General features: G+C 47.5%; 1 protein-coding gene and 1 long non-coding RNA gene across 3 annotated transcripts; one reads left to right on the top strand and one right to left on the bottom strand.

Annotated features, from left to right (window-relative positions):
* Positions 1-3,037: 3,037 nt before the first annotated feature.
* Positions 3,038-27,172, bottom strand: GATA4 (GATA binding protein 4). Of its 2 annotated transcripts, none has more exons than XM_064709940.1 (6): positions 26,492-27,172; positions 8,003-8,169; positions 5,155-5,280; positions 4,549-4,636; positions 4,144-4,286; positions 3,038-3,546 (listed from the first exon to the last, which is right to left on the bottom strand). In XM_064709940.1, the coding sequence occupies exons 1-6, from the start codon at positions 27,018-27,020 to the stop codon at positions 3,364-3,366; spliced, it is 1,236 nt and encodes a 411-aa protein (XP_064566010.1). In that variant the 5' UTR covers positions 27,021-27,172; the 3' UTR covers positions 3,038-3,363. The 2 variants fall into 2 exon arrangements, with proteins under 2 accessions (XP_064566010.1, XP_064566009.1); XM_064709939.1 differs by having other exon boundaries at positions 8,003-8,172.
* A 424-nt stretch (positions 27,173-27,596) lies between these two features.
* On the top strand, positions 27,597-31,288 carry LOC135445105 (uncharacterized). Its single transcript, XR_010439467.1, has 3 exons — positions 27,597-27,652; positions 28,539-28,684; positions 31,006-31,288. It is a non-coding gene; the product is annotated as an uncharacterized LOC135445105 (long non-coding RNA).
* Positions 31,289-68,669: the final 37,381 nt, after the last annotated feature.

The following is a 68,669-nucleotide window of genomic DNA, read 5'->3' on the forward strand; positions in this document are numbered from 1 at the left end:
TGGTCTATCACCTCTGGAGTTTGTCATCCTGCATTGGCCATCCCTGCAAGATGTGGCTCTGAGTGATTCCTGGCCTTGGAAACCATGTTCAGCCTCCCACAATGACTCCTTACACGGGAATCCCCAAATGTAAGTAATTAATTTGCCAGTGATTCTTGGGAAAACATTTCCACCATGAGAGCAGTCAAACACTGGAACAGGAACTCAGAGAGGTGCTGGGATTTCCACCCTTGGAAATATTAAAAAGTTGCCTGAACAAGGCCCTGACAGACCTGATCTTGTCCCTTCTAAGTTAAATTATTCTGTAATTTGATCTTTAGAAGCCCTGAAGAAGGGGACCCATCAATTATGGTGTGTTTGTACCCCACCTGAAATGGTGATGCTCATCTGAGATCAGTCTCTCACCATCCTGATATCAGCACTGGCTTGAAAAAGACAAAATCTCCTGGGCCAACAGCAGCTCTACAACAGTTTTGGGTGATTGAAAAGAACCACAGAACCTGGTGTATCCAAACTTCTGCTTCTGGTGCAGAAAGGGGGACAAAAGAGCTAATTTCTACCCCTAAAGAGTTGTCCTCTACCCCTAAAGCTGTCCTCCAGAGCTTCACCTTTTGAAATCAGATCTCTTGTTCTGTTAACAGGCACTTGTAAATGCTCCTCGCTCTGTTTCAAAAATAGTTTTTCAGGCTTTGAGGAAGGCTAAAATCCAGTTCATAAATCTCTACCAAGGGGACATAAGGCAGATATGTTCTGCAGGGATTTTTTTTTTGCCTTCTGGCATTATAAGCAGAGTTCTTTCTGGCATCTCTGAGTGGGTTTTAAGGGCAGGAGAAAAATTCCACTGGGGAATTTGGCTTTGAGGGAAGGAGGAGGAGCACAGCAATAAGGAAGGGAAGGGAGAACCAGTGTGAGCCTCCAGATGGAAGGAGAAATGGGGCTGTGGTTGATCTGGACTTTTAATCCTTATCAGGAGGCTCCACTCCCTGTTGGGGCTTTCCAGGGTAGTTCTGGATCTCTCAAAAGTTGGCATGAGCCACGTGGCATTTTGTGGTGCAGGGTGCTGTGTTATGGCCAGGAATTCACAGCCAGCTCCCAAGAGAGCTCGACTGCCATTTGCAAAGGGATTTACTTAAGGAGGAGTTTGGCTAAAGATCTTCCTGCCAATGGAGAAACACCTTTGTGTTTGCATCTCAAATTCATTTTTTTTCAGGGCTATTTCTGGCCTCTTCTCTACAGCCTAGCAGGTCTGAACAAAATCACAGAATTTAATTTCTTTGTATTCATGTTTCATGAATGTCTTTCCCTCATCTGTAATTAGCACTAATGAGGCTAAACACTGCATTAGCTCCACAAAACAATGGGAAATGCAAACACCACCCAGCTGTTCCCATGGCACCATTGCCATGGTGCTTTTCCCTAGGGAGTGTGGAGGCTCTGTCACCCCTACAAAACCCTGCAAATCTGAGCTATGGAGAGAACGGGGAATGTGGAGACTCTCCAGTCATGACCAGTCCAGTTGAATCCTTCTCCTTAGAGAAGCCTTTACACCATAGGGAGGAAAAGGGGGAGTTCAAGCAAAGACAACACAATGCCATTCTTTTGCTTATTTGCTTCAAACCTGTCCGTGGCTCTCCTCTTCACCAAGTCACGTGCCTTAGTTTGTGTGGAAGAACTCTCCTTGTGGGAGTGTTAAACAGTGGGAGGCAGAGGGTGGCACGTTTGGGAGGGTTGCACAATCCCCCTTAGAGATTTTTCACTTGGTAGTTCTGTACTTGAGTTCTGGATGCGGGAAGGAAAAGAGAGGAGCTGGGAAGGCAAGAAGGGTAACAGAGCTTGGGAGCAGACAGAAACCAGAGTGAAGAATCTTGCAGATGAGGTCTCCCAGGAACTCTCTGCATGGACAGGCAAGGCTGTCCTTCCTTGGAAATGTTGATGCAAACGTCACGGGAAGCATCTGGTGAAGCACTTGGGCTGCCCAGGGGAGCTGTGGCGTCTGCCCTGCTGGAGTTTGAGTTTGTTAAACCAGAGGCAGAGCAGTCAGGGCTGGATTAGGCAGGATTGATCCCTTTGGGAAAAGGGAATGAGTCCTGCTCTTTGTATCACTTCCAACTCTATTTGCCAGGATTCCCTGGTAGCTGAGAGCCTTATGGGCAAGCAAACAGTCGAGTCTTGTTTAATGGAGTTGTGCTTCTCTTGCAGGCAAGCAAGTCTGTGCACATGCTTGATAAGGAAAACAGCCCCTGCCACCTCCTGTAGGGGCTGAAGCCACTGCTTGTTGCAAAAAGTGAAATCCTAAAGGATTAGATGTGGGAAATGGTCATGAGCCAGCTGTTAGGGGGAAAATGGGCACTCACAGTACAGCCAAAAATAAATGACAGTCAGATTTCATCAGTGGCATCCAAACCAACATAAAAATAGGCGAAATAATTAAATTATCTGTCTGAAAAGCAGTGGCCCAGCAGCGTTAGAAGAGCATCTTTCACTTGCTGTGCTCTTGAATCATCTCTAAACCTGGCTTGTCGCTATCCATCAGGGAAGAGCCCAGCCATTTCCTCCAGGATTTGATGACCAGCATGGGTCTCATCTACCTTCTTCTAGAAGGTTCCTTCTTCCAAAATCCTCCTTTGACTTTGGACAGACCTACTCCAGGCTCAGCCAACAACCTTTTGGAAACAGTCCCATGATTTAGTAGTGATAAATAGGAAAGGAGTTACTATTAAATACGGACATTCATGAGCTTTCCAGACCATCTAGAAAAATGAAGACAATGCTCTACAGGTGTGAGCTGAGGAGGAAGGGGGATGTCTCTTTTTTTCTCTGCCCTACATCATATCAAGTCCACTAAAGCCACTAAAGAATCTCTAGTGAAGTCTGTTCAGCAAACTATCCTGGAACTGGTTCCATTTGGTGGAAGATCACTGAATTTTGGGTCATGAGAAGACAATGGCATTTTCTTCTGTTGGGGAAAGAATGGGTGGTGGCAGAAGAAGTGTCTCTGTTCCACCACTGTCTGAGTCTTAAAATGCCAGATATTGTTAAATAAAACTCAAGAACTTTGTCCATCTCTGTGTTTCTGGCTGTTTCATAGTAAGTGGTGACAGTCAAATAGAGAGGCTCATTTAAAGTGGGGAAAAAAGGCTTCAAATCCTTGAGTTACTCTGAGATTTGAGTCTTCTCTCTTCATTTCATAAGAGCTCCCCTACACCTCAGATAAATTCTCTTTACCTCTTTGCTGGAACATCTCACAAGGGGAGAGAAGGCAGGAGAGCAGGGGAGGTGGAGACAACATTGGCTTGATGATTACATGGCATCTTCTTCATCTCTCAAGCAGATCAGCCTGGAGTTCATAGGGAAAGGGCCAGGTTATGCAGTTATGATGTCCCCGTGGTTCTCAGCCAGCACCAGGCTGTTCCAGGAGTCCTGTTTGGAGCTGGTTTGGGGAGACTGGCTCATGGCTGACTGGTAAGCTTGGGGGGAAAGCTTCAGAGCTGAGATTGCAGGGTGAATGGATGATCCATGTCCAGACATGGCAGAGACTGAGAATGCCTATGGAAAAAAGAGAATGCTGTGAAAAAAGCTTCAAACCTCAGAGGGCCATGTAAATCCCTTTAGTGTGGGCTGGTGGTGTTGTAAAAAATGCGTCTGGATTTGCTGCAGGGCTGGAGATTGCACCCTATGTGGGATACTTTGGGCAGGCTCTTTCCTCCTGTCTCCCTTTCTTTCTTGTTCTAGACACACAGAATGGTTAGGGTTTGAAGAGACCTTAATGATCATCTCCTTCCCACCCTTGCCATGGGCAGGGACACCTTCCACCATCCTAGGTTGCTCTTGTCCAGCCTGACCTTGGACACTTCCAGGGATGGGACACCCACAGCTTCTCTGGGTAACCTGTGCCAGGGCCTCACCACCTCACAAGGAAGAATTGCTTCCCAATATCCAATCTAAACCTCTCTCTTTCAGTTTGAAGCCATTCCCCTTTGTCCTATCACTCCATCCCTTGTAAATAGCCCCTCTCCATCTTTTCCTGCAGCCTCCCTTCAGGTGCTAACTACCTAAGTAAAGTTATGAGGATGTTCTCCCCATGTCTACCACCCTATTTCCCTTTTTATTTGTTTTTCCACTGCTAACATCTCCCCTCAGTACCTGAGAAACAGGGCTGGGGTGCCCATAGTGAGATGAGAGCCCAGGTTCTGTTTTGATGGGGCGCATTTCCTCGGTGGTTGTGGTGCTGCTGCTGCTGCTGGTGGAGCTGGTGGTTGGGGTAAGACTCTCGCTGCTGGATGGGCCTGGGGTAAAACCAGAGGGTAAAACAGGCTCTTTCCAAAGACCTTTCAGCACAGAGTTGTGCCCACTCACCCAGAAGTGAGTGTGGTAAAAATAAATTTTAAAATAGTTGGAAGGGTATTCAGGTATTTAGACATTCCCCATTTTTTAAAAAATTGGCCTGTTTTGTTATTGGATCTCTCTAATTTGAGGGCACTGTGGTTAGAAATACAAGTGCACACACAAATACACATAATAAAATAAATTCCTTCATTTAACACTTACCTGCTGGTGCCTTTGTTTTGTTAAGGTTCTTAGGCTTGCGTTTCCTCGTCTGAATTCCCTCTTTTCTCATGGCTAAAGGCCTTGGGACCTATGAGTCCAAATAAAAAAGCACACTGGTTTCTGACTGTCCTTAAGGTCATCTAAGAGAACATGATTCCAATTCTATCTTGTGGTTGAGCTGGTTTAATTGAAAGCAACAAGATGGAGCCCAAATTCCCTGGTCAAGGGAGATTCAAGATATGCATCCAAATGGGAATAAAAAGGCAGATCACACCATGGTATTGTGTGTTTTAGGGCCAGAAGGGAACTACAACTTATGTGTTTGTGCTTCTGACTTGCCTTTTTTACTAAAGTGCCTGAATTTATTAGGGAAGAATCTGGGCCTTTTTTCATTACATTTTAAGACTTATTTGCAAAAGGGACCTAATTAGTAAGTGAGAAATACCCAGCATGTATGCCCCCTTGCAGGTATAAACACAACATAACCTTGAGGGAGACTAAACCCAAAAGAACAGCAGAAAAGCAGTTCCAGGAGAGCACAGAGCTATGTAAAGAACCCAGCCCCCAGCCTGGTGCCACGAGCAGCCTCCCACAGCCAGGATTTACCCCGTGGAGCTTCATGTAGAGCCCGCAGGCGTTGCAGACGGGCTCCCCCTCGGCGTTCCTGCGCCACAGCGTGGTGGTCGTCGTGTGGCAGTTGGCACAGGAGAGCCCAACACGGCGGGATGCTGACTGTGGGGACAACAGAGCAAGGAAACAGTGAGCCCTGCAGTGCCCTCACCAGCTGCACCCCACATCCCAACCAGCTCGCTCCACCACGCCTCAGGGTTCCCTCTCCTCTTGCCTCTCATATTTTTCTGGCTTTTTATCTTTTTGCTGCTTTGCAGTTGTCCAGCTGCCTCATTTTGCCCCTCTTGCCTTTCCACTGACTCCAAGATGTCTCAGCTCTCCTGGGCCGTCTCAGGTGGCACCAGAGATATGAAATAGAATCACTGGAAAAGATCTCCAAGACCATCGAGTCCAACATGTGACTGATCACCACCCTGTCACCCTGCCCAGAGCACTGAGTGCCACATCCAGTTGTTCCTTGGACACCTCCAGGGATGGGGACTCCAGCACCTCCCTGGGCAGCCCCAGCCGATGCCTGACCACTGTTTCAGTGAGCAAATTCTTCTGGATGTCCACAGTAAACATCTCCTGGCACAGCCTGAGGTTCTGTCCCCTCATCCTGTCCCTGTTCCCAGCAGCAGAGCCCAGCTCCCACCTGGCTGCCCCCTCCTGTCAGGGAGTTGTGGAGGGCCAGAAGGTCCCCCCTGAGCCTCCTTTCTCCACAATCCCACATCACCTGAATGGGACCCCAGATCTCCAGCAGTTCTAGTGGCAGCTTAGAGACTCCCTGCACATGTACCCGCCTACCCTAAGGTGTGTACATCTCAGACCATTCTGCCTTTTCCGGCTCCCAAGCCCTTCCAGGCATCGTGGCTATCACAAGAAAATGTTTTCAATGCCATAAATGTTGCATATTCCTTGCTGGCTTTGTGCTATGCTGTTTATAGAGCCCAAGGGGAAGATAAAAAAAGAGAAGCTTCCAGCAGTGTTTTCCTCCTCTTGATAAAGAGGGATAATTAATAGGAAGTCTCACTAATGAATTAGTGCAGGGAGCAGACCCAAAGTTCCTTTTCTGGGTGAACTGGTTTAGTCAGCCTCAGAAGGCAACAGGAGAAAGCAACAGGCTTGAAGTCATATAAAATACAAGTTTTGAGCTGGGAAACAGCGGGAGGTGGAGGAAGGAAAAGCCACATCCTCCACACTTGCCTGAGTTTTGTTATCATCCTTCAAAGCTCAGGCCTTAGAGGCCAGTAAATGAGAGAGGGAAGGTCCTGAGTGCCGGGTGAGATCCCGCCTGGATCGTTGGGACTCCGGAAAGGCGTTTCACAAGAGGGCGCTCGGTGCCCGCGGCTGCTGGCAGCGCTCAGGCTGCCCGTGTCACTTTGTCACTCGCAGGGCACGCCTGGGTTTGGGCACAGACCGGGCTGAGCGATGCAAAGGGCAGGGCAGTGCGGGGATGGAGCCTCGAGGAAAACAAGGAGTGTGGAAATCTGGCTTTCTGGTGGCTGCTTTTGGCTTGGGTTCATGATCAGGGAATGTTATGGAATCATAGAATGTTGTAGGATAATAGAATTTTAAGGGGGTAGAAGGGATCTTAAAGCTCATCTAGCCCCACTCCCCTGCCATGGCAGGGACACCTTCACTATACCAGGTTGCTCAAGGCCTTATCCAGCCTGGCTTTGAGCACTCTCAGGGTTGGAGCATCCACAGCTTCCCTGGGTAACCTATTCCAGAGTCTCACCACCCTCACAGAGAAAAATTCTTCCTAATACCTAACCTAAAAGTTGTACCCATTGCTCCTTTCCTGTCACTCCAGTTCCTGATGATGAGTCACAGATTCCCTGTAGGACCCTTCAGATACTCGAGGGGGCTGTGAGGTCTCCACAAGACCTTCTCTTCTCCAGGCTGAACAGTCCCAACCTTCTCAGCCTGTCGTGATGGACTCGTCACTGGGGACACAGAGACTTTCCCAAAACCCCTCACCAAAACATGCAGGGAGCAGCAGAGTATCAACTGAGCTCACAGAATCATGGAGTGGTTTGGGTTGGGAGGGACCTTAAAGATCAAGTTCCACCCCCTGCCATGGGCTGGGACATCTTCCACTATCCTAGGTTGCTCCAAGCCCCATCCAAACTTGCCTTGGGCAATTCCAGGGATCCAGAGGCAGCCACAGCTTCTCTGGGCACCCTGTGCCAGGGTCTCAGCACCCTCACAGGGAGGATTTTCTTCCTAATATCCCATTTAAACCTGCTCTGTCAGTTTGAACCATTCCCTGTTGTCCTGTCATCCTTGTAAATAGTGTCTCTCCATCTTTCTTATAGGCTTCCTTCAGGAAAGCTGCAATAAGGTCAACCCAAAGATTTCTGTTTTTCAGGCTGAACAATCCTGTTCCTGTCCCCCAGGTTCCTTGTGTACACCCCACCCTGACCCCAGAGGCTTTGGGATGCCCTGACCTGCCCTACAATGGGGGCTTCACCTCATACAACAGATGTGGGAGCAGAGTATCCAAAATAGAAATCCAGAAAAGTCACCATGAAGTGAGGGGCTCACCCAGCAGTGATGAGGGACCCCTGTGGGTGCTGTGTTGGAACTGGAAAGAGTTGCCATTCCTCCAAATATCCCAAAATCACCCTGTGTCCTACAGCCCCTTCCACCGCCTGCCTGAGTGTCTGGAGAACTGCTCTGGGCAGTACCAGGGCTTGGAGTATCCCAAGCATGAGAAAATCTGGCTTGTTTTGAAAAGTCTGGACCTCAGCTGGGCAGATGGGAGTCGAAACACCCCTGGCATCTCCAGCTGGCTGATACTTCTTTGCCTCCTCCTCCCACAGGTGTGATCTGGACTTACCAGCCTCCTCTGGGGTTTGAACAGGGGCCGGTTGATGCCGTTCATCTTGTGGTAGAGCCCGCAGGCGTTGCAGAGGTAGTGCCCCGTGCCGTCCCTCCTCCACAGCGGCGTGGACATGGCCCCACAGTTGACACATTCTCTCCCCTCAGAATAATCATCAAAAAATTCTGCTGCCACGATGGGGGAGAAGAGAAAAGACTCTGTTAATTAGGTGGCTGTACCTGTAATTGATGCTCTGCTTCTCAGTTTAGCCCAGAACAGATATTTCAAGAAATCACAAATGTTCAGGTTTTATAGGTTGCAAGAAACAGATTTTATAGAAATCTTTTGCAAGAAACAGCTCTTCCTTTCCCAAGGAAGCACCCCCCTCCCCAGGATTACATAATTCCCAGGATTATTGGGAAGAGGGACTCCTTTCCTTGCCATGGCTGCAGAACTTCTGTGGCAGCAGGGATGTGCTGGGACACAGATACCAGGAGGCTCTGATATTATCAATTTTCCCTTCTGCTCTGATGTTATCCAGTTTTCGAGATTGGCCATAGCCAGGGCAAGCAGATCGGGGCAGGTGAGCAACCCTGGTTACAATCAAGGCAGATTCCTGACACTATGGATAAAAACAAACCCCACAGAGCGGAACTGCCCAGAGCTCAGGCAGCTGCATCTCAGAAAACCATTCCATGTGCCCTGCTCCCCATGGGAATGCTCCTCACCTCCAGCCCCTCTGCTGGGGGGAATGGCTGCAGAGAGCCAAGGGGAGGTTCGTGTGCCTTCACCCCATTCTCTGCACAGAAAACGTCTCCTGAGGTGCAGGAATCCACAACTTGAAGGAGCGGATGTAGATGTGAACCTTCATGTACAACTTGAAGGTTCCCTGCCCATGGAAGGGGGTTGGAAATGGATGATCTTTAAGATCCCTTCCAACCCAAACTATTCCATGGTTCTGGGATTCAAACCCTCAGTTAACAGGGATTGTTGGGAATTTTTGTGTGTTAGAGGCTCAGCTTTTGATAGAAATCTGTATTGTGTTTGATGCCACACTCCAGGGCTTGCTGCATTCACCCACTGCATTCCTGGTACATCCTGCACTGGTGCTTGGCTGCAGCTGGGATGTGAGGGACAACTGGGAATGGAGTGATAGGAGAAGGGGGAATGCATTTAAACTGACAGAAGGCAAGGTTAGGTCAGATGTCAGGAAGAAATTCTTCCCTGTGAGGGTGGGGAGTCCCTAGTGCAGATTTCACAGAGAAGCTGTGGCTGTTCCATCCCTGGAAGTGTGCAACACCAGGCTGGATGGGGCTTGGAGCAACCTGGGATGGTGGAAGGTGTCGCTGCCCATGGCAGGGGGTGTGGAATGAGATGAACTCTAAGGTCCCTTCCAACCCAAACCACTCTGTCATTCTGCCCTGGGCTGGGCCAGTCCAGTCCCTCTGGCTGTGACAGGACCAGGAGGCTCAAAGGTCAGCACAACACAGCTCAACTGCATCATCATTCTTTGGAAAGACACAGCTCCCTCCCCGTTCCATACAAACCCTTCCAGAAGCCAAGAACTTCACTGTATTTTTTGTCCACCTGCTTTTTACACAAAAATTTCAGCTTCCTGCTGGAAGACAATTGCTCCCCAAGGAGCAAACCAACAAAATTTGGCTTCTGGCTGAGTTGTGCCTCAGTCCCATGTGGATTCTCTGATGTCTAGCAAGGGTTATGTTCAGACGTGGCCTTATTTTCTCTTTTCCCCAGACTATTTTTGGAAAATCTGCAGGAAACTGCATAACTGTGAAGCAGCCAAAGGACAAAAAAAATTAATGAAGTGGCGCCAGTTAGCAGAGACAAATATTCACGTGAGCTTAATTCTCCTTAGGAAATCTGGCTAAAAATGGCAGGAGATTACACCATGTGCCCATGGGGAAATGGTAGAGAGCAGTAATTTATTGTACCTAAGCAGCTCTGGATCCAGAAAAGCAGGAATCCAGTATCTTCCCAGCAGTTTAGGAAAATCTCTCTACCCTGGGGCAATTCTGGTGGTTTCAAGAAGATGGGAATCCCTCCAGGTGATTTTTGTCCACATGGATTCAGTGATACCATAACCCTCACTTTCATTCTTAAAATGACAATTGAGTCACAGCCAAAATCTAGATCAAATAAACTTCCTTTGAAAAGAGAAGGGATTGGAACAGCTGGTCAGGAAAGAACTCGTTTCCTTGAAAAATCTCAAGAAAGGAAAACATTTCACTTTTTTTTGTTTTTCATCTTAGAAGTTGTTGAGGTTTTTGATTATAATTTTCCTAAGAAAAAGCCAAAGTATTTTTGCAGTAATTATTTTCTTGTAAAAAATGCCTTCTTCTTCGAAAAGAATTCAGTACAGAGTTGTGGACATAATCCAGGGAGAATTTAGCAAAGCAGAGGTAACAGTTAAAACTTGAGTGATTTGAGTTGTGCCTGAGACTAATTACAAAATACGGTCTTTCTTGGAAATATTTCCAGCAGGAAACCAAAATACAAAATTTTTAATAGAAGACAAAGGAGAAAATTTCTAACAGTCCCTTGGAAATGTTAAGAATTGGACTAGTTCTTAATAAGAAGGTCCCTCAAAAAAAATGTCAAGTATGGATTTATTTCTGGTTTTAGAAAAATGTAAGTCTCCTATCTGCTGGCAATAAATAATTTATTGCCAAAAGTTGAGTGTTATTTCCCAAGAGGGGGACACCCAGCTCCAATGCCACGATATTTTCAGTGTTGTTTTCTCATCAACATCCAAAACACAAGTGCAAACCTGCCTTGAGACCTGCTCTCCTTTCCCATCTGCATTTGACTGATATTCTTCCTATTTGTTTGGTTGGGTTTTGGCGTTTTTCCCCAGTTTCCTTGGAATTTGGGTCTAGAACATCTATCTCAAGGGACTTCCTTAGAATCACAGAATGATTTAGGTAGGAAGAGACCTTAAAGCCCATCTCATTCCAGCCTCCTGCCATGGGCAGGAACACTTTGAAATATCCCAGCTTGCTCCAAGCCCCATCCAAACTTTCATTGGTCGAAGTTTCCAAAACTCCCCTTCTGCTTCCATGGCAATAACATTTGTGAGACTTTCCCCTCTCAGCTGCAGGCAAAGGTGATCCTTGTGAAGGTTCATAAACAGGAATCATTGGTGTTTGAGTCAGGGAAGGGACAGACTTTGTTCCCAGGGGACACCGAGGCTCCACAATGGGCGGCTCTCCCTAATCACAGCCCCTATCAGATGGGTGTGTCCCCTCTGGGCACCACCCAGTGCTGAGTCAGATGACACCCGCCAAGTGCAACCTCATTAAAAATATTCCTGCAGCTGGGAGAGCTCCTTGGCCTCGAGAGATATCACCTGGAGGAGAGATATCCTCACCTGCCTCAAAGAATGCTTTGGGATGGCACAGGAAGTGTCTTGAGCACTGCTGGAAGTTGATTTAGAGATGATGATATGGGATTGGTGCGTGTCATTTATTGAACAAAGGGTGTTTGGGCCCTAAGGAAGTGGGAAACAAGGGACTGGATGTCTTTCTAGAGGAAATTATATTTTTATAATTGTTATTTTGTATATATACAATTATACATATATTCACAGCATTAGTGAACTCCAGAATGAAGTTGCCAAGAGGAGTTTTCTGAGCTGTCCTTCTGGCCACACATCCCCCCTGCTTTGAAGAAACCTGAAGATGTACAAAATAATGAGAAAAGCTCACCTGAAGACCTGCAGCCTGTGCAGTTTGATGTGGGTGGGTGTTCAGGACCCAGGAAACCAAAATGTTCCCAGGGCTCAGGGCCCACAGGAGCTGGGATCTACCATCAGGCTGAGCTAAATTTGGCATGGAGGTCACTGGGCTTCAAATGCTCTAATTGTTTAATTTGTCACTGTTATTAATAATGGGGATTAAGGAGACTCCCCAGGAAAAAGCAGCAAAGTGTTTCCTTGGCTTCTGGCTCAGGGCTGGAGCTCTAAATCCTGGCATTATGAGATCCCCTGACACTTATTCCTTGTACTTTGCAGCCGGGAAAGGAAACGTTTATTCAGGCAGCAAATGGCCTGAGCGGCTCCCGGAGGGCCCTGAACAATGGGGGGGGAAGGAAAGGCTCCCCCAGTCACACTCAGGGCAATAATTTCCGTTCTGTGGCACAGGAGCCGCGGCCTGATAATGGAGATTTATGGGTCCATCCGGTGACCTCTGGAATGGCCTTTCTGCTGGAAAGATTTACTCCCCCTCCCAAAGCCAGGTACAGCCAGTACTGGGACAGGGTTGAGGGAAGGATTTGCTGATCAGGCTGAGAAGGAGCCTCATGTGTGCTGAGTGGCCTCATCTTCCTCTTTGAATGTTCAGCTTCCCCACGTGCCTTTGCCAAGCCCTTATCTTGTATCTTGGGATCATTCAGTCCTTTTTATGGGCTGGGTCCCTGGTGTTGGCTAATCCTGATGGCCTTCTACTTAATTCTTCATAAAACCCTGCCTTTAGTCAATGAAGGAGCTTCTCACGAAAGCAAATCATGAAATCTCACTGAATGACCAGTGGAGAGAATGGATTGTGTCCCATCCCTATCCTGGTCATCACCTTGCTGTGTAAAATGAGATTTTTTTTTCCCCTCTCATCTACTGTTTATGAGCACTGCAAGGTCCCCAGGGCAGGAAATGTCATTTGTGTGTTGCACAACAGGCTGCTAATCTTGGGTGAGGCCTTGAGTATACTCATGTCAGAAATACTTTCCACAATGGGATATCCAGTCCCCAGGGAGCCAGGAGTGACTCCTGAGTGGGACACAGGGGTCTGGTAGGGAAAAAAGGAATTCTTGGATGTGGCCCTTCTTGGACGTTGGGAGGGATCCTTCACATCCACTGAGATCAGCCTGTACGGACAATGCTGAGGTCATCAGAAAAGCAGATTGGAGCAGTTCCTGCCAGCCCACACCTCCAGCACCTCTGGCTCACCAAAAGTCTGGAGAATTTTGCCTTCCAAAACAGAAGAACCGGATATCGACTTGCACCTCAACCCAAGGCTTGAGCCTGGAGCATGGCATGAAGTGACCTCTTTCCTACCATCTCTGCAAACCCCAACTCTGCCAGCCTGGCACTACATCCATTCCTGAGTCCAGGCCTTTGGGCTTTCTATAGGAACCCATCCCTGGAAGTGGTCCAGGCCAGACTGGATGGGGCTTGGAGCAACCTGGGACAGTGGAAGGTATCCCTGCCCATGGCAGGGGGTGGGACTGGATGAGCTTTAATGTCCCTTCCAACCCAAACCATTCTGTGATTCTGTGATTAAATCTCTTTGCACAGGGGAGATCATCTTGAATGCATAAACCTGATGGATCAGGAACCTAAGGAATAATAACAGAAAAAGGAAGGGTTTTGAATCCTTCAGTTCAGAGCCAGCATTCAATTTATGAATTTCTCTTCCCAAATTATCCTGTGGAAAGGGACAAAGAGCCCTCCCTACCCTGGTTTGGATCAGACCCTCCTGCATGAGAAACAACGAGGTTGTCTTCTGCTTCCCTCCAACCCCCTCCTGCTTTCACCCTCTCTGGATGGAAAGAGACTTCCATTAATATAGCACTGGAGTTTTGTTTACAGCTGGAGAGATATTTGATATTAACAGTTCCCCCTGCAGAAGTGTCTCCTCAACCCAATGAAGCAACTCAGCAAAGGAGGAACTGTCCTTCAAACACAGCCAGGCCACTTAGAGGCTCTAAACACAGCCTGAGAGCAGTTTTCCCAGCAGAGAAGCAGTTTCCTAAAACAATTTGTTATGATAAGAGGTGAGAGCCACGATCCTGTGTATACACAAACCCCAAATGGACTCTCGGGGGCACTCGCAGCTGAGGCAAAGGACATGGACACCCTGGAATCCCACCCAGGACACCCCTACCTTCTGCTTCAAGGGACAGCCACAACAGCATGCCAGGAGATACAGGATTTAGCATTCCCAGCCACTCTGTCCCAAATCCCAAAATTGTTCCCATTAAAAAGTGGCAGTTTGGAAATCCTTCCAGCCTTTTGGGGTCCTTTAAACCAACACTTTGCTGCAGCTAGAGGAGCTGAAAGTCACATCTTCTTTTTCTTTGGGATGGGTTGAGGTGTTTCCATGAATTGCATGATTCCAGAAGTGGAAGTTTCAAGGGGAAAAACCCACCAAAAAGTTTCTGGTCAGATCACATCCCAGCTAAAAGGGCTGGTTGATCCAGGATTGTGGCACAGAAGGAAAAAATGAAGAGACAACAGGGGAATGGGCAGGGAGTAAGTGGGCAAATTTTAAACCCCCAAATTTATGCATGGGGGAGCTCTGTAGCCAAAGGAAAGCTGTCATTGAGCCTTTTCTTTGTCCATGGGTACGTCACCACCTTGGCACACAGGCTGGGATCAGAAAGTGAGGATGGAGCTGATGGTGCCAAGGGTGTTGCTGTAAAAACAGGTTTTGCTCATTGGTTTTTCCCGTTCTGCTCTCTCTTCCTGTTGTCTCTCAGACAGAATTTGGGGAAAATTCACCCAGGGCTTTAGAGATCTAAACACAGGGAGAGCAGGACAGTGCCTGTCTGAGCAGTGCCCATCTCTGGGCTGGGGGCTTTGGGAATGTGGCTCCCTGCTCTTCCCTGGTCTGGGTTAACAGAAGGCATCACCCATGTGATTGAGGATCTGCAGGAAACGGGGAACCAGGTAAATTCTCCACACTTAGCCAGAAACATGCTTTCAAGCAAAAAGCATCATTGTGCAGCTTCACAGAAATGGCTTGGTGCCATCCCAGAAAGTTTTAGGGTTTATCTGCCACATCTGTGGTGGAGAAAATGGTAACTGTGTACCCAGTTGGCTGCCTGGGCCAAACACTTTTCCCTCTGAAAACATAAAGACCCTACTTATTACTGAGGAAACATTCACCCTACAGTCTGGCTTTCCAGAAGGCAAAGAAATCTTCTTTTTCCCCAGCTTCATGAAACACCACGGCAAAACATTTCCCGTGCAACCCTTCCCAGGCCAAATGTTTCACGTCAAGGCAAAGGGAACATTGTGTCCCTCCCCTGCAGCACTCCCTGCTCTGCCTGCAGCAAGCCAAGGTCTGTGGCACACACCATTGCCAGCAGCCAGGAATACTCCTTTTCCTTCATGGATATGTTTTCTGCGCTTTGAAGGACGGTGGAGGTGGAAGCAGCCAAAGGACCAGCTGAGATCGTGTGCAGGAGGGCCACGATGGGAAGGCTGGGCAAATTCTGGGCCTGGCTTGGAGCTGAGTCTTGGCTCTGCATTAGGATGCCCTTGAGCAAGGCTTTTCATCTCGTGGTGATGCTGTCCTTTTCCCCATGACAAGGAGTGACACTGGAGGGGGGCAGAGGACAGCTTTCAAAAGCTGGAGAAAAGAAATGGATGGAAGAAGGGTGGGTGGAAACAAGCTGGACTCCTCTAAATCAGATCTAAGCACTACTTTGGGAAGGGGCAGGAGCTGGGGGCATGGCCAACCTGGTTGCTTGGAAAAGCACTGACAGCTCTTCAGCACACAAAAACCACCAGAGCCCAAATCATCCAGCCCCATGGTTATCTCAGAGCGGAGTGGAGAGACAGTCCACACACACTCTGAAGGACCATGTTATGTGTATATATCCCACATCCCAAAGGTGCACAGCCTTCTCTGCAGGAGACAGGAATGCAGACATCCCCGAGGGTCTTTTGGTGGGAGCCTCTTGGCCACCTTTTAGAGACCAACCTGGTGTCCAACAGCAGCTTCTGCTGACTGTCAAGCTGTGACTGAGTGAACTCCCACCCACCAAGGTGACCTCCCCTTCCTTACTCCTCCTTGCAGTTCTTACACTTGTAAATATCCGAGGCTCCTCTGATAAACAGAAGATTCCTCCGCTTATCGACTGTCCAAATATTTTTTAACAAATCTCAGATTAGCATGGAGAGCCCAGGGAATGGGGAAGATGGGGTCAGCCTCAGCCTGGGGTCTGCTTGGCAGGAGGCACCTGGAAATGGTCTTTCTCTCTTTTGACAAAGAATAAAGAGCCACAGCCTTGCCCTCCTTGAAATCTGGCCCATCTCCAAGTGGATGTGCCCGTTGAGACTCTTCTTTGATGGCCTCAGGGAAGGGACAGTGGGGAAAAAATGAAGAGGATCAGAAAAACTTGGGATTTGCAGTGCCATGATCCCTCCTGGGCAGCTGTCTCTGAGTTGGAACAGGTAATGGATCATGTGCAGCCACTCTTGGTGTCCCCACAGGGGACCACAAGCAGGTGTGCTGTGGAGTCCTGCCAAGCTGCTGCTCCATGCCGGAGCCATGGGAATTGACCTTATGGCTGCAGGGTAACCAGTGAGCCAGGGCCAGCCACTGGGGAGGTTTGGAAGCCTGACCCTAAGCCCAGCCAGCAGAATCTGGCCACGTTCAAATGTTCTGAGACACCAATCACACCCAAACTTCCTCCCAGGAGCTGCACCAGGAGAGGCTGGGCTCAGGCTGAGATGGTCTGTGCTTGGTCCATGCCAGGAGCTAACAATTACCACAGAATCACAGAATGTCCTGAGCTAGAAGGGATCCACAGGGAACATTGAGTCCAACCCCTGCCTCTGCACAGAACAACCCCAAGATGATTCTTCACCAGTGACTGAAGATTATGGTCTGTTGGGTTTTCATTAGAAGATAAGGGAATGTCCATCCCTGGGCATTCCAAAGCCTCATCCACATGCCCTCAGCCACTGCTGAGTTGGTTGTCCTGCTCAGGATCTTAAAAAGAGCATTTCTACAGTCCTACACCTCCAGAAACCCCAAGTTTGTGGTGTTTGTTTTTTTTTTTTTTTTTTTTTTCCCAGATCAGAAGAATAGACATTTATCTAAAGCAAACAGGCAAAATCTTTCTTGTAGAAATACAATGATGCAATTGTATTATTGTTATTATATTTGTGGGCATGTAGTATACATATATATAAACAAATATATTTGTATATATACACCTAATATGTCCTAGAATCACAGAATGGTCTGGGTTGGAAAGGATCTTAAGCATCATTTAGTTCCAGACCCTCTTCCATAGGCAGGGATGCCTGGGATGTCCTTGAGAATGCCACTGTAGCAAGTCAGAATCATCTCCAATCAATTCTTTCTGGTTTTGCTATTAAAATTATTATTATTCTGTGACCATGTAGAACTTAGCTATATAGAATAGTGTGCGAATATATATTTATATATATGTGCACAAATGCACACATGTATATTTAAAGAAAACTAATTTTATATGTGTAAAACACATATGATATATTAAAACACCTTACTTTATAAATTCAAAACACATCTATACCATGTGCAGGAATATATGGAATATGTAGGACTGCTCCACATACCAAATCCCTCCCTGAGCACAACAGCACCGACCAATACTGACACATCCAAACTCCAAACCCCTGTCCCAAATTAGTTTTGTTCTAATTTCACTGATTTAGACACAGGTTCTGCCTCCAGTTCAGAGCTGTTCCACTGACAAATCCCACTCAGAAGAGCTACACCAGCACAAGCCAGGCCAGATCCCGGCCTCCCAGTGGGACTCCAGCCAGGGACAAACAAAAAGGTGTTTACTAGGGCTCATCACGTTAGAGGGGACAGTGAGTTTGTCTAACCCCTGGCCCTTCTCTTTTCCTCTTTTATTAGTTATTCTGGATGTTAAATCAACTCAGCCCCTGAGCGGGGCGGGAGGAGGGGATGATAAAGCATCTGCAAAGGTCACTTCGCAGCCCAGGCCAATAAAACGGCAGGTACCGAACTTATCAGGGCCACATATAACTTGCAGCTTTTCTAACTCAATTGATTGGACTTTTTATCTAAAATAACAGGCATTATAAGATAGGCGAAAGTCGAGATAAGGAGGAAAATTGAGTAGCCTCGAATCAAGATCAGCCTGGGGACAGGTTCAAACTCCCACACCTGCCCCAGAGGAATCAATGAAAGTTTCTTGGCGCCGTCCGCTCGTTTTGAAATGCTGCTGGAGTTGGGTGAACTTTGAGACCGCGGCGTTTATTCTGTGATTATAATTAACCTGCTCACCCGTTGTTATTGATTTGTGTGGAGGGAGGTGCCAGAGCCTGACTGGGATGTGGGTTTGGGAAGAGAAGTGCTTAGGAAGAGCAGGCAAGAGTGAGACCCTTCCCTGTCTCGAGGCAAAGGGAACAGGGTGAAATCCCCCTCCTGCTTGTGGTCCAACTTATTTTGGGAAATGAAAAGACCCTCAAGCCTGGATCTTCATGTCCAGAGGGGCAGGATAAATTACAGCATCACTCATCTGTCCCAGAAAAATAATGAAGGACTGAAACATGGGAAAAGTCATACCCAGCATCCAGAGCATCATCCCAGCCCAGGGAAGTGTGAGGACGAGACATCCCATCCCCAAAGCAGCTGCCCCTCTCGTGCTCCACACCACCCAGGCATGTCCCAACCCAGAGTCCTTCCCAGCAGCCAGCCCCCCAGGCAGGCAGCCCCTGGGGCCAGCACTCCCTTCCCAAAATAATCTCAGACATCTGGGACCACACGTCATTTGGAGGAGTCCTGATGTCTGGGGCTCAGGGCCTCACTGATTTTTTTTTTTTTTTTTTTACAGCTCCAGCACTGTGAGCCCTGGATGTTGAATAATAGTGGCTCCCTGGCTTGCAAATCCAAGAGTCTGGCTTGGAAAGTCATTGGAGTTTGAATAATAAATATTAGATTGGGTTTTCTTTTTTGTTTTTTTTTGCCTCGTCTAGGATTTCAGCATGAAGGAATCAGGGTTTTCCAGCCTCTCCCTTGTCCAGGAAAGCTTTTCTTTCCCTTTCTGAAAGAGCAGAGCCTGACATATGATAACAGGACTCCGGAAGCCGGAGCTTGTAGGAAAATTGAGGTGCACCAAAGCACAAGGGCTGGCAACACCAGGGGTGGGCAGCTGGGAATCCAGCAAGAGGGAGATGTCTCCTGAACTGTCTGGAGGTGTTTGCAGAGCCAAAGGAGGCACTCAAGGTCAGAGGACAGCCTGGAATTTGCTTAAATATTATGAACACAGGGAGCTCCATGTGGAAAAACCAGGAAGAATTGGCAAAACCTTGCTTGGAGGGACTGGCGTGGCCTCATTCTCCTTCAGCTCTGCCCCCAAATTTGGGTTTTAACCTTTTGGGAGAGTCTGATGGAAGTGGGAACCCAGTCCCATCGCAGCTCCCTGTAAATGCACCATGCTGGAAGCAATGTCCAGCAGCAAAGGGCTGAGCTCTGGGAAGGAGAGCAGGAGCAGCGAGCAGCGTCCCACCACGGGACCTCTCCTGAAATGCTCCCCCAGCAGACACCAACTTAATTCCCAGGGATTAGGAGGAAGCATTTCCAGGCAGCGATTTTGTCATCCCAGATTCAGAAGCAATCCAGTACCAGTCCCTGGTGGAGACGGGAGATCAGCCCTGCGGGATCCCTCATCCGGCTGCCCTTGCCCCACCTCTGCTGGAAAAATTTTTAATTTTTGGCTTTCCAGGAGTTATTTCTTTTCCTCTTTCACAAACAAAATGAATTTCCGAGTCGCTCCCAAGTCTGGTGTGAGTGGTTCGAGCCCAGCTGGCTCCGATAAGGGTCTCACAAGCTTTAGGGGTGACTAAAAATAATTAAAAAAACATCCTGAATTCCTTCATGCTGCAGCATATAAACGAAGTCGCTGCATCTCAGGAAAGAAAGGAAGGTCCCACTGGATTTTGGGGTTTCACCTCCCTGAGAACATATGTAAATTCCCATGTAATTTGCAGTGGGCTGAGTTTCTTCCCTATAGAATCTATTTGCATGGGCCTGATCCTGCACCAGCTCCCAGTGAAATGCCCTGTGCTTTAATTCAGGGATGCCTTCAGCTCTGAGCAAGGAATGTGGGTAATTTTGGGGTTGTTTTTATATTGTCACTGTTTTTTCTGTTTTTTTAAGGGATGACCGATCCTAAAACCTGAGCAGGTTTTGCCTTAAAACGACAGAGAAAGCAAAAAGAGATTGGAAATACCCAACTTGCTCCCCCCAAACAAAGACTTCATTCTACAATTAGGTATCCACCTCATTAAGCAAAAAAAACCCTCTGTGCCAGCAAATAATTGAGAAAAAAATTAATCACTGGGCACTTCTTGGAAAAGAAAAAATTATTTTCGCTTCCAGTTGACGATGCCCCAAATTTGGCTTTAAAACCAGGTCTTGCCAAAACCCCAAAGCTGAAACATTTCAGCGCTGACGACGGGGTCAGATCTGCATCCAACTTGGAAAATCTCTGCCTGGCTCTTCTTTTGGAGCACACCCAGCACCCGCCAGTTCTTTTTTTGGGGGATGAGAAAATCCAGCCCGAGCTTATCGTATTGAAAAAGAAATCGCTGCCGAGTGCCGCGAGCGTTTAGAAAGGTGCAAGAGCATGGGGAATGCTGCAAACTCAACGCACCCCGCAGCAAGGAGCTCCTGGAAAAAAGAATAAAAAAGGGGGGGAAAGGGAAAAAAATGGAAAAAACTCTGATATTTTGGAGTAGGTTTGAAAACATGGGCGTTTTCAAAAGAGCCTTTAATGCCCCTCGTGCCAGCGGTGCTGGGGTTATTTTCGAGCGCTGTCACGCAAGTGCAAGCACCCGTGTGTGGGAAGACCTCAGTGCTCAGGCCTGGCAGATAATTGGGTTTAATTTGTCATTACAGATGTATTTACAGCTCAGACCCGGTCACCGTGACCGATGATGTGGGGAAGCCTTGGAAAGGCAGGAGAAGTTTTCATATTTTGCCGTAATGTGGGATGTGATCGCAGACAGCTGCAAGAGTTCTGGGCCATGAAGGAGAAAGACCAGTCTTTCTTAAAATTAAAAAAAAAAAAACTCAATCCAACTTTATAATGAAATTTGCTTCTATAATTTGGGTTAATTTGGGAGGTCAGAGCAAATTCTCACCTATTTCCCTGGTTATTTAAGCAGTGTTTCACACTCGCACACCAAAGGCGAATTTACACCTTCCTGCCAGACGGCAGCGCCGATTCCGAACCGCCGGCAAGGTGAATATTTGGCATTTCCAGATATTCCCATCTCCCTTTTTGAAATCCCACAGGCATAATTACACACATTCCCCACTCCAAAGGAACTTAGACGTGTAACAACCCAACCTGGCCTTTACAATGGAAGGGTTTTGGCAGCGTAATCGCATTTTTCGGGATCCCACGTCCCCAAAACGTGTGGCTGGTGCAGCAAAAGTCTGCATTTCTGCCTTTCCCTCCCAGTATCAGCAAAACTTTCTTTCCTAAGCCTATGGACTGAGCTCTTGAGGTAGATTCCCACCTGGTTTTGAGCCCCAAAGGGGAAGCAGACTCTTTGTTAAGTTTTTTACAGTTCGGTTGCAAAATCCTTGAAGAACTCATGATTTCGGCTTCCTTTGCCTCGTGAATCCCCAGGAGTGTCACCGAGCAGGGGGAGATCCCTGAAAATCCCATTTCTGCACCTCCTTTCCAATCAGGAAATTGCAGGGAGGGAAGGACACACCAAGCTGATGTGCAGACTTGGGAATAAAACCTCTCAAAGTTGATATATTTGCATTCCTTTTTTTCCGAATGCTTGCAAAGCTCTGCAGGGCTCAAGGAGCAAAAATTTCAGCCCAGAGCCCTGCACCGATGAGAAACAAAATTTCTGAAGGTTTTAGGACAACACAATCAATTTTTTTTAATTGAATTTTCTTTGAAATTGCACCTTTATTTTAATATACTCCCTCAGAAACAACAGGCTGCCAACCTTCAGGCACATAAAAAGCCACTTTTTCACCCAGTTTGGAATTTTATTTGATATTTGGCACTTTGGTGGTTTTTTCCACACATCATTAAATTTTCAGAGAGAAATGGTTTGCCCTTTCAAAATACCCCTCTGCATTTGGCAGAACCAGTTTTGGGGAGCCCCTTTCTGCCAGCCAAGCCAAGGGTTTCCCATCATCAGAAGAGCACAGAGGTGTCAGGATTGGGCCTGGTTTCCTTTGGAATACTCTGCCTGATAAACCCTCATCTGTTTCCAAGAATTTCGCTTCTTTCCATTAAAATTTCTGGCAAAAAATATAGAGAGATCAAACTATAAGTTGTCTCTTAAAAAAATAAATTTTGCTGTTATTGTTACAGGGACAAAGAAATGCACATGGATGTGTAAAAAATAATTAATACTGGTTTAATAAAATCTTAGATTAAGTACCACCATCCACTGCCTTAACTTTTACTGCTCTACAAAAATTTGTGAACTTTTATATTATATACTGCCCCATGGCTGTTCTGTGCAAAATAAGCTGCACTTGGTAATACAGTGCAATTTTTAAGTAAAAAATTGAATTATTAATAGGGGTGACAGAGTGCCGGTGATGGTGTTATTTTTATTATTATCACTGATTTATTTGAAATTTAAATTCTACTGCTTGAGGGGCTTGCAGGGGGGAATAAACATTTGTATGCTCAAGCTTGATCTTGCTCAGAGACTAGAAACCCTCATTCTGTGGGTTTCATCCCAAATCCCAGACTGACGGGTGACAATTAAATTAGGATGGAGAGCAGAAGGTGGATTCAGACCCAGAGGGGGGAACAAAGCCCTGGACGAACCTTCCCCGCCGGCGGGGCTGGGGTGAGAAATGCGGCCGCTTGCGAAACGGGGGATGGAGGAAAAGGCAAACACGTCCAACAGCCCCATCCCGATGTCCTACAGCCCCATCCCGATATCCTACAGCCCCTTCCCGATATACTACATCCCCATCCGATATCCTATAGCCCTATCCCCGTGTCCTACAGCCCCATCCCGATATCCTACAGCCCCATCCCGATGTCCTACAACCCCTTCCCGATGTCCTACAGCCCCTGCCCAATGTCTTACAACCCTTTCCCAGTGTCCTACAGCCCCTTCCCGCTGTCCCACATATTTTTCTGCCATCCTACACTCACATCCCTCTGTCCTATGGCCCCATCCCAGCATCCTAAGGTCCCATCCCTCCAGGATCAGGGACAGAACGATGCTGGGACTCCCCTCTCATCCCCTGCCACCCCACAGGGACCAGGCACCTTGTCCCTGGGTGTGTGGGGAAGGTCAGGGGCTGCTTGTAGGGGCAGAGGGTTGTAACAAATGCCAATGAATCACTGGAAATGACAGCCCCGGGATGCGACAGGGCCGATCTTTTAGCAACCCTGTGGGAAAGCTTAAGATCTGGTTCCCAATCTCTCCCCCACCAGCAGCAGAAAGGACATTTTCCAAGCCAGTGTCTGCTCCAGGCTTTGATCTTCCCAGATGCTGTTGCTGTGTTCCAGCAGCGCCTGTTTCAGGAGCCTTGACATCGATTTGGCCAAAAAAAAAACCCCAAAAACCCAAAAAGCACCCACCAGAAATGCCCACAGCCCCGATTTATCCCCAACCACAGCAATACCTCCGCTATGCCACAGCGAAAGTAAAATCCACACTGTGAGCAAAATGAATTTGGGATCAGAACAATCTGGGATCAGAGCGTCCTTCCCCAGGCTGGAAAGATCCAGGAGGCAGCGAGGAGCTGCGGGGTGGATGCGCTCGGAGCTCTGTGCCGCCCTCCATCCCCGCTCCCTTCCGCCCGAGGAAGGGGCAAGAGCCAAAGTGCCCATCTAGGGTAATTTTGGGAGCGATTTCAAAAGATTTTTGGTGCTGGCGGGGAAGTCTTTTGAGAGGGGATTCTGCAGCTGGTCCTTTTCATGGCTCATTAAGTCGGGAATTCGCAGTAACTCCATCCCAGGCAATGCCTGGGGCAAGTTCACTGCCTCGACCACAGGGTCTGATCCTGCTCTTCAGGGTAATGAAATCAGTCACCAAACTTACCCTGAAAAGCCCAAATTTGGCATTTTGAACTCACACCAGGGAAAGCTTTCCAAACGGGCCCGTGCGTTTTACCCATCCTTCCCAGTGCTTCATACCACGGTTTAACCCAGGCAAAAATTCCTCAATTTAGGGAAAAACAAGAAGATTTATATTTCTTTTAGTGTTATTTTCTTCCAATACATTTTCACTAATCTTCTTTTCCCTGTGTGTTGCTTTATTGTTACAGGGATATGTTTATATAAAACAGGGAGGAAAACGTCATGCCCAATTATATAGACAGGGAATTCCTGTCTGCACATTCAGCTATAGCTGCCTATACTTGATCTTTATTTTTAAAAAATAGTAGTAATTAAAATTTTAATGACCCCAGGGGTGCTCTGCATTTAGCGCTGCTTGAAGGTGGTGTGTATTTCTCCGGAAAAGAAAATGAGAGCGCTGAAAATATTTATATTTCACACATTTAAAAGGATTGCTTTTCCACCTTGAGATTCCTCGCTGTGCAGAGAATAAAATTACTTTTAGCCCTAAGAAAAGGCAAAGAAGGAGTCAACTCCACCTTTCCAGGGATTTCTTAGGTGCTGACCAGGCTCGGATGTGGAATTAAAGTGGGTCTGTGATGGGAATAATCCACAGCGGTGTCCTCCCCACTACATCTTTCAATGCCTTCAGTTTTCCAGGTTTTTACCCTTAAAATCATGAAAATAAAACCCTTTCCCAGCTCAGAACCTCAGAGCCAGCCTCTACATGCTTTACTCAACCCCCTCGATGCCCAAAGCATCGCTCGGCTTCAGGGAGGGACCCGGCAGCGGCCGCGTCCCGACTCAGGGAGGGAGAAGTGGGAACGGGGCAGGGCTGGACGTAAAACTGCTTCCCGGAGGAGCTGCCTGCCAAAAATCCATTTAAAACTCACCAGCTCTCAGGCAGTATTTTATTTTATTTGGTTTTGGTTTTGTTTGTTTGGGGTTTTTTTAACCAAAACTGAAGCGCTTCTGCTTTAAAATTCGAACGCTTTCCCATATCCAAGGCAAAGGCATAATTAGCCCCATGCTAATGAATCTCACGGGTTCGGCCGCGCTGCCGAGAATCCGGCACCCGAGACAGTCCCGGCTCTTTCCTTTTCATTAAAAACCATTTTCTGCACTGGCTCAACTCATCGCTTCTTCCCAGTGCTATTTAAAACTCAGGTTTTTTTGCCATGAAAATGCGGAGCTGCAGCACAAACCACCACGCTCAAAACCCCCAAATCCCCTTGCGCTTTAAAAGCTGATGGGTGTTTCTGCAACTGCAATTCTTCATTTGCATTATTTTGGGTTTAGGGTATTTTTATTATTAAGAGCCCTTCTGAAATCACCGCAAAAAAAGGTGATTATTTTCCTCCCCCCAAGGAAGAGATGGCACCATGGTAAAATACAAATATTCATATGTGCTTACTGATATTCAATTAATACTTGATTTTTTAATGAATCCTAATTTTTTTCCTCTGCGATCTGCCTTCTCACGGCTTCCAAAAAAAATCGTCTGATTGGCTAAAATTTTGTCCTTATTCTGTTCCTCGTTTTGAGAAATTTTCTAGCACCTAAAGAAAAGCACAAGATGTTGGCAAGGTCAAGCCTTCACCGATGCCCAACTTTCCTTCTTTTAACAACTTAAAATAATGCTAAAGACAACGCAAATCCCACTGGACACGATGGAAAAATTGCCCTCCAAAATTCAGGTCAGAGAACGCAATCGTAAAATAGATCTGCAGACAAATTTGAGGTATTTTCTTTGTTAACCCCGACCCCAAAGCCGACAGAAATACCTTCATGGAGAGGAGGCGGGAAGGAAAAAAGGGTTTATGAAACCACCATGCAAAGATGTGCCTGCATTTCTTTCTCCTTTTATCCCTCTTCCACCTCACGAAATATAAAAGCAGTATTTTAAGCCATTTGGACCAATTCTTCGTTGTAGGAACCAGAGGAATTTAATGAAATGAAAGGCTCCGAGACTGGACTCGGCACGAGAGATCAGGGTGAGGATTTTTGGGGTAAAGAGACTCTGAAATACCAGGGTTTCGTTGTTCAGATGTGCCCGAGTTCCCCGAAAAGCACCATTATAAATGTGGATGCATTTCTTATAATCCTTCTCCATCATCTCTCCCACCTCAGCTCTAAATTTCTCTTTGCTCTCCCTTTTTGTAGCCCGACCTTTCCAAATGAATTTTTTTAAAAGACCAGAACGTAAAACAGCCCGAAGGGAAGATTTGGAATTCATGGACCCAACTTTGCTTTCTCAATGCTCCCAGTTTAACACCTAAAGCCCGCTCAGGAAGGGGCTGCCTACGTGTCCATGGAACATCGTGGGGGTAATTCAAATTATCCCCATCAGAGCCCCTAAATCCCCTCTGGGCTATTCGAGGAGCCAGCAGGCCCTCGCTCCAGAGCTCGCCCCATCACTCCTTGCCGCTCCGGGCCTGCCCTAAATTTCGTTTACTTTTTAGAAACTTTGAGGATGTTTTGGAGCAGTGATTTTGCAGAATAATTAAGAATAAGGACCCCGATGTTTTCCAGACAGGGAAGCCACTCAGATAGCGACAACCCCAAATATTCCGAATTCCTCCCTCCAAAAACCAAAACCTACTCACAGAGGGGTGCGTGCCCCAAAATCTGGGGGGGTAACGGGGTGAAACCTCCCCTCCCATCTCCCAGCCCCGTGCTCACCGATATTAGCGTGGCGGGCAGCCGCGGGCGTCCCTCGGCTCTGCAGGTTGTGCAGCATGGGGCTGTCAAAGGGCGACGAAGTCCAGGTCGTGGCCATGTCGGGGCTCATGTAGGCCGGGTAGGGGCTGGAATAGGAGCTGCCGAAGCCCCTGCCGTACTGCTCCCTCCCGTTAGCAGAAAGGTTCAAGGAGCTGCTGTAAGCCGCCGCCGCTTCCCGGGAAGAGGTGGCCGGGATGGGGGTGCTGGTGGAGAAGGAGAACCGAGGTGACACGGGAGGGTGAGAAGATCCAGGGTTGTAAGCGGCGCTTTCTGCTCCGGGTTGAGTCCAGATGGAGTGGCTGGAGTGGACGGGGCTGCCTTGCTGGGAAGAGGCGCTGCTCTGCAGGTAGGGCAGGCTGGGGAGCATGGAGGTGACCCTCGTGGTGGGCACATAGACGGGGGACGCTGCGGCCGCGCTGTGCATGAAGCCACCTGCCCCCTCGTACGCCGGAGGCCCGGGGTTGGCTGCCATGGCTAAGCTCTGGTACATCTCGTGCGGGGCCTCCCCAAAGCCCAGCCGCGATCCAGAGCGATGGGGAGCGCCTGGAAAACCCTCGGCTCCACTTTTTTTTTCCCCCGGAGCGGTCCCGCGTGGGCGCGCAAGCCTTCCAGCCAAAACCAAAACACCACCAAGCGATGCGATTTTTTTTCCTCCTCCGACCCCCCCCCTCCCCACCTCTCTCTTCCCCACCGCCCACCTTCCCCACCTTCAGCAGGTCCCGCCGCCTCTTGCAGACCCCGAGCAAGAAGTCCGGGTCCCTCCGGAGGGGAAATTTAGCTCCCGCCTGGATTTAGCTGCTCCCAGCGGGCTCCATCCATCACCTCCCGCCCCCCCACCCCCCCGCCCTCCACCATCAGGCCGGGCTGTTTAAAACCCTCGCTCAGTCTCCTCCTCCCTCCCCTCCCGCCCTCCCCTTCCAACACCCCCGGGGGAGCAGGGGGAGATGCTGCCGGGATGCGGGATGCGGGATGCGGCGGCGGCCGGGCCGGGACCCCCCCGGGCGGGGAGATAAGGAGGTTAGAGAAGGGGGGGGGAGGTGAAAGGAAGGGGGACACGGGCGGGAAGGTGAGAGACAGCGATGCTCTCTCCTCTGGCCCGCAGCAAAAACCTTTGTCCCGCAGGTACGATCGGTGCTTTAAGTTGTTAATGGCCCCCGGGGCCGGCGTTTGATGTGGGCGGTGGGAGGGCTGGGGGGTGTGGGGGGTTAAATTAGGGAAAAATAGGGGGGAAAGAGGGAAAGGGGGAAGGATGGATCGACCTTCTCACCCCTCGGCTGCCCCACACGTGTCCGCACCCCCTAAAGCCCGGCCAGGCGTGACCGAAGGGACTTAAAGGAGAGGGGGGGACGCTACCCGTTGTAGCCCCAAAGTGGGGAGCAGACCCCAACTCCCTTTTCCTGGTGTTTTCTATCCCTCTCCCCCGTTTTTCCTGTGTGGGGAACTGGGAGAAGCTGGAAGCACAGTGGGGTGACCCATTGGGGATTGAGAATGCTGTGGGTCTGGGTGGGGAGGAACGTCCCAGAGTCCTGGGACGGGGTGGGAGAAAGGGGTGTTTTACCTCTTGTTGGGTTGGTTTCGAATTTTGGGGAAATTTGGGGGAATTTGGAGTGGATTTGGGCCTTGGGGTGCCACTGGGGCCTTGTGCTTGGCTTGAAATAGCAAGACCCCAAAATCCACTTGTGGAAAGGAGTCAGGGTGAAACCCCTTCCCCAAGGAGGGTCCGGGAGGGGGGGTGAGATGAGTTGAGATGTGAAATTCTCTACAAATCATGGAGGGAGCCTCTTGGACAGGGCTTGGAACAACCCAATCTTGTGGAAAATATCCCTGCCCAGGACAGGGGGGTCGGAACTGGATGAGCCTTTAGGTATTTTCTAACCCAAACCATTCTGGAATTGTGGGATTCCATGAAAACCACCTCACACCGAGAGAAGAGCTGGATGGGGCACGGAGGGGGCAGAATTATGGCCGGAGAGTTGGCTCCTGGGACTGCTTTAGGTTTAACCAACAGATTCCCCCGGCTGAACCCCTCCGCTGGGCTGAATTTAGCAGCAGAGGAGATAACCAGCAGATAAGGGCTGATACCCTGGGAGGACAGCGGGAGACGGGCAGGCGGCCGAGGAAAGGGAGAGGAGCCGGAGGCAGCGCTGGGAAGGGGTAAGGATGGAATCGAGCCGGGAAAAAGGGGCTTTAAGGGAGATTTGTGTCCCCCTGACGCCCAGGGAATGGTTGGCGTGTAACCAGCCTAGGATGGAGCTTTTCCACAGGATTCCCTAAGGAGGAGCTGGATTCACAGGAGGGGAACAAGGAGCGAGTTTACAAACAGTAGTGGTGATAATAAAAAAATTAATAAAAAAAAAAAAGCAAAATCGAGTCACTTCCCAAGCCCGAGGAGACAATACGAGGAAGATTTCGGGGAGCTCGCCGGGGTCCCGGCGTGACAGCGAGGAAGAGGAGCGAGGAGGGGACAGGGAAGCGCTACCCACCTTCAGTGCTGGGGGGCACAGGGGTGGAGGGGGCGAGGCCGTGGGGCAGGAACCCCCTCCCCTGGCTGTGGGGCAGGCAGAGGGCTCAGAGATGCCCGGCTCCTGTTTCTGTGGGGGGACTGGGGGCAGCGCTGCCCCCCTGCAGGCTCCCCAGTATGGCCAGGCTGCCCAGTGCCACTCGCTGACTGGTTTTCCCACGTCACGTGGAAGTGGGCGGCGATGGGAGGGAGCGAGGGGTTGAAGGGGGTGGCCGGTATCTGTTGCACCATCAGCCGGGCGCCAGGTTTCGTGGCTGCGGAGGAGATGGGGGAAAAAAACAATAAAAAAGGAATAAAATGAAATAATAAAATCAAACCAGCCCTATGGGCATGGCCTCAGCAGCTGGGCAGCCTCGCGTCCCCAGGGATGCTCGTGCCTGATTCACAGAAAAAATCGGGAATTTTCTGAGGGGTACAGACACCCCAATCCCGCTGGAGTCAATCCCCTTTCATTGGCTATATTGCACAAGGGAGATTTTCCCGTGCTTCTGCCCCAAATCGCGATCCCAAATTGTAGAGTGAGGTGGTGCCAGCTGCTCTCCTCTCTGTCCCAGACAGTTTTGGGGTGCTCCCCCCCAAACTGGGCACCCCATTCCTGCCCCTCCATGCTCTGATGGGTTTAAGGTTAATGATGAAGAGCAGCGGGGCTGCTGCACCCCTCTGCAGTTTGGGGTCCCAGTCCCATGTGGGGTTCAGCCCCACATACACAGCCTCCCCTCCCCAGGGGCTCCTTTCGCCCTGGAGTCTCTGCAGACATCCCGAGGGTCCCATTGCCCCGTTTCCCGGGAATGATTCTCACAACATTTACATTTCCCACACTTTGGAGCTTCCAGTGGAAATTTGGGGTTCCTACCCTGAGTCTGTGGGGGAAGCGGGGGGGAGATGTCGGTGGATTTTGGTTCTTGGAAATAAAAATATTGAATTAAAATTTCAAATCTCCGTATGAAAGACACGGGGTATGGGGGAAGAGGAGATGGGGAAATCGATTTATTGAAGGGTGAGGAGAGCGTTTGGAGGGTGCTTCGGGGTTGGGAATGAAACCTCGGGGATGTGGGATCCCTTCATCCTCTGCCCTCGCGTTATTCTGCAATACCCACGGGGCACGGAGGCTCCCCAAATCCCCAAAAGTGGGAAAACGCAGTTGGAGATAACCCAAATATCGGGATAAAATATTTATAGTCCCGTATAGAAATAAAATTATAGGCACAGAAATACATCAGTAACGGTGTCTCTGTGTATATTTGTAATTTCAGCCCACGGGGGAAAACATATAATTAATAAAAGGTGTGTGATTTTATACAGATCGATAGAAAAATTAAGTATAAACGTGACAATATATGTTATAATTCACAGGAATGTGTGTTACATGCAAACATAGATGTACTGTCTTACCGAAATAATTTATTGTTTATAATTTATAACGCTCTATGGTATTGTTTTTGTATATATGTAAATTATTAAATATATTGAAAATAGACATATAACGTATAAACTCTTATGTTTAATAATTCACATATAATATATAGACATGTAAACGCGTGTTTTAATTATGTAAATACATAATTAAAATATGTATGAATACAGGTATATATAAAAATACGCTTATGAACACTAGCAGGGAAAGAAAAGAGAATTAAATATATTGATATCTCTTTTGATATCCGTTCTCCGCCGCAGCTGCCTATCCAGATGTGCCAGGTTAGGGACACTCATCTTTCCTTCCTTTGCAAAATCCCTGACAGTTTTACTCTCCCAAAGCAGAGATTTCCTAAAGATTCGTTGAATTCCTACAGAAAAGCAGCTCTTTGCTTACTAAAAAGAAAAAAAAAACCTAAAAAGTCACAAAAATCGAAAATGCAATTTAAACTGATTAAACGCCCCCAACCAGCAAAGCAGCAATACCAGAAGCAGAGGAGAAGATTTCAAGGACCTGTTTTGGCTTTGCTGTTTGCAGGAAAAAAGGTACAAAAGCAATTCCCGTGGATTGTTTCGCGAGCGTGTGGCCGGATCCCGCCTCTTTCTTTTTTGGGGGGAATTATCGGTCTGCGTAGACGGGAATCGCGGGAACGCTCATCCCGAAATTCGGGCAGTGACGAACTGCACCGAGCCCAGCCTGGCGTGACCCGACAGGATTTAGGACACAATTTCTCCCGGAGAAAGCAGATGGGACACAGCAAAGCACAGAGACAAAAAACAAAAACCCCTAAACCAAACCGAAAACTTTGTTCTGCACGCGGTGGAGCTTTTTCTTTTTTACCTTGCGATTAACGAAATCTGCGTGAAAATATCCCAGGGGAGCAAACTTTGGCCTTGTTCCTCTCCTTTCCAGCCTCCACTTCTGCCCCGGGCAGGAAAAATTCTATACGATGCCTATTTTTTAGGGTTTCTTTTTGTTTTGCTTTATTTATTTCCCCGTATCGAACTTAGTTCCGTGGTGGTTTTAGAGTTAAAGGTCCCGCTGTTGATGCATGGGAGAAAAAACCCCAAATTTCCCCTCCAAACAGCGAAAAAAAAAAAACCAAAAAAAAAAACCAAAAAAAAAAAAAAAAACCCAAAAAAAAACCAACTTTAGGAATTGAAGGGGGCGGGGGCTGGAGGGGAAGAGGGGAAAATTTGAATTTAAATTTTTTTCTGTGCTAAGAGTTGAATTTTTAAAACAATCATTAAGAAAAGTGGTTAAAAATAGGGGGAAAAGCAGCGGGGAAATGTGATTTTAGCAGAGCAAAATGGATAAATGGGGGCGGCTGCTGCTTATTGGGCATTTGGGATTATTTCGAGTTTTTATTAGTACTACGTTAATTCTTTTATTTATTCCTTCAGCCGGGAAGGGTCTGGAGGAGGGGGCTGGGGAGAATCTGAGAGTTACAGACTCTGGGAGAGGGATCGGCCACCCCGGGACAGCGGAGAGGGGAAAAATCGGCTCCAAAAAACCCGGTCCCTACGGCTGGGTGGCATCTGCAGGCGGTATGGATCAGCTATAGGTATCTATAGGTATCTATAGGTATCTATCCATAGGTATCTATCTGTGGGTGTCTCTAGGCTGTCCCTGTCTTGTGTTAGAGCAGCTGGTGCCACTGGGAAGGGAAAGGGGGGCAAGGCATGGCTGCACCCCGTTTTTTGGGGCTGAGCAGCAGGACCGGGGTAGTTTGCGGGGGGGGAGATGGCCGGGAGTGGGGGACGAGGCTCCCTGCAAGCCAGGAGACGTCTCGGGACGGCATCGCCTCCTCCCGCCCCCTTCCCACCCGTCTGGGGATGGACAGGGGGGTGCTGCCCCTCCAGCCCTCTCCAGATCCAGCAAAAAGGGGAAAATCCCGAGCGCAAATCCTCCTGGAGCTGTGCAGGGGGATGGATGGATCCCCCCACCCTCCTGGGAGGCAGATACTGGACCCTCCTCTTTGGAAAGCCTTGGAGTCCCCACTCTGGGACCCCTCTGCGCCCCCCTGCCCGCAGACACCTCTCAGGACACCCAAAAGCAAGGAAAACCCGCGGGACGATGCGGAGAGCACGGCTGGAAGGACAGAGGGACAGCCCCGCACAGAGGGACCCCGCTGAGGCTGCCACCCCCGCCCCGGCTGAACCAAAGCTCTTGTCGCGCCTTCCAGAGACGCTTTCCCAAACAAACATCACGTCTGTTTACGGGACGGCAGTGGTTCCAAAATGCCACCAGCCCCCGCCTCCTCCTCCCCCATCCCAAAGGCCAGGTGCTGCCCTTCGCAGGGGGGTGGCCGAGCATCATCACGGCTCAGCAGAGCTTCGGGGGAAGTTCTAAATCCTTTCAGACCACCCCTCTACCTTCTATACTATATTATTGCTTTTTCCTATATTTTCCCCCCTTTTTTTACCTCCAGTAGAAATAAGTAATAAGTACAAGTGACTTCCTCAGGGACAAATCCCTGGGATGCAGAGATGCGTGGAGCAGCGATCCGTGCTCTGATGCAGCGGGAGGGGAGAGGCTGAGAAGTGAGAGTCAGTGCCATGGAAACTGCGGGACGGGCAAAATCCAAAATCCACCTGGAATGGGGGTTTTTAGGAAATGGGGATCTCTAGGAAACGGGAAGCACAGGACATGTGGTGCCCTGCGTGTCTGTGCCCCTGTGTGTGCGTGGCGGGGACAGATGTGTCCCATAGAACATAGAAAATACAGCTTGGATCAATGCGCTGCACTCCTGTCAGCTTCACTCCCAAAATCCAGTGAATTGAGCCTAAAACGTCAGGGCTCTGAATTTCCCGGTCTGGGATTCTCTGGATTGGTGGCGAGACGTGAAAGCCCAGCTCAGAGGGACCTTCCCCGGGGGGACACAGGGGCTGTGCTACCGCGGTGTGACAAAAGTCTGCGTGGCATCTGCGACACACGTCAGCCGTGGATGGGGGATCCCCGGGGCCACCAGCACGGGGAAACATCACCTGCGGTGGCGGGGAACCCTCTGGGGACAAAGGGGGAGCGTCACCAGCAGGGCTGTGTCGCCCACTCGCAGCGCACGTGTGGTTCTGCTGTCATCATTGTCACCGCCCGCCCTTTGCCGCGGTGACAGCGAAACCGCCCGTGCGGAGCGCACCTGCTGTGACATCCCGGCTGCCGGGCACTGACTGGCACTGGCGGAGCCCCGCGAGTCTGGCAGGAGCAGCAGCGGTGATGGAAACCCCTTCGCATCCTTGGGGAGGCTGGAAAAGGCTCGTGTGTCAGGCAGGGAAGGTGCTGTGCCTGGGAATGCCTGGGATGGAGCCCTGGGAAAGAGGAACCCCAGCCAGCATCACCACCCATCATCTGTCCATAAATCCATTTATCCATCATTTATCTATATCCCTATATCCATCATCTATCAATATTTCTCAATATCCACCATCTGTCCATATATCAATTTATCCATCATTTATCTATATATCCTTATATCCATCATCAGTCCATATATCCCTATATCCCTAATCTATCCATATATCCCTTTATCCATCATCTATCAATATATCTCTATATCCATTATCTGTCCATATATCCATTTATCCCTAATCTATCTATATATCCATTTATTCATCTATCCATATATCCCTATATCCATAATCTCTGTAACTCCCTACTCATTCCTATGTTTTATTTGCTTTTTTGTGCCCATCTATTTCACCATAACATCAATTTATTAATCCTTCTATTTATCCACTTGTCTGTATCTCTCTCACCAACGTGTTTTACCTTCCTACTCGCCTGTACCACTCACTGTGCGCCCTTACCTGTCACTGTGGAGTCCCCTACACCCCCGTACCCCCCTTACAGCCCCACTGGGATGTCCGTAGCCCCTCGCAATGATGCTGCGTCTATCCCAGACCCATGGCGGGAATGCCGGGATCCCTGGATAATCCTATGGGATTACCAAATCCTGACCCGCGTGAGGTTCTGCACCCCGACTTCTCTCCCCAAATACATCCCGGCTGCATGGCGCTGCCTCCAGCCCCACCTTAGGGGCTCTCCCTGCTCGCAGCCCGCGCTCCGGGCCGTGCCAAGCCGTGCCGTGCCGGCGGCGGTGCCGTCGGGGCGGCGGGGCCGGGGCTGTCAGCCCCTATTGATGAGGTGTGGGCTGACGGCGGCGAGCGGCGGCCGCCGGCTCCGCTCCAGACTCCCCGGCGCTGGGGTCACTGCCCCGGGCAGCGCCGCCGGCAAGGGAAGGGAGAGGAAGGGAAGGGAAGGGCTGCAGGGCCGGAGCCCGATGGCCCCGAGCTCCCTCCGATGCCCCCGAGCTCCCTCCGAGCATCGTGCACCCCGTTGGTTGGGTTGGATGTGGTGATGGAAAAAAAATGATGGAAATAAACCCAAAAAAGCCAGTCCTGACCCAAATCTTGTGCCCCCAGGATCAGTACAGAAGTTTTGTGTCTGAGTTCTTTCTGCGCTGAAAAAATTGTTTCTCTCTCTGCACCGATGGTTGAATTGTGCAGTGGTTGAATTGATCTGCTTATTCTGGAGAGGAAAGCAAAATTAAAAGAGGTAAATTTTACATAAAAGTAAAGACACGAAACCAAAATAGTTTTTCATGCCAAAAAGTCCAAGCACTGAATTTCCAAGCCCAAATCCATGTGAAATATACTCACATGAGCAAAAGACAAGCAGGCAGTGCTGGAGGGACTGAGTGGTAATGCAGGAGGATGGTTTGACCTTGGACAAGATGCCAGTCAAAAAAACTCAAAATATTGACAATTTTAAAAAGAAAAATTTGAAATAAAAGGTGGAAAAAATGTCTGGTCTTTTCCATAAAGGAAAAAACTCTGTGGTGCAGGGTGAATTTGTGATCTCAGGTTGGCAATGTCCTCCAGCAAGGGACATTGGGGACAGATGGGAATTTCTGGGAATCTTCCTCTCTTCACCTAGATTTGCAAATGGTTGAATTCCCTGAGAAGATGAATTCCCTGAATTTTGGACACTGGGCTGGAACTCATCCTCTCCCAGGTCCCCTCAACTTTGCAAAGGAAAGGAGGACTCAAAGGGCTGCCCAGCCCTGGCACAGCTGCCCAGGACAGTGGTGGCCTCTCCGTCCCTGGTGGGATTTAAAAGGTGTGGAACTTTGGGACAGGGCTCAGTGGTGGCCTCGGCAATTTTGGGGGAATGGTTGCACTCAGTGGTCTTAGAGGGCTTTTCCTACCTAAACAATTCCATGGTTCTATTAAGTGCTGCCAAATCTTGATTTCCATGTCATCCACACAATTTCTGGAGCTGAGGCAGCAACATGGGATTTTTTTTTTTCATTTCCTATTTAACATCCACCCAATTTTCCAGAAATATCCCACCAAAATCCCCCTTGCCCTGCTGTTCTCCAGCCATGTGAACATTGCAGCCCTCCCCAGCATCACTCGGCAGCAGGAATTCAGACTATGCCACTGGGATTCTTATGGCTGCACAAAGATTCCAGTTTCCTTCTACCATCAGGAATATCCTGCTCCTTCTTCTTCTCCTCTTTTGGGTTTGTAAAGAAAAATATCACTGGTGTAACATTTTTGATGTACAGAGAGAAGCAGAGTTGATGCTCCCTTAAATCTGCTGAAATCCACTCTGCCTTTAGCTTTTGGACCCATCCTGCAGTTTCACACCCACCTAGGAATGCTGTCCAGGATGGGAAACCTTGGGTGAAGGTGGCATTTTGTCATCCATGGGGAAAAGCAAGAAAATAACAGGCTGTAACTGTAAAAGGCACAATGACATGAAAGTTTATTTAATCAGAAAATGATAGTAACATCAGGCAAAACTCCAGTGCAGTGCATGGGGAAAGAATATTCAGACATGCTGCCAAATTTATGTGTAATTATCCCTCGTTCTTGGATCATTATTGCAGTATTGATATTATTAATAAAATGTGGTATTTCTTGGGCAGCTGATGCACCTCTGAGTTTTCATGCACTGGACAAGTCAGGAATGATGTGATTCCCAAGACTTGGAGTGCAGCAAGAGAAGGGTGGAATCCCAGACAATGGTTTGTTTTGGAGGGTTTTAGTTGAAATGAACAAAAATCCCACCAAACCAGACAGAGACAGGAGAATTCTGGGCTTGAATGTGTAATTCTGGCTTTTGTACAGAATCAGGGAATCATGGAAAGGTTTGAGTTTGGCCCTAAAGATCATCCAGTTCCACACCCTGGCCATGGGCAGGGACACCTTCCACTGTCCCAGGCTGCTCCAAGCCCCATCCAACCTTGCCTTGGACACTTCCAGGGATCCAGGGGCAGCCACAGCTTCTCTGGGCACCCTGTGCCAGGGCCTCTCCACCCTCACAGTCAATAATTCCTTTCCAATATCCCATCCATCCCTGCCCACTGGCAGTGGGAAGCCATTCCCTGTGTCCTGTCCCTCCATCCCTTGTCCCAAGTCCCTCTCCAGCTCTCCTGGAACCCCTTTAGGCCTGGAAGGTGTTCTAAGATCTCCCCAGAGAATTCCCTTCTCCAGAAATTGGCTTTTGTTTTGCATGACAGAGCAGCCTGGGCTCGGCTCCATCCTGTCCTACCCACCAGGGCCAAGGTGGACAAAGTAGATTTGGTTCAGTGCAGAAAGGCAAAGACATCTCAGAGGGACAGCTCTTTCCATGGGCTGGAGAAATGTCCCTGCAGTGTCACCCTTGCTGGCAGCCAGGAGATAAATGAAGGGTGGCTGCTGGGCCCTGCAGTGAGAACTGATCCTGATCCTGAGCTTGTCTTTGCCACAAAACCATGGAATCACAGAATGGTTTGGGTTGGAAGGGAACTTACAGATCATTTGTATGTCCCTGGGAGTCACTCCTTGCTGTATGACACCAAAATCAGGCTGGATCCTGCTTTTTTAATAATTTTCTTTTTCTTTTCTCTTTTCCAAAAGATCCCATGGCACTTTATAGAGATTACCATATGAAGCCTCCCAACAGCACTGCAGGGTGGGTGGATCTTATTATCTGGGAAGACAAGGGAAAAGGGATTAAAGGCCTTGTGGGGACAGCAGATCCAGGACAGGACCTGTCTCTCCCAGAGCACTTTTAGCCCTGTGCCTTTTCACAGGATTATGGATTTTTGGCAGAACAGCTGTGAAATCTCACTGTAATTCCAGCAGGACTCCACGGGCATTGGAGCATATTCCAGTAGTTAACACCCAAAGATACCTAAACCAGCATGGATAAATGGTTGCTGGCAACTCACATAGGGCTTCTTCCCAAAATATCTGCTCTTGATGAACTGTCTTTTTCTGACAATGAAATAAAAATAAAGGTTCATTTTAAACACCTTTCCATCTGGTCTGTGATAAAACTGCACGTGTAATATTCACTCCAGGAAAGCACACATGAAAGAAGTAGAATCATTAAAGAACACCTTGTTTTTTGCTTTTTTTTGTTTTCTTTTGTTTTTTGTGGTCTTTGTTTGTTTGTTTGTTTTTAGTGGAAAATCCTCCCAGCATCAAGAAAAATGTTATTTGTGTTCCATCTGGAAGAGGTGGAAATACAAAACTACAAACTGGAATGTTCAATATTGGTTGTTTCTGGCTGGACAAAACTCCAAAGTTTATTAGTTTTTAGTGGTTTTTTTTAATTTTCTTTTTAATTTAATTGAATTTTACTTTCATTTTGGGCTTTTTTGGTTGGTTTTGGTTGGTTTGCTTGCTTTAAGAAAATTCTAAGACCTTTCTGGATGAATTGCTGCTTCAACTCAATAAAAAGAAAAGCTGGGCTTGAACTGCTCTAAGCAAGAAGTTTAAATGTTTCTAATAATTTTACTAATTATAGATGAAAAAAAATCTGAATTCTTCTCCTTTTTGTTCTGGGGGAGGGTGGTTTGTATAGAGAATAAAGAACATTTTCAGAATTCAGCCTTAAAAAAGCCTTGACTGTTCACAGTGTGCAGTGGGAAAACCACATCAGGGGCAAAAGTTGCTACATTTTATATAATTTCAAGCAAAACCAAAATACACAAAGGCAAAAAAATAAAAAGCCAAAAAACAACAGGGCTGTTTGTGTTTAACTGTTTCTTCCTGGTTTTTCCTCTTACATGGAAAATTAAAAATATGAGAACCACAGATCTCCACCACAAATATCAGGATATATAAGAAGACCTCAAGGATTTTTTATTTTCGTTTCTACCATCACCCCTTGCAGGTGTTTCTTGCACTCACCTCTTCTTTGAGCAAATCCCAGCATCACAGAAGGGTCACATTGTTCCTTGAGGTTGTAGGCAAGGATCTCTTCAGAAGAACAGGGGATTTGCTCCCTGGAGGTGTCCAAGGCCAGGTTGGACAGGAACAGCCTGGGATAGTGGAAGGTGTCCCTGCCCATGGCTGGGGTGGGACTGGATGAATTTTGAGGTCTCATCCAAGCCAGACCATTCTCTGATTTCATGGCTCTGTGGTTCTTTGATTGCCACATTTCATATCCCATTTGGATTAAATCACAGGGATTTTTTGATGACACCCCAGAATCCTCCATTTCCCAGTGGTTGGTTGTGTGAAGAACATCTTTGGGCCTCATCTGCACCTGCCTCATTTCCTGCCCTTTGCCTGTCCTTGGGATTTCATCCCCACATCAGAGGTGATGGGAGTTAAGATGCCATGAGTTAAGATGCCATGAGTTCACACCAGAGGATCGTGGAATCACAGAATCACTGAGGTTGGAAAAGACCTCCAAGACCATTGAGTCCAACCTGTGGCTGATCCCCACCTTGTCACCAGCCCAGAGCACTGAGTGCCACATCCAGTCATTCCTTGGACACCTCCAAGATTGTCCCCCTTCACCACTTACTGACAATTATTTGGACACCACTGGGAAGCTTCTGAAATGATCCAGCTGGGCCTCAAGGGCAGAGCCTTTTGTGAAATTCTATTTGTTTCCTTCCCTTGTAGTTGACCACCAATATTGTAGTTGATCACCAATATTGACCACGTGGTGAAAACATCTTCTGTTGGTGATGGGATTTTTTTTTTTTTTTGTAATTCTGGGCCAATTTCATTTTGGGTTAAAAAAAGGAAAGATTTTTTTTTATTTCTATTTTTTTCTCTTTTTTTCTGATTTCTCTTTCCCCTCTCTCTGATTTTTTCTCTCTTCTGCTGATTTGATGCTGGAGCCCAAATACCTTGTACTGACATTTGTGAAAGAAATAAAAGAGAATTATTTAGGGGTGAATTCTTCCCTTCCAATTTGGCCTCTCTTTGAGTCTGTATCATCAAGAGCTTTTATTTTTCCTTTTTTGTTCTTTCTTCTTTTCCACCCCATTGTTGTCCTGTCAGGTGGGTCCTGATCTGATCAAGGTCTCTCATATGTTCTTATCTCCTCCTCACTGGCTGGAAGAGGGTTGCTGGATAAATAAAGCTTACCAAATGGTCATGTCTTTAAAAAGATATTGGGAATTTAGATGGAAAACTGTCTCTGACCAAGGCTTCTGCGTTCAGCTGCCAGCACAAAAACGCCCTGAGCTGGTGCGGTGCTGTTGGAGGAGAAGGATGTCCTTAAACTTTGGGAATTCCCAGCTCAATTTTAAATTGTCCTGGGATTCTGCAGAGGCCACATCACCCTTTTTGGGACCTCAGCTGTCCATCTGCTCAAATAAAGGTAAAAAAGCCTCGTGGGGTTAACCCTTGACTGCGACGTGCTCTCCACATCGTCAGGATCTGAGATGACACGAGCCCAGGGGGACATTGAGGACATTCATCCCCACACCCAGCCCACAGACAAGGCAGGAGGGATTTGGCCACACAAACAGAGATTTATCCATTGATCAAAAAGGTCCTGAATGGGATTAGGGATAAGTCTATCAGCAGAGAGGGTTTGGTGTCCAAGCGTGGGGGGCTGATGCTGCTGTGCTGATGAGTTGATAGCCTTGACCAGAGGAGTTATCAGGGCTGGGGACAATGCAGGACATGAGCAAACACTGGGCAGTGGCACCTCAAGAAGGGCTCTGGGAGTCACTGGGGTGATGTTATCTCACAGGGCAGACCCTGGGAGCCTCTTTCCCCTACGTGGTGGGATCGGCGACTGCGGCAACATGAAAGACTGAGTGTGCAACATGAGGGTGTCTGGGCAACAGTGCTGGGAAATCAGTGGGCAGAGCAGAAATCTTGCACTCTCATGAAGTGAAATCATCAGTTCTCAGCCCAGCTTCCATAGAATCACAGAATTTTTAGGGTTGGAAGGGACTTTTGGAGATCATTAGTCCAACATCCAGCCAGGGTCCCCTGGAGCAGGCAACACAGGAATGTGTGCAGAGAGAGAGAGAGTCCACACCCTCTTTGGGCAGCTGATTCCGTGCTCCCCCACTCTCAACATGAGGAATTTCTTCCTCATGTTGAGGTGGAACTTGTGTTTTAGTTTATGGCCACTGCTTCTTGTGAACTTGTGCACATCTGGGCTGGAGAAGGGCTGTTGGAAAAGAGTCTCTGTGTTTTCTGTCTGTAGCCTCCCCTTTAAAAATGAGGTTGGGTGAATGTGCTGGCTGCAGGTCCCTCCAGATGAGATTTGCATTGACTGATTCGTTCAAGCCAGGCTTGGCAGAGGGGTGGAGACCTGTAGGTAAGAGCAGAAATAAGCACTGGCTATCAGGGCTCACAGACTGGCTGAAGACAGCTGAAATCTGTAGAAAATCACAGCATTTTATTCCTGCCTTTCCCAAATGAGATCCCAGAGCTGAGACAGCCCCTGAAAAGTTCACACCTTTAAATGTTGTCATCAGAGGAGAAACAAATGTCCAGAAACTTGGCAGTAATTGGATCACCAAGTGCAAGCTCCTGTGATTAGATCAGGAGTCCTCTGCCAGGGTTTTACTGAATCAAAAGAAAGGATCAAACAGCTGGAAGAGGGAACAGCTCTTCATTTAAACTTCATTAATTTCCTGTCCTCTTGGCAGAGCCCTTGAAATGCAGAGGTGGCTTCTAGAAAGCACAGGCTATTGCTGGAGCAAGAAAAAATCCTTCATGATCCACAGGATGGGAAGAGCAAAGTCCAGGCTCCAGCTGTCTGGGATAAGCCTTGTCTAAAGAAAATATGTAGCTGGCTTCTGTATTTTTTATTCAGGCCCATGTGATGAAGTAGAAGAAATGAAAATTTTATTTTCTGATAAAAGAATCTAAGGTTGTTCAGGAAAGTTCTGAAGATCTCTAGTTTATGCTGTGCTGGATGGAGGACTCTGAGCCCTCATACCTGTTCTTGGAAAGATATTTGTGTAGGGGTTAAGCCACAAATTTCCTGCTAAAAAAAGAACTTTACTAAGCAAATACCAGGAATCCAGAGGTTTATCCCTGCTCAGCTGTCACTGAAGTGATGCTTGTGATGATCCAACATGGGGCTCATGCACACTTGGGTGTGACCTTAGTGCCCAAAATCTGATCCATCCGAACTTCGAAGAGGTCCAAGCCCTGGTGTAGTTGCAGGGATGTTCACCTGGTCCCAGGACCCCTAAAACTGTCCTTTTCATGGCCCTTTTTATAGGGACTGGCTATCCCATCCTGGAGCAGGAGACACCAGAAATGCCCTGGGCTGTGGATGGCCCATCCCTGGAAGTGCTCAAGGCCATTTTGGGTGAAGCTCTGAGCAACCTGGAAGGTGGAAATGTGGAAGGTGTCCCTTCCTGTGGCAGGAGATTGGAACAAGATGATCTTTAAGCTCTTTTCCAGCCCAACCCATTCCATGATTCTACTCTAAATGGTGTAACTTCCCCAGAAGGGTATTCTGGTTTTCCAGAGATTTTCATAACCACAGGTGAACACCCTTTTCAATGAGGAAGGTGTTTTACTTTTTTCCTAGCAGAAAACCCCCTAAAATCCCATCAATTTTGGTTTGCAAGCAGAAAGTAAGGGAGTTGCTGTCAGCAAGAAGGTTCATTCATCTTATAAGAGAAGGACATTCCAGCCAAATTATATAATGAAAGAGGTGATAAAACCCACCTGCTTTTTGACTCCAGGTTTCTGTTTCTTTTTAAATCAGACCAGTGTATTAAAGATATTCAGACCTTTTATTTTGTGGAATTTTTGGGCCAGATCTGTATCTGTTCCAAGTGGGAAGAGTTATGTCCATGCAGGAGCCATCATTTCATCATGCTGCACATCCCTTTTCACTGCAGTCTCAGGGGAAGCAGGTTTCTCTTGGGTTTTATAAGGCGGAGGGGAATCAAAGAAGGAAATTTTCCTAAAATTTGCCAGGAGGTGAGGGAAGAAGCTGGGAGGACAAGCAGAATGTCCAATCACTCCATTCCCTGTGTCCTGTCCCTCCATCCCTTGTCCCAAGTCAGTCTCCAGCTCTCCTGGAGCCCCTTTAGACCCTGGAAGGGGCTCTGAGCTCTCCCCAGGGCTTTCTCTTCTAAAGATTTGCTGCAATTCCCAGCTGACCACAGAGCAGAGCCCTTCCTGGAAAGTCCAGTGAGTAAGGACCCATTTTGGGGGTGTTTTTTGTTTGATGTTGCCAGAGGCAGCAGGACAAATATAAAAAAACTGCATGTGAGCAAAATGGAGAGTGGCTAATTTGGTTTCAAGGGTTCTAAATGCTTCTGTGCCTGGAAATGTGTTGGGAATTTTGGGAACAGAGATGTCACATCATGGAAATGTGGCCCTGATAAAGCTGGGCTGAGTGAGAAGTGCCGCTCTTGGCAGACCCAACTCCATTGCAAAGTCTGGGACACTCAAACACAGAGAGTAGCAGAGGCTTGGGACAAGGGAGGGCTTAGAGAAAAACTGGCTTAAACTCAATGACAGTGGGACAAGACTCTGGAGAAAAATCCAAGGATAAAAGATGGTTCTTAGTTAAGAACAAGCATTGCTTCACCATGGCATGAGGAGGATCAGCTGGAAGCAGTTTGGTGCTGCACCAACAAATCCTGCTCCCTTAAAACTGACAAACTCTATAATCAAGACAGAGACTTTGCTGAGAAAGAGGTAAAATCTCTAAAAAGTCCCTTCCAACCCACATTATTTTGTGATTTTATGGAAATAAGTGAAGGGATTTTCCCAGAGCTAAGCAGTGAGCCAGTGGTGGATTTGGGGAGGGGGTTGAGGTGTCTTGGCTCCTGCTGGTTGTACTGACCTGGCTCAGGACCCAAAAAGGAGCAGTGACAATAAATAATGAGCAGGATTTGTTTTTTTCACTCTTTCCCTTTTCATGACACCCTTGGAGACTCACACAACTGAATATACCTGGATCTTTTAATAGAAATGATGGTCCCTGCTCCAGGGAGAAAATATCACTGGGGTTTGTAGGAGATTTTGGGAGATCCCCCTAGGAAAAAAAAAATATATATATGTTCAGGAAATTGACCCACTTTATGGCTTTTCCATTGCTGTTCCCTTTGTATGGCTGTGTTGAGCATAACAGGCTGGTTTTTAACAAACCTTCCAGGCATTTGATGTGAGCCCAGGGGAAAAGTGGGAAGGAGAGCTGTAAAATGGCAAGCCCTGGCTGTCTCTGCTCCCAGCCTTTCCTCAGAGCTAGATAAGAGCAGCAGCAGATAAGAGGAAAAGGGGGTCTTTAATTCAGTCAGAATTTCACTTAGTGTGAAGGAAAACATCTAATAGGAGAATTAGACTAAGCCAGGAAATTGCCTCTTAAACCTGAGCTCTCCTGTGCTGGCACAGTCAGAATTTTATATAAATACATATCTGCACATCTGCCTCTCTCAGAACCACCATAAAACCCTGCTCTTTAGCAAAGTGGCTGAGAAATTCTTTTAAACTCATAAACCCAAGCCAACACAGCCTTTTCAACCACATGGGCTGGAGCATTTTTCCAGGTCTCTGGAATATTTTCCCAGTTTCAAATATTCCCAGCCTCCAAGGGCACCTGAATCCAACAGAGCCATGATCTCCCCTTGCCCAGAGTGCCCACCCAACCCATTTTGAGCTCCAGATGTCGCCACAATGGGGTTTTAAGTGATGTACACCCCAAATGAGGAGGCACCACCAAGGCTTTGCACTGAGCAGAAGCTTTTGGGGAGGGATCAGGCTTTGAGTGTGACTCTTGTTGGAGACCTGGATGCCACATCAGGGAGGAAGAAGGCTGCATCTGCCCTGCCTCTGCTCTCATTCATCCAGCCCTGGGTGTTTGCTGGCAGAAAACAACATTCCTTCCATGTGGGCAGTGGTGTAGGATTGACACAGGGATGTCACTGGGGTTTGGGGACATCTGCCATGAAGGTGGAGTGTGAAGGAAAACATCTAATAGGAGAATTAGACTAAGCCAGGAAATTGCCTCTTAAACATGCTTGTTAACATATTAAATATGCATTTTTTATAAACGCATATCTACACATCTGCCTTTCTCAGTACTGCCATAAAATCCTGCACAGCACAAGGAATATCAGTGGGGTCTGGGGAGATCTGCCATGAAGGATCAGCACAAGGAACATCCCTGGGGTTTGGGAGATCTGCCATGAAGGATCAGCACAAGGAACATCCCTGGGGTGTGGGGAGATCTGCCATGAAGGATCAGCACAAGGAATATCCCTGGGGTTTGGGAGATCTGCCATGAAGGATCAGCACAAGGAATATCCCTGGGGTTTGGGGATATCTGCCATGAGCAGCCCATTCATGGCAAGGAGGTGATACCACATCAACAGGATAATTTGGTTTAATAAAAAACCTTTGGGTGTTCCTGTATCATCCCAACTCAGAGCTGGCAAATTGCTTCTATTCATTTTTGGATTTGAGGAGGGAGATACATCCAAATATCCATTCCCATATCCATATCCCTTGGGGTTTTCCCAGTGTGCATCTCACTGGGATGTGGTGTCCTGACCCCTCCACCAGCAGCTGCTGAGAGGGCCCTGCAGCTTTGTGTCACTCAGGCCAGGGAGACCAGAACTGTGGCAGGCTGGTACTTAAACCTGGCCAAATTCCACTCTGTTTCTCTAATTCAGATTCCTGTGCTCATCTCTCCTGAAGATGTCAGGCAGGAAGGAAACCCTGGGCAGCCTCTGAGTCATTCCTTATCCAAAATGAGTGGGTGTGATTACTGATTTACATTTAATTTCTTCAATCCTCTGGCCCTCAGAGTCTCAGATTCAGGCTGATTGTGGTCTTTCCTTCCTTGTTTTTTTGTTTCAAGTTATTCTTGTTATGGAAGTCCAGGTGCTTTTAGAAGTAAAGCAGTTTTCTCCTGGGGCACCGGCATCTCATTAAAGGTAGTAGGAGCTACAATCTCTCCTTTGAGAAATCCTGGTTTGTGGAAAGCATCAAATCCTTTATTGGGATCTGTTTCTGGTTTGATTTTAGGCTGCAAACTTCTCAGGATTTGACTTGTTTTAGTATCCCTATCATCTACTTCACGGGAGTCCTGGTGTGCCAAGGGGCAGAGATTGCTGCAGTCATACAAACTTTATGAATATTTATTTTCTACTATAAACATGAAATATTGCTCACTAAGGCAAACAATTATATCAGAAAAATAAGAATCTGGTAGCACATCTTTGGTAGAGCACACAGAGAGATGCCAAGGGTTGTGTTGAACCAGAAGTGGGGATTTAGGGTTTAAATGGGGATTTTAATTCTGTCATTTTTTCTGGTCACTGTTTGAATGCTCATGGACTTTTAGCATCCCCAGCATCCTGTGGATGAGACTGAAAGCACCCAGAGCAGCTTCTTGCAGCACCTGGGGCCAGTGCAGAAGCAGGAGGCATTCCCTGTTCACCTAGCAAGGAAAGGTAAAGTGGAGCTGGCTGTGAGCTGATGCCGAGATAGCAGCTCAGTATCTGCACAGGTAACACCCAATTACAACAGAACTGTGTTGACTTACACTTTCCCTTATCAGGAGAATCAGGTATTCATGTAAATCACAAAAGAGTTTGATGGATGCCAGCTCACTCTGAGCCCCACACCAAGGAACAAGAGCCTAGTTAAACAAAATCTATGTTGCCCTTATCTTTAAGCTGTGACTATGGCTATGAAATAAAAAACTATAAAAGAAAAGTGCCTTATCGTGAGGGTTGTAATTCCTTAATGTCCCCCAGGGGCTGTTCCTGGGCTGGAATCAGCCCCTTGGGACCACTTTCTGAATGCCACAGAAGTCATTTTCTTGCAGACAGATGATCTTTCCTTATCACACGTTGTCCTGGCAATAAAAAAGTCTCTTTCTGAAGATCCATGTTTAGACTGAGCCGGGAGAGGAAACAAAAGGAAAAGAAGGGGCAGCTAAATTGGTCTTAATTCTGATGCTGGCCTGAAAGTAAACAGTGAGGTCCAGGGACAATCTTCATTGGAGCCTCCTGGGCCTGGAAGCGTGGCATGGGGAGCACATGTGGCCAGGACAGCCCAGCTGGAGACTTGTTCTGAGCCCAGTCTGATGGCCATGGCTAATCAGCCCCTCTTATCACATTTACTGGGAGATGGGTGATGCCAATAAAACCAGGTCAGGCTGAGCACACTCAGAGGAGCCCGGAGCTGGTTGTTAATGGATAAATGGATACCTGTGGCTCATGGAAAGGCAGCGGGCCCCTCTGCTCTCCTGCCTGCGTGCTGGTGGGACCCCAGATTTGGGTTATTCCTAATTTTCTCTTGGAAATCCTGAGCTGTGTCAGGAATGATGGGCAGGATCCACATTATTTTATTGGTATTTAGGTACATTATTGTGTGTCCAGGTGCTGTTTGAGATCCAGGCTTTATTAACATGATAACTGGGGTGACAATGAAATCAAGCTGCTGCTTTGCAGTAGGGTTAAGCTGAGCCCTGACTTTGCCAAACATGGAAAACTGAAATGTATAATAACTTGTGACAGTGATGAACTGTGCTCACACTTCCTTCCTCCAAACTGGAAAGATGTTGGTGGAAAAAGGTGAGATGGAGTTGATCTTTATAAATACAATAGATTTATATGTAAGAATATAAAAGATTATATTATTATATTTATATTTATATTTATATTTATATTTATATTTATATTTATATTTATATTTATATTTATATTTATATTCATATTTATATTCATATTTCCAAACATGGAAAACTGAAATGTGTGACTTGTGACAGTGATGAACTGTGGTCACACTTCCTTCCTCCAAAATGGAAAGAGGTATTGGTGGGAAAAGATGAGATGGAGTTGATCTTGCAGTGATTTAAAAATATAATAGATTTATCTGTAAGAATATAAAAGATTATATTCTTATATATAATATAAAAGTATAATACAATATAAATATAAATATAATATATATAATCTAAATATAAGAGAACCTCTCTTATTTTTATATATAAGAATATAATATGTATTTATATATTTATATATTTATGTACTTATATATTTATATACTAATATATATATTTATATATAAAAGAATATGGAAGATTACAAGCAATGGATATCCAGAACCAGAATCAACATGGATGTGTTTAAATCCTTATCTTCAATTTTTTTCCCCTTAAGCAGCACTTGGGTATCTAAAGCCTTTTGTACTTCTACATCACAGTAGTTTAAGAGAGATTTTACACCATTGTAGGACCCAGTCCTGTCTTGGAGACCTTACAGCTTAAAAAAAATTATATTTTTCTATAACCTGATAATTAAATTTCTATAACCTGATAATTAACAGTTTTCTCTGTTGATCAGTCCAGAGTTAAATGGATCCTTCAAGCCCTGCACCAAAGGGACAGGGCTCAGACACGAATGCCCGGCCCCAGACATGAATGCCAGGGCCCAGACATGAATGCCAGGCACTTTTCCAGCTGCCTGCCCTCCCTGCAGACTCCCAGACTCCAGCAGTGCCTCCCCTGTCCCTGCAGCAGCCACGTCCCCCGCCTGCCCTGGGGGAGCCTTGGCCTCCAGGTCCTTGGGACAGCAGCTTTGAAGGTCTTTCCTTGTACCTGAGTGAGTCTAAACATGGGAAACACCCCAGGGTCAGCTGCATCCCTCCCTGATCCACATCCAGCAGGGATGGGAGAGATCTGGGGCTTATTTGGGTGGAGGGGCCAGGGTGGGAGCAGGAATTCCCTCTTTTCCCAGGCTGATTTGAATTCCTGACATGGACAGGGGTAAATCACAGAAACACAGAATGGTTTGGGTTGGGAGGGACTTAAAGGTCACCAAGTTTCAACCCCTGCCATGGGCAGGGACACCTTCCACTATCCCAGCTTGATCCAAGCCCCATCCAACCTGGCTCTGGACACTTCCAGGGATCCAGGGGCAGCCACAGCTTCTCTTGGAAACCTTTGCCAGGGCCTCTCCACACTCACAGGGAAGAATTTCTTCCTGAGGGCTGCGATTTTGAAAGGCAATGACTTCGTACCTTCAGCGGCTTTCTCCTCGCCTTGCTGGTGCCCCCAAGCCCACCCTCGATTCTGAACCCCTAAACCCTCATGAAGCCCTTTCATTACAAGGTGAACAACAAGTGGTAAAGACTTTAAGGTGTTTTTTGCAGATCAATAGCAGGAGACTGCCCTTCAGGTACACCTCAGGAAGCCAAGTGGCCTCTGCAGAGGCTTTGCAGGATTATTTCATGTCCCTGAGGCCCTCATTGCCTGGCACCATTTGAGCTTCCCTCCCATTTCACTTCATCACCAGACCAGAAATCCTGCACCAAGGTGCAGAGACCTGGTGAGCTCAAGACATCAATTTGCAAAAAGGGGAGCAGGGAAGCAGCTGGAGAAGGGAAGTGGGCAGTGATTGCACAGCCATTGGCATGGGAGGGGGCTCAGCCCCAGGTGTGCAAATACAGCTCATCCCTGGCATCTGCTGGGAACACAGCTGAGCAGGGACTCCCTGCCTTTATCTCCTGACCTCCTGCTCCCTGCCTTGAGCATCCAAACTCTCTGGGTCCAAGTGCATTCCACCAGCCTGGATGGGTCCCACACCACAGGTAATGAGAGTCTTCAAGGGATGCTGCTTCCCAAAAACCCACATTTTCACTGCGCCCCACAGAAAGACAGTCCTGTGGATGCATCTGCAACACCCCCAGGTATTGTACCAGCACATCTGCATCATCTGGGCTCACACACTGCACACAGAGGGTCAGGTCAGACCCTCTTTCACACATCAGCAGTTGAAACGCCATAAAACACCTTGGGAACCCCCCAACCATCCCATGTGTGCTGCAGAAGCATCATTAACTGGGCTGGCTGATGGTCTTCCTCAGCATCCTCAGCCAGCAGTGCTCTGTGTGTCATCCAGCAGCCAAAAAAAAATCCCAGAAGCCCAAGGCCCCACCTCTGCCTCTGTGCTGTTCACACGTGTCGCTTCTGCTTCGTTTTTCTGGCAAGGGAGGTAAAAACAGCTCGTGCGAAAATTATTTATTTTGTATTAATAGCTCGGAGTCAAAGCCTCAGCAGACACTTGGGATAAACAGGATCACTCAAAATACAGTTGTTTGAAATCAGAGCTTTGCTCTGACCCTGGGGTTTCCAACCAAAGCCAGAAATTTGTATATATAGAATCTCTTATTATTTCTCCCCGCTGTTAATCCCCAGTACAACAAGGCCTTGCTTGTAGCCAAAGGACTTTGACCAGGATGATTAAGGCAACATTTCATGCAGAGCTTGCACGCGTGGTTGTGGAGGTGGTTGAGATGTAAAATAATCCTCCCTATCTGACTAATAACCCCCTTTGCACTTCCAGTGCAATTTGTATTTAAGCACATCCCATTTCTCCCCAGCCATTCCTCTCCTTTCATTCCTCCTCCAAAAAAAAAATTATTTTTCAGTGCAGGCGGCCGTTGGGTGAAAAACAGTTTTGGAAGAAGTTTACTGGACTTGTTTTCTTGAGAAAGAAGGAGAAACACTCACTTTTGTTTTTTGGTTTTCCTTTCTCTTTCTTTTGTTTTCCTTTACTCTCTGTCCTGCACACAGTTTTCCAGCGAGATAAAAGGAAGAAAAAGGGGAAATAAAACAATGAATGAGTTTGTATTTTTGTCTGTCTTCAGTGTGGTTTTTGTCTCTTCCCTTTTCCCCCAAATAATGCGAATATTCCCAGCTGAGAATTAGGGCACCTCACCTCATTTAAATTACTGTGCAATATTGACCACATCCATTAGTGAATCCAGCTCTTTAATTATGGTGAGCCCTTGCTACTAATGGATTAATTAAGGCACAAAAGGGAAAAAGAGTCAATGCAGGGGTTAAAGTAGACCTGGAGAAACCCTGGTTTGAGTCCATGAGCTCCTTTAGGACTCCAAATCATCCATGTGGGCGCTTTTTGTCTCATTTCTTTGTGAAATGGGGCTGAGCAGCACATGGGGTCTTGCAAGGTCTCACAACAGTGCAGGAAAAATAGAGGCAACCAGGCATTTATAATAATAAATGCCTGGTTATAATAATAAATGCCTGGAAATAAAGGTATTTCCCTCTTCTGCAAAACTTCATTATTCCATCTGCAATTTAAAGGCTTCCAAGGGGTGAGCACTAGCTTTGCCCATCCTGCAGCATCCCTGAGGAAGGTGGCTCCTGCAGGGCTGCTGAGCCTTCACACTTGCTCTGGCCCTAGGAAAGCCTCAGCCAGCAGCTCTGCAGATCCCAGCCAGCTGCCATAATCACACATTGTTCCCTCTCCGTCCCGCGGCACTTGGAAAATGTCAAACGTGGGAGTCCGGCAGCCTTAGGTTCGAGTAAAAAAAAACCTCCCAAACATATTTGGAGGGCCGCCAGCACTTTGCAAACCCTCTGCAAACTCAGATAAGGGGCGACCTTGCAAGCCTGAGGGCTAGGCCAGGAGTTTATAAACCCTGCTCTTGCTTGGGCTGAGCTTTCCCAATATTGTGACCATCCCGTCCCCTCCCAGCATCGCGCAGCGAAGGCGGCGTGCGAAAGCAGGGGCTGCTGGCCACGCTGACCTTCAGCAAAACGTCCAAGGTGGAAGAACCCGCTGGAGATGTGACGTCCAGAGCTGGCAGGGACAGCACTACCCTGTGGAGGGGAGGCAGAGGCTGCCTGGGGCTGGATCCGAGCGAGCAAACGCAGTGCCCGGTTGCGTTTCAGACGCTGTCCCCAAAAAAACCCGCTTTGGGGATTTCTGCAGACCCTGAAAACATGGCTGGGGAAGGGTGGCAAATGCTGCTTGGTGAGGAGGGGGAGGAAAAGTTGAGTTTGGGGCTTCATTTTGAACCGTAACGAAATCTAAACATTTTGAAATTCTTCCCCAAATGACAAATAATGTCAAATAGTGAGATAGCACCGGCCTGGATTTGAGCCGCGAGGCACCTTCTTATAGTCCTAACTTCTGATAAAAAGGATGGAACAGAGTCAGGAAAACTTTCCTCTCCTTCCCCTCATTATTTTTCTTTAAAAAAAAACCCAAAAAACCCCAACCTCAGTGAAATCAGCAACGTCTCCTGAAATGTTCCAGTTTGGATGGGAGAGCCTCTTGAAGCAGGAAATGTTTCCCTCTGGGTTTTCCTGGCCAGCTCTGGCTGCACGTTCCAGCTGAAGGTCCAGCCTGGGCATGGCAGCTCAGATCAGGGTGGGCAAAGATCCCCTACCCCCACAAAAATCCACTCTTGGAGGTTGATACCTGAACCCCCATTAATTAACAGGGTTAATTAGCTCAGAGGTAGCACGGTAGCTGTGTAAGTGAAGGATGTATGTCCTTAAGTCAGTGTTATTAATCTTTTTTTCTCCCTCTTTTCTCAATTGCTTTAAACTTGAGGCTTTCTGCTGAAACCTTTGTGGCTCACTAAACCAATATTTATGCATTTTTGATCCATGAATCCTTACAAATCCTTGCCCCCTCCATCCTTACCGCCGAGCCATATGTGGGTGAATTATTTCTCAGCCATCCATACATCATCTGGTGAATTTAGGCTCCTTTGGGGTCTGTTTGCTGTTTGTTTCTTACTTGCAAACACATTTGTTTTCTCTCCAGGTCAAATAAGTCATGAGAAAATGTCAGTGCATGAATTACCTGTGAACTATTTACCCCCTGCATCCCACCTGGGTCCCCCTGAGCTTCCCAATGCACATCCGGTCACCTGAAGCACCAAGACATTTTTTGAGTAAAGCAGGAGAAATGGCCAGGAAAACACCCAGGTGGATTCTTGTTTACTTTCACATTCATAAGAAAATCAAGAGCTGTTTTCCTGGATGTATTTTCAGCTCCCAAACCTAAGCAAACCTGATATTTTTATGGGAAAAAAAATACTCTCAGCCCCCTTTTGGGGCTGCTGGACAAAGTCTTTAACTTCTCTGAGCTGACAAAATTTTGTTGTCTGGCTCTTAAATGTGAAGAAAATATAATATAATATAATATAATATAATATAATATAATATAATAATAATAGTAATAATAATACCACCTACATAATATGTAATAGATACTATATACTATATAAGATTTATTAGTATTAATATTAGTATTAGTATTAGTATTAGTATTATAACATGGAGCTGCCTGCAGGGCACAGTGGAAAAAGAAACAGAAAAATAGTAATAGTAAGAGTAGTAATGATAGTAATAGTAGCAATAATAGTAATAGTAATAATATCTATATAATAAGTAATAAATACTATATACGTCGTTATTATTATTATTATTATTATTATTATTATTATTGCTATTATTACTACTCTTACTATTACTATTTTTCTGTTTCTTTTTCCACTGTGCCCTGCAGGCAGCTCCATGTCCCAGCCCTCCCCGGGCAAAGTTCACACTTGGGGATAATAAACCCCAACCTATGTGACATGGAAACAACTCCTTCCTTATTTTCCTTTCCAGAAGGGTGAAGAAAAGACCTGTATCCTCCAGATCCCTCCAGCTGCTCTCATCCTAAGGGCAGGAGATGATGCAGATTAATGAGTTAAATACCCCCAAATTGGGGGATTTATTAGGATGGGTAAAGCCAATCTCCAGGATTGGAATGGAGGGTCTCCAAATGGGAGAAAAGACCAGAAAATTGGATCTCTGGGGAGGCACCTGCTTCTCTCCCTTGCCCAAATCAGCCTGCCTTGGTCCCCCTTTTTTTCCCCATATTTTCTCCTCTTTTTTTCCATCTCTCTCCATGCCATCGGTGGAGTGCTCAGCAGTTAATATCCTTCTGTCTCCAATTGTGCCTGGAGAGGTGTAACGTTTGATAAGCCCCATTTAACTTGGCTGTACTACATTGTTTAAATAATTCAAATACAGATTGGCCCTTTAGAAGGATTTCTGCTCTATTGACCCTGCTGGTCATGAGTTACCAGGAAGTCAGGGAGGGGCTTCCAGAGCTGAAAGCCTGGAAAAAAAAAAAATCAATTCCACCTCTTTAGTGCCCCAATCACACCCCATTATTCCCGGGTAATTGCAGATCTGCTTTGCTGTTAACTCTTTGGGAACAATATGGGAAGAGGGGGAACAAGAAGGGTTTTCCTCTCCACTGAGGTCCTAATCTGCTTGGAGAGTGTCATGTCCTTATCAATGAAGTTTGGATGAATAATTATTTACAGGTAAAGGTGCCAAATTGCTTTGTGTGTTATTTTTTTCTCCCTCTTGCCTCTCAATACCTGGTTTGCTGGAGGTTGTTTGAGCTGCAGAACTCGTAATACTTTTCTTTTTCCTACTTGTATTTCTTTTTCTCTGTTCATTGAGCCATCAGAAAGAAGCAATGTGATGAGGAATCAGTTCATTCTGATTAGTGATTGTCTTCCATGCAGGGACCCCACCAGGTTCCTTTGCTGCACAGACATGTGGCAAATCCTACTCAATAACTTGTGGAAAAGCAGAAGGAGAGGTGGCCATGTAAGAGTAGGACAAAGCAGCCAAAATATTGGCCTTGAGCATGTGATGCCTTCACTGCAGATGGTTCAGAAGGGGTTTAATCTGATCCCATAGAAAACAGACCCCTGGTGATCTGTAGTGCATCTCTTGGATTGATTTAATCCAAAAGAAATCTGTGATTTTAGGAATAGTTGGATCTGGAGGAGAAAATGTTGAAGGCTCTAAACAGAGGTTGGACTGTGGTGATGCTTCAGAAATGAAATGGTTCAATCCCAAAAGATGTACTTCATTCTTTGACAGCTAAAAAAAGCCCAAACTTTGCAGGCCTAAAAATGCCAGATAATAAAAACGTCCTTTCTATTTTACTGTCATGAACAGGTGAAGCCTGCCCTGACAAGAAGGAGGTTGTGATCCTGGCACCTTCACCTTGTGGGATTTCATTAATCAGGCAAAGACCCAAAAGCAGGTAAAAATGCCCCAGATCCCACCTTTGCCATGCTGCCTTCTGCCTTCCCTCAAATTCCTTGAGCTCCTGGCTCCTCCTCCTTGACACGAGGCCAACAAGACGGGACCCAGGGCCAAAATCTCCTCAGGACGTGACGTGCAAAAAAATCCATCCTTCCTTCCTGGCGTGGGGAGGCTGAGAGTCACCCACCCCATCCTCCAGCCTGGTCTGGCCTGGGGCAAAAGCCAGGGCCTCACCCTGTCACCCAGCAGGGCTCCTGGGTCAGGAGATGCCAGCCAGGGTGGAAAACTTGAGGTGATGGAGAAGTGAGCAGGGTTGGTGAGGCTGCAGAGTCCCCACCCCTTTCACAAATGGTGACCTTATCACTGGGCTCTGTTTATCTGGGAACAGGGGACAGAGGACAGGGAGGAGCAGCATCAGCCTCCACTCTGGGTCACCACACCAGAGGCTGCTCAGAGTCCATTGGGATTCCTGTCCCAGCTGCTTCTCCTGGGATGTCACTCCAGACCCTCTGTAGGAACCATCTCCTAATGCCCAAGTGGCATTTCCCAGGCTCACATGTGTCTTACAGCACTGGGGTATCCCTGCTACCTTCCTGAAGGGTGTTTTTGATTGACTTGTTGATCCAACCCATGGATTTCAGAGTGTGGACAAGGATGAGGTGACATCTCAAGGTAGTCTCAATGCAGCAATGTCCATCCTGGCCAGTTTACAGCACTTCATGCAGCAGGTGATGATTTCCAGGGGATGTTACAGAGAAGGAGCCTAATTTTGGCGTGCTGAATTGTCCTCAGGAGGTGCCACTGCCTCTTCCCTCCCCATGGAGGGCCTACAGAGCCTCTCAGGTTAATTGAACTGGATAAATAACTGCTTACAGGTCAAGAGTTTGAAAATCTTCCTCTGTGTGAAGGCAGGAATGTGTTCTCTGCACATTTCAGAGACTAAAACACCCAGGAACAAGACAAGAGAGACACAGCAATTCAGGACATGGTTTAGAGGTGTACCTGGCCTTGCTGGGTTAATGGTTGGACTCCATGATCTCAGAGATCTTCTCCAGCCTTAATGATGCCATGATTCCATCATTCTGGGGTGGTTGGTGTTGCCATGGAGGCACCAAGCTCCATCTCAGGATATTCTGTGGTTCTGTGAGTAAATCCTACCTGCTCCAAGCAGCAGCAGAGACTTTTACCTGTGCCGTTTTGTGTCCCCAGGGTGTGTCTGATGGGCTCTGTGCTGCTCAGAGCAGCGAGAATCCCAGGACAGATGTGCACAGCTGCAGAGAAGCCACAGCTCAGGGGAGCTGCAGAACCACCCTGGTGTGAGTGCCAGCAGCACCTGAAGTGTGAAACAGAGTGAAGAGGAAGAAAAGTCTGTGGTAGTTTTTCAGTGACAATATTTGAGGCTTTCAAAGCATTTAAAGTGATTAGGTGCTTGGCCCCTAACTGGAATAGGATGCCTTCAGGTGCAAGCACCAAAACAAATCCCATAAAAATTTGGGAAAACCTTGGATGTAGAGTAAGGGGATGGTATCCTAACTGGAGTAACTTATCCCTGTCTCTGGAGAGACCCTGATTTTAGACAAAGCAGAGCCACGCTCACCTCCTCCCCCTGCCCGAGCTGCGAAGGGTTAAAGGGTGGGGGAGTCGTTTGATTAATAGATGTCGTGTGAACGAGCACATTTGCCTGTGACTGCATTCCTGGGGCTTTCGGCGGGGCGATAAGCTGCGACCAAAGTCCTCGGGCTCTGGGCAAGGAGAGCAAACAGGGCCCCAATGGAGCAGTTATTAATCCCGGCCTCGCATCTCCCAGGGCTGTCTCTCAGCAACGGGGCTCCCGGGAAGCCTTTCACACACCAATCGATACAAGCCACCTCTCCCCTTGCCCTTTTCATCCCCATTGCCCCTTCTTCTGCCCTTTCCATCCTCATCCCCCCTCCTTTTCCGTGCTTGCCCTGGTCTCATTCCATGCCAGCACCCCAGCTCTGGGACCCTTTCCCATGGGCAGCACGGGAAGGGGAGGATGATATTCCCACTAGGGTGATGGAACAACGCAAAGCGATGCTGTAGTTGTCCCATCCTGTGTTCCCCCTGTTTTCTTCTGCATTGAGGATGGAATTTTTGGGACCAAAACCAGGGAATTCAGCAATAATATTTCCCAAGAGCATACAAATTCTTCTGCTCCCATGGAAAGATGCTCTGACAGTCGTTGCTTTGCTTCAAAATACATTTATAAAGAAAACACATCTGATTCAGAATTTCTTTAGCTGAAAAATTTCCTTTTCCCTCAGCTGCAAATTGATTCAAGCCTCACAAGTTCATTACAAATCCAAACTTTGGCATGAAGAAACAATTGAAAATGAAACTCCTTTCCCTTCTCTGAAAAGCAAAACAAACTGAATCACCTGGACCTTTCAATCTGCTGGGGTTCAGGTAGAACATTGGCATCCTTGCACAGCTGCTTTCACAAGGGTGTATTTTTACATGGTGTATTTTACAAGGGTGGCAGTGTTGGTGCATGGTGCATTTCTCCATGCCACAGTTTCGGGGCAAAAAGTAGATTTCTGGTTGCTGGCATCTCTCCTAACACCTCAGCGGCTCTCTGGAGGCTGGTGGTGGCAATGATCAGACCAGGAGGTGTCTCCTTCAGGAAAATCAGTTTCTTGAAGTGGACCAAGACATTTGGTGATGGTTTTGGGAAGATTGGACTCCAGGCCACTTTATAATTTACGATTCTCCAGTCTCAGAGCAGGAGGTAGGACCATGGTTTTAAACTAAAGGAGGGCTCATTTAGGTTACATATAAGAAAGAATATTTTATGATGAGGGTGGTGAGACCCTGGTACTGATTGCCCAGAGAAGCTGTGGATGCTCCTGAATCCCTGGAAGTGTCCAAGACTGTGTTGGACAGGGTTTGAAGCACCCTGGGATAGTAGAATGTGTCCCTGCCCACAGCATGGGGTGAAATGGAATGATCTTTAAGTTTCCTTCCAACCCAAACCCTTCCATGATTCCACGAATGTGTTTGGCTCTCTATGAAAACAAGATTTTTTTTCAGGGCATGCCAAGATGATCACTTCCAAAAAAAGTCAGCTTTTTAAGCCCGCCTGTTTTCCATATCCAATTCCAGATTTCACAAATATTATGGAGCCCTTCTGACATTGCAGAGCATCACAACAGATCTGTATTCACACCTAAGCAGGCAGAACTCATGGAAAGGAAGAACCTGCAAGTGACAACACCTTTGCTCTGAAGAAAACTGATTTGCGTCTGAATAATTTTTAAATCCTTGAGGAGAAAGGTTGGGATCACACCAGAATTTGATCCAAACCACAGCTGTCCTCCTTTCCCATATCTCCTTCAGAGGCTGTGGGGGTGCACAGGATACCAGGACCTACAAAGGGTTTGGAGAAGGGAGACAAAATAATTTAACATTTGATTTTAAGCAACAAGCCACAAGCCTTGTGCCTAACCCTGAATTGCCATGGAGAAACAGTAAAATGAGATATCCAAAGAGTCAAAACTGATCCTGTACTGAGAAATGGAGAATTAAATGCCTGATTGGGACTGTAAATGTCTTCAAGGCTAATGGGTGAGAAACATGATAATTTTGAGCAGAAATTCCATTTAGCACTGAAAATTTTTACAGGATTCACTGCAATGAGTACGTTTCCATAGAAAAGAGTAGCAACAACAACAACAACAATAATAACAACAATAATAATAATAATAACTACTAAACAAATAGGTTTTCCCCGTTAAAAAAAAAAAAAAAAAAAGAAAAAATGAGAGTAGTTCTGTCCAAGAATTCCCAGCAGACTCAAGTAAGCCTTATATCTGAGGTAGCAGATATGGAAAAGGCATACTGAGGTCATCTAATCCAAGGGCCGGAAACCTTTCAAGGGTTCAGTGCCAGACTGTATTTTTCTTCCCCAGCAGAATCTCAGCAGTTTCTGTCTCTCCTGGAAAAGGGTGAGGATCCCATAAGGGTGGGATCCTGCCTCTCCAGATCCAGACTGTCTGCAGCAGCCCAGCTGCTCTCTCCAGGGTTTATCCTCATAGCTCCTCTCACAACACATTTCCCAGCCTCAGGGTATCATGGAATCGTGGAATATTCCATGTTGGAAGAGACAGGGATCATTAAGTCCATATTCCACTCAATCTCCATTTGCTGGACAGAAAAGTGTGAGTCACTTGTGTTCCCTTTACCTTCCAGCCCCGTGAGGGCATCTTGGCTGCTCTGGTGCATTTTCAATGAGGAAAACCTTCTTAAACCCTGAATTTAGGCTCCTGGAATTTGCAGTTGAACCCTGTCCCAACATTTTAGGATGAAAAATCCAGGAAGAGAAAAAATGTGGATTTGCTGAGTTAAAGGATCTCCCCAGAGGTTTTATACTGTGGGAGGTAAAGGGTGTTTCATGAGGACCCCAATATCCCCACAGCCACATCAATTAGGAAATCCCACTGGTGTCAGAAGGTCCTTGAGGATCTGATCTGGAGATTCTTGTGTTTTGTAACTATTCCCATCAAAATGGAAAGTGGGACTTGTTGAAGTCTTGGAGGTCTTTTCCAAACCTTACTGATTCTGCGATTCCATGAAAAAAGACAACCACGGGACATCTGAAGGAATTTGAGACCAGACCCAGGCTGTTCTCCTCCCTGAAATCCCAAATCTACCTCACACATCCCTTCTCCCTGAGCTGCTGAAGCCTCTTCCCCAAAGACTTCTCTTGTTAACACAATTTCCACCTTTCAGAGGTAGATCTAAGAACCAGTGAGGTCAGGGGAGGGAAATGGGCCAGCACTGAGGTTGTTCAAACTGGATTTTCAATCCTCAAGCAGCTTTGATCACCCTTCTCTTGTGGGCTGTACTTTAACACTCGACAGCCCTTCTTCAAGTAGTTTTGAGTCAAAGGGATCATGGATTCTTCTGGAAGAGAGTGGCTTTTCAGGGATTCCTTCTTTCCTGAGGAAGTGATGCATTTAATTGTGTGGAATGATGTTTTCTACTTGGAAAATTTCACAATCTGTGGTAATTAAAGATTTCCCATGGGAACAGGGGCGTTCATTGGTGTTCTAGATCAGATAATGAATTTCTCCCATGAGCATCTCCCTGGAGTTTCCATGCAAACCCAGGCCTGTCCTCCTGCTCTGTCCCAGAGGTGATCAGTGCAGACTGACTGCAATCCCTCATCCATGCCCGTGTGTGGAGTGTGACCCACATCTGCCTCAGGCAATTCCCTCAGGGAATGGGGATTTCCAGCTGGAGTTTTGAGAGAACAGAGGTCAAACTCTGAAATATTGATTGCCTTGAGGCCAGGTTGGATGGGGCTTGGAGCAATCTGGTCTAGAGGAAAGTCTCTGTCCATATCAGGGGGGTGCAATGAGAGGATTTTTAAGGTCTCTTCCAACCCAAACTTTTCCGTGACTCTGTGATCCAGAGACCTGTACAAACCAATGCAACCCAGGGCACAAACTGTACCCCCAGAAGTCCTGATGAACATGGAGGTTTGAGCTTTCATCCCTTCCTTTTCCAAACAGAGACGATCTCTCCTTCCTGGTCCACCTCAGCACTAAATCCAGGCATCATGACAAGAAATTACTCCCCAACCATTTATCTGGTTAGAAACCAGATCCAGACTGGATCTCCTTCCACACTCACAAGAAGTTAATTTGGATTGTCATGGGGTATTTCTGGTCAGTATCAGTTTATTGAAACAAAGAGAGCAGAGATGGAGATGCAGGAGTCAGAGCTTTTTATGTGTCAGGGTCTCCTCCACAACATTCCACCTTCAGCAGCTTTTCCTGGGCAACTTGGCTTCTTCACAAATATAAATGATGGGCTTCCATCCTTTTTTTTTGCACTCTTCTACATTTTGGTGTTTGCTTCTATCTTTATATAATGAGGAAATGGTCCCCAAGTTGACCAGATGGGCAAGAAAGTCAAATAGTTTGGGAAAAAGAGAAAGGTCCAAAGTTTTTCTGAAGAAAAAGATGTAAGAAAGCATTGTAGAAAAAAATAATTTATTTTTATTATTTGTTTGTAAGTCTTTACTTCTGATGAAGGACAAGGGCAATCTTTGGAGCTTTTCAGCCAGATTTCATTCTCCATCAGTGGAGTTTCGTGCTTTCTACCCCTCTAATATGCAATGTCCTCATAGATCTGCTCCACCTCTGAGGATCTGGGTAAAAGCATCACCCATTTCCCAACATAAAACCCATATTCTGCTTTTACACTGAGTTTCTAGCCATGCCTGATCTTGCACCCACTGCCTTGTGGCAGGCTCTGAAATCTCCATATTCCCACTGAGGTGTGAGCAAGCACACAAAGACCAGGGTTGGGTCCCAGATGTCCCCTGTGACACGAGGCCTTTGCAGCATCCCCACTCCAGCCTTTCTCCAGGACCTGCCTTCCCACTGAGTGCAACATTGGCACTAAAAAAAGCTTTTCCCCACCGTGATCCAGGCCAGCACGTCCGCTGGAAAAATGACATAACCCCAGCACGTAATCTGGAGTTCCTCCTCTGGGGCAGCCTCGAGCCAAAGCCGTGTGAGAGGAGATCAAAGGGCAGCACAGGAAAATGAGAGGGAAAAACACCCTCACTCTGCAGGCAGGGCACTATCACGGCCCCTGGCAGGCTCTGGGAGTTCCCTTTCACAGGAGGGATGGAGACAGACAGACATACAGACAGACATCCTCTGGCCCCTGGCACCGGCTGGGTGAGGGCAGGCTGTCCTTCTCTGTGCCTCTCCTAGTTTATCTTTCAGACCAGTGTGGGACAGCAGCTGGAGACCAGATTTGGCTCCTCTTGTGCCGTGAAAGGGATGTTCTGGACCCAAAAGAGGCTGCAGTGCCACCAGCATCCCCTGCCCTGCGTTCTCCAGCGGATTTCCCACTCTCCCTTGACTTCAGGAAACACAGGACATGGATGAGGCAGTGGGAGGGAGCTGAAACAGCAAGGAAAAGCCATGGAAAGTGTGGGTCCCATGCCAGGAGTGGTGCTGCTGAGGGATCTTTGCTGCACCCAGAGCCTGGCACAGTCCTGCAGGCTGGACCCTTTCCATCCTTCATCCTCCTCCCAACCCCTCCAGCCAGGGGCAATTTGGCAGCAGCTGCACCCCCATCTCCCTCTGCCCAGCAGTGCCCACACCAGGGGGTTTGCCTTGCCCAGGGTTTGTGGTTTCTGACCCCTGCCTTGCCCGTTGCCACTGGAATTCCCTATCGCTGCAGTGACTCAGCTGACAGAAAGGGAGACAATGGCATTTTACATCAGCCCAGGCTATCAGGAGCCTGCCTTATCTGAGCTGTGTTTTTCTATTAGTCTAACACTCCATTGTGCATCCCTTTATCAGCTGCAATGTTGATGTAATGCTGGCTTGGAAGTGGTTTCTGCATCCTAGCACTAAGACAGCTCACTTTTATTTCGGGGGGGAAGGGGAGGGTGCGAGAGGAGGGTTTATCGGGATTCTCAGGAGATAGGAGCCCTTCTCCTGCATGGAGCAGGGAGGGAGGCCTGGCTGGGTGGTGAAGGGGGGGCTACCAGCCCAAATTGAGCAGACTTTTTCTTTTTTTTTTTTCCAAGCAGCAATTTAATGAGCATAATTCCTGCTCCTCCCATCCAGACAATATTTTTAATTGTCCTTCTGCAAGCCCCAGAAGGTGCAGACCTGGCTTTCTGCAGCAGGACTTGAGCCCTGTCATGTCCTGTAGCATGGGTCATCCCTAACAGCATTTTCCTAGGCAGGTTTTCACTGGCTTTTACACTCAGGGTCCTTTTTCCCCCCAGATTTTTTTGCATCTCCAAACACCAATTTTTAAAATCCCGCCAGCAACTGAGCATCCTTATAATGACTTAAATTAAAAAAAAAAAATCTGGGTTTAAATGGAAAGGACAAATGAATCCTCATGCATGAAGTAATAACATAATGGTGTGGCCTCATTAGGTTTGCTTCCTGGTGATCCTTGTGGGTCCTTTCCAACTCGGGATATTTTAAGTTTAAACCCTCAGGACCCACCTCCATGACAGCAGCAGGGACAGAGTCGCTTCAGGTGTTACACAGGAAGAAACAAGTACACTGGATTTCCATTACTGCAGCAACATGAGGTTTATGGCCAGGTAGGATCAAATGTCAGATTTGGCTTATTCAGCAGTGGAAAGAGCAGCAAAGGGGCTGTCAAGGCAGGGCACAGAACATCTGGAGCCATATCTGAGCATCAAACACCATGGCCTAGTTTCACTCATCTCCCCCAGCCCACAAAGCACCCAAAAAGGACCCAAATGCTTTGGCCAAAGCCAGCAGCAGCAAATTCTGACCAAAATCAGTATTTTCAAGTCCACTGTGACTCTCTCTTAGAGCACTCTCTGGTGGGAGTGGATCTTATCAGGTACTCTCTGCTCCTTCCTTGTTGGGATTTCATACTTGTCCTTTCCTCCTGGCTCTGTGTGTGAAGGTAGGACCAGAAGATGTTTTGAGGCTTCCTCTTCTTTTAATGAAGTTATTAATTCCCTGTTTTGCTTCACTCAAGCCCAGTGGCCTGGTAAAGATGCTGCTGCCAAGACATCCCCCATAAAATGCATAGATCCACTTGTAGAAGCCATATATGAATTAGAATCACAGAATCACTGAAGGGTTTGGGTGGGAAGGGATCTTAAAAATCATCTTGTTCCAACCCCTGCCATGGACAGTGACACCTTTCACTACCCCAGGTTCCTCCAAGCCCACCCAACCTGTCCTTGAACACTTCCAGGGATGGGGCAGCCACAGCTTCTCTGGAAAACCTGCGTCAGGGCTTTCCCATCCTGTGAATAAAGAATTTCTTCCTGATTTCTAATCTAAACCTGTCCTCTCTCAGATAAACCCATCCCCCTTGGCCCATCACTATATGCCCATAGAAAAAGTCCCTCTTTCTCATTTTTATAAACCCCTTAAAGGCCTCTCTAGAGCCTCTTATTTGCCACTGTGTCATTAATAATGACCCAGTTTGACTCCTAATTTGCTGTTTCACTGGTGCCCAGTTCACAGGGTGACCAAGCAGAGAATAACATTGATTTTGGACTTTGAGTTCAGCTGCTGGGTGGCTCACTGTGGGTGAGGGCCTGTATTTTGTGGCTGTAGACTGGTGTCTGCTGCAAATCCATCTCCCTGGTAGGTCTGATCAGCTCAGCAGGTTTGTTTGATGTGGAAGAACAAGCAATCACATGTCTTGCTATAGGTCCCTACATTATTGTTTAATGGCAACAGTCAGACTTCAGGCTTTTCTGGGGTCCATGGAGTTCAGGCTTTTCTGGGGTCCATGGAGCTCCAAAAAACCAATCAGGATCCACTTCAGCATCCTTTAAAAATTCATCCTTGAGACCAGAGGAATTTACAGTGAACTGCAAGTAGCAGCCCCAGGAAAATCCTGTGCACATGTGAGGGGTTCATCCTCTGCTCTCCCCAGAGGAGAGGGTGGGTGGTTCCTCCATGTGCTGCTCAGGTGGTGCTGGAGTCACATTCCTGGAGGGATTTAAATGCCCTGTGGATGTGGCACTTGGGGACATGGGTTAGTGGTGGCCCTGGCAGTGCTGGGGGAACAATTGGACTTTTCATCCATCTCCTAAAGCCTGGGCTTTGGTGTTTGCCTACCAGCATTTTTGCATCTTTGTTTGCATACCCCGGGGGACTGTTTGCATGTTGAGCCCTGGAGATGAGTGAAGACCACAACAATGTTTTATTTGCAGCAGAGAAACTAAAACAGGCCTTTCTGAGGAGACCTTCAGAGCTAATTTAGTTTCTTGCTCCTTCATTTACTGCTCCTTCTCCTCTGCACCCATCAGATTAGTGAGAATCCCACATGATGGGGACTAAACAGAGTTCAGTTGGAGTGCTTGGATGGCAGCTCTGAAGTGCTGTTGGAGGGACAGCAAGAGTAGAAACACAAACTGGTGGGGCGAATCATGATAAATGGTTACTGCCCATCCCCAGCCACATTTGTGGGACTGCTGCATCCTCAGACCTCAAATAAATGTGTGGAAAGACTCATGCAATGGGATAAGCAAGTCCTGGAGGGTCTGAGCTTGCAGAGGTCCTACCTGGTCCAGCCACCTCATGGACTGAAGCTGTTTTGCTCTTCCTCTTCCTCCTCAACCTCCCCTGCCTGAGGTGGGCCGACTGCTCTCTCTCCACAGTGAGTGGCTGCAGTTTCGTCTCAGTCATCATTTCTATTGTTATCTGCCCATTATCTGATCCTCTCCCAGGCCAGGCCAGGCCAGGAAACATCATTCTGTCTCTGTCTTCGACGACAGCGCTCCATCCTCTTCCTCCTTGGAGAAGACAAAAGCAAAAACAAGTGCATAATGAATCAGGCGTTTCCCTTCTCGCTTCGCCCCTTATTTCCCCCTCTCATTTTTCACACGGGCCAATTTCTGCCTTTTCCCTCCTGTTTGTTTGGGATGTGCTCAGCATCCCGGGGAGTCTGGCTGGCTCCTCTTGGAGTCAGCAGGAGTTCAGCAGTGGGGAAGGCTGATAGGGCTCCTCTGGCCCCCACTGTGTCCTCAAACTTGTCTGCAAGAGGCTTGGCCTCCTGACACCGGGGCATGGGATCAACTCCAGGCCAAGCTGGAGGTTCATGAGGGTTCAGGAAAGCAACTGGACAGTTGGGTGGAGGAAAAATGTTCTATGGAGGGTGATTAAACATGAAATCAGCTTATCCAGCTCAGGATGTCACGCGGCAGAAACGCGCTAAAGCTGGAAGAGGGTGTTGGGGAAGCGTTGCTCTGTCCTTGCCCTCATTTTGTATTTCTCCATGGCATTCCTGAAGGAGAGATGGGACACTCACCTCTGTGCACTCCATGGGTTCTGCTTCACCTCTAGAACAAGATGGGGCAAAGCTCTGCCCGTGAAGCCCAGCGCTCCTTAACCTCTGGCAACATTTCATATTTGCTGTTCCAAACCAATGTTGGGTCCCACATCCAACATTCAGTGGGATTCTGCTTCTAAGCCAGGTGATCCTGGTCCTTCCTGCACCTGGTCAGAGTAGGAATATTGAGGACCTGTAAAGAAAGCTGCCCTGAAACACCCACACCATCTGAGCAACCTCTCCTTCTCCTTCACCTCTCGCCACCACCCAGCGGTGCTGCACTTTGGCTCTCCTGTTAATGAGCCAGCTTTTCCTAGGAGCCCGATTTTCAGAGATCCCTGCAGCCCAGGGTCAGCACTGCCATGGGCTTGGTTCTGGCTTCCAGGTAGGAGCCAGGTCATGGGAAGCTCAGCAGCTTTTTGGGGAACTCATCTGCAGGTTGGCCAAGGGCAAAGGCCCAGTGGCAAAGACTTGGGTGTCACTGGTGTGGGTGATGTGGATCAGGTCCAGTGGCTGCTCCTGCCCCACTTCCATGGCTGGGGGAAAGACAAGAATCTGCAGGGAGTGATCCCAGTTCTGAAACTTTCCCTCTCTTTTCAGAAAATGAAGGTGAAAATCAGGACACACCCACACACCCCAGACAGATGCAGTCCCCCAAATATGGATTCTGCAGTGATGTTTTATTATCAGTTTTTACTGTAAATAGAAAGGAACAAAACATGGAGTAATTAAGGTTGGGAAAAACCTCAAACATCACCAAGTTCAACCCTTCACCCATCACCACTATGCCCCCTGAATCCTGTCATGAATGCCACATCTGCTTGTTTTTTGAACATTTCCAGTGATGGTGACTCCACCACTTCTCTGGGCAGCCTATTCCGATGCTTTACCTCTCTTTAAACAAATAAATTTTTCCTTATAACCAACCTGAACATCTCTTGGCATCGCTTGAGGACATTTCCCCTTGTCCTATCTCTTGTTTCCTGGGAGAAGAGGCCAAATCTCAGAATGTAGGAAGATGAAAACATCCTTATTTCTTTACCTTTATAAAACACCCTGACTCTTTTTCTGTCATTTCTAACCAGGCCACATGGCTGAGACCAGAAGGATCATCTCTCAGTGGATGCTGGGATAGTTAGTTTATGGTTAGGTACTGAGAGAGCCACATTGCTTCTTTAGAGAAGATCCTGAAAAATGAGAAAGGGCATGGAAAAAGGGCTGCAGACATTATCTGAAGAGTGAAGAGGAAACCTTGCCATGGCACACTCAGAAATCTTGGTCTGGTTGGTTCTTCAGAAAAGGAGATGGAGAAGTGACTGGAGAAGAACTTCCTGGGGAGAAAAATGCCTGGTGATAAAAGGGTTTTAATCTATCAAAAAAGGCCCTTCCTTGGCTGCAAAGCAGAACCAAACCACCCAAGCTTATGGGTGGTTGCTGCAATGGGAAATTAAACACTTGGTTAACCCAGGTTCTTCATCCTTGTATATCTTTAAACTGGGAGCAGATGCATTCCTGGAAGCAATGTTTCAGTCAGGTACAAGCAGCTGAGTTACAGGCAGGAGCTGTACCTGAATATTGCACTGACGGTGCTGAAATGAGATGGGATGAGCTCTGATGGGTGGAGATTCCATCTGGATTTGCTTCAACAGCTCTGGAAGGACTGCAAAGGGAGATCTGGCACCTCCTTGCTTACTGGTTTATGAGAGTGATGAGATTTTCTTCCTGGTTTGAGGACACAGCCCTTAGTCCTGTCTCAGAGCTTCTGACTGGGCTAAGGCAATGGCTCAGCAAATCAAGGGAATGGGGAAACCAGAGTGAGAATCACAGAATCATCAGGGTTGGAAGAGACTTTTAATCTAGCCCAATTAGGATTTCCACTGGGAAATCTTGGAGTAGTCCAGGAAATGTTTCTTCTTATGAAGCCAGGCTGGGAGAGGTGAGGGTGCTCTGCCTGGAGAAGAAAAGGCTTCAGAGAGACCTCAGAGCTTCCAATGCCTAAAGGGGCTCCAGGAGAGCTGGAGAGGGACTTGGGACAAGGGATGGAAGGACATGACACAGGGAATGGCTGCCCACTGCCAGAGGGCAGGGATGGATGGGATATTGGAATCCTTCCCTGTGAGGGTGCTGAGGCCCTGGCACAGGGTGCCCAGACAAGCTGTGGCTGCCCCTGGATCCCTGGAAGTGTCCAAGGCCAGGCTGGACAGGACTTGGATCAGCCTGGGATGGTGGAAGGTGTCCCTGTCCATGGCAGGGATTGGAACTAGGTGACATGTAAGGTCCTTTCCAACCCAAATAATTCTCTCTATGTTTTTATTGTGCTTTTCTGCTGGTGTTTTTACACTCTTTGTCCTTCTGGGTGTGCAGGCCATAAGCAAACAGGGAGGCTGTTGGATTTAGTACTTCACCTCTTCAAAATGGAATTGTCCTTTCTCTAATACTTATCCTGTTCCTCCTTCTTTTGGTTATTTGTTTTTCTTTTCCATGGCATATTTCACTCCCAGCTGCTTCACTATCAATGTTCGGTTTTCTCACTGGGCAGAATTTACAGGAGAGACTTTCAACAAACATGTGGCTTGAAAAATGCTTTTGCTGAGCTCTGCCTGCCATTCTGAGCAGGGGTCTCTGCTGGGGACAGCCAGCGGCAGCTAAAAAGGGTCTTAAACCCCCATTTAGACCACAGGCTGCAAGGTGGGAGCATCAAGAAGGTTTCTTCAGTGAATTCTGAACAAATCTTCAGCAGTGGAGGAATAAAAAGTGAACAGGACTGAAGGATATTGTGACAGGTAGGGGACCTTGAAAAACTCAGTCCAAACACTGCATCAAACCTTTATAAACTTTCCTCCTTGTGCAGCCTGTTCTTGTAAACCACTGGTGATGGAGACACTGTTCTTCCTCTCTCCTCTCTCCCCAGACAGGGAAATGAGGGACATATCACATTTACCCCATGCCTTATCTAGAACTGAACACTCCATGTCCTTCAGCTGCTCCTCATTGTCTGTGTTTTTCACTCTTCTCCTCATCCTTGTTGCTGTTTCCTGCATTTCCCCCACTTCCTCCTGTAACTCCATGTGGTGCCCGAACAGGACCTCCTCAGTCCCAGGTTTTGGACCAATTTAAGCATCTCAGTGTGGAATAAAAGCCTTTTTCTCCAGCTGATTGATGCTCAGCCTCTGATCTGCAATGCAGATCCCCTTCTGCTCCTGCTCTGCTGCCCTGTGGTTGGTCACCATCAATCCCATCCTATTGCA

Source organism: Zonotrichia leucophrys, chromosome 3 (assembly GCF_028769735.1).
Source record: "Zonotrichia leucophrys gambelii isolate GWCS_2022_RI chromosome 3, RI_Zleu_2.0, whole genome shotgun sequence".
Taxonomy (NCBI): domain Eukaryota; kingdom Metazoa; phylum Chordata; class Aves; order Passeriformes; family Passerellidae; genus Zonotrichia; species Zonotrichia leucophrys.

Coding starts and splice junctions, on each gene's coding strand:
- GATA4 (XM_064709939.1), bottom strand. CDS start 27,020: ATGTACCAGAGCTTAGCCATGGCAGCCAACCCCGGGCCTCCGGCGTAC. Junction 5,281..8,002: donor TCAAACCCCAGAGGAGGCTG/GTAAGTCCAGAT, acceptor TTGTCCCCACAG/TCAGCATCCCGCCGTGTTGG. Junction 4,287..4,548: donor CAAAACAAAGGCACCAGCAG/GTAAGTGTTAAA, acceptor GTTTTACCCCAG/GCCCATCCAGCAGCGAGAGT.